The following is a 72089-nucleotide window of genomic DNA, read 5'->3' as shown; positions in this document are numbered from 1 at the left end:
ATTGTGGTAGTTTGAACCAAACCCACAATATCTCTAAGGTATGCCTGTCTGTGGTATTTTCTACCTCTGGATGGTGTTATCAAATTAATTTAGAAAATCCCTCAAAGGGGTTCTAGTCCCATAGGCTTAGAAATAAATAAATGCTAATATGAAACTCCCAGAAATATAGAAACTAGTCCAAATGCTTTTCAAGTACACATGACTTGTATAAGTCTTGGTAAATAAGGTTTGTTTGATATTATTGGTTTAATAAAAGCAGCTATGTCTTCTGAGTTATCAACATGAAATATAATATGAGCAAACATTTTTATTCTACTTGGATTTACTAGTGAAATAAGGAAATATTATTTCTATTTAATGTTTTTTTTTTTTTTTTTTTTTGAGACAGAGTCTCGCTCTGTTGCCCAGGCTAGAGTGAGTGCCGTGGCGTCAGTTTAGCTCACAGCAACCTCAAACTCCTGGGCTTAAGCGATCCTACTGCCTCAGCCTCCCGAGTAGCTGGGACTACAGGCATGCACCACCATGCCCGGCTAATTTTTTCTATATATATTTTTAGCTGTCCATATAATTTCTTTCTATTTTTAGTAGAGATGGGGTCTCGCTCTTGCTCAGGCTGGTCTCGAACTCCTGAGCTCAAACGATCCGCCCACCTCGGCCTCCCAGAGTGCTAGGATTACAGGCGTGAGCCACCGCGCCCGGCCTTCTATTTAATGTTAAAGATTAAAAAATTATTTATGTGTATCAAGCGCAGCAATAAAATTTTAAAAACCATGTATTTAAATTTCTTTAGGTTTTTTTCTTTTGTGATGCTTGTCTTAACATTCCTGTGCTGAAAAATACCTAACAGAGAATTAAGTGAGAAGATGGCTAGCTTTATTTCATGGTGTAATATGTCTGCCTAAAAACAGTTTCCAAAATCTTTGTGGTAACTTGAAATTGGAGAGTCATGCTAAGTTAAATTAAGTAGTAGACAGTTTTTATATCTAGATTATTTCTAAGATCAATTATTTAAACATTCATTGTTAAGCATATGTTTAAGTTTATGTACTTACAGCTTCTTACTTTTATGCAGTATAGAGAGACAAAATATATTTGAGTCTGTTCATAAACATGGTCTTTATGCCACATTGAAAAATTGTAGTATGAAGAAACAATATACCTATAAAATTATGAGATGATATATTCATAAAATTTGCTAGTCTGTTACAGAAGACTGTAAGGTGACAGAAAATTTGCAGTTGTGTATTTAGGTTTCTCTGTAAAAATTTTACTAATGGTTCCAAATTATAATTGACATATGTTAATGAAACTACTAAAAATACTGAGAAAACTCTTTATGAAAAGTATACAAAGATAGTAAGATGTGTTATTGATTAAAAAAAGACATCTGAAGAATGTGTTCCAATATTGTTAAGGGAAAAACGAGTAATTTTTGTCCTAAAGTAAGATACTGGTTGTTCTAGACTACGAGAGATGAAAATATAGTACAAAAACTGAATGGGGCCGGGCGTGGTGGCTCACGCCTGTAATCCTAGCACTCTGGGAGGCCGAGGTGGGCGGATCGTTTGAGCTCAGGAGTTCGAGACCAGCCTGAGCAAGAGCGAGACCCCATCTCTACTAAAAATAGAAAGAAATTATATGGACAGCTAAAAATATATATAGAAAAAAAAAAAAATTAGCCGGGCATGGTGGCACATGCCTGTAGTCCCAGCTACTCGGGAGGCTGAGACAGGAGGATCGCTTGAGCTCAGGAGTTTGAGGTTGCTGTGAGCTAGGCTGACGCCACGGCACTCACTCTAGCCTGGGCAACAGAGTGAGACTCTGTCTCAAAAAAAAAAAAAAAAAAAAAAACTGAATGGGTATAGAAATTTGTAGAAAACCTGTGAAAACAAATTTCATGTGTGATCAAAGCTGATAAGATTAAATGGATTTATTTATAAGATTTAAAAAATAAGCCCAATAATTTATTGATGGAAAACTAGAATTTGATTTTCTCTCGGTCAAAATGATAACTTTTTTTTTGGATTATATTGGTCTGTTTCTTATAAGAGTTTGTAAAGCAGTTTTGTGTACTTTTTTAATAATCTGCCTAGGAAGCTAAGATTTCATGTTTTATGAGAATAATTTCTCATGCTTTGTGTTAACCTTTATCAGGTCCTTAACTATGTAAAAGAACCAACACTTCTCACTTTTAAAAGAGCTAAGATTTTGGGGTTTTAATATATACTTTTTTTTTTCTTTTTTTACAATTTTGCCTTCCTAAAATAAAATCCTAAATGAAATCTTCGTGTTCTCGAACAGACCTTGAGATTTCTTAAAAGGCCTCTGGAAAATCTCAAAGGATTTTCTCTTTTACCTTGTAAAGAAAAGTGTTAAAATAACATGATTTATGTCATATTTGAATTACACAGGAAGCATTGCCAAACAAGAAAAGATACATAACCAACCTTTCTTCACTTGTATTTGTATTGGTAAAATGCTATTATTTCAGAAATTTTATGAAATTCCTGGAAATTTGTTCCCAGATAGTTTTTGTTTTATTCTAATTCTTCTCTGAAAAAGTTTGCAATCAGCTACAAAACAAAATGCTTCGTTATTGCCTAAATAACTTTGAGACCATACTGCTGGACTGAGTAAGCATTTCTAGAAATCTGGGGAGAAACTGACATGTTCATGAAACTTCTAACCTAAGATGAAGCAGAGCAAGAATGAATTACTTGGGACTGAAGGAAGTGGCAAATGGTGATTATAGATTTTGTCTGGACCATTGCTGGTTCTTTTATGTTCTATTTTCCAGATATAATGAAACACTTTCCTTTTTTTTCTTAAGTTATCTATACTTGTGACAATTTAGTAGATTATGCTTTTGTAAACAGAAATAAAACATTTGTCTTTCCCCCTGCCTGATTCCTCCAGAATTCAGAAATTGTTATTGATTATTCTGATTTTCATGACTATATAATTATTTGCTTCAGTTCAATAAGAATCTGTCCTCTTTGCAACAGAATACAATTGGAAACATTGGTTCTATTACCAAGGCTTTGACTAAAATGTCATATTTGACCATGATGCATAGAATCAGATATGACCAGACAGTTTTAAGGAACCAAGGTTTTCTTTATGGAGCCAATGCTTACAAAGCTTTCTTAGAAAAATTGACCTGGTTCCTGACTTACAGGGTTTCCAGGCTTACAGGTGAGTAAATAAGGTCACTTTTTTGTAAGCCCAGGACATTTAGAATATCTTGGGGACCTCAAAAAGAGAAATGTATCCAAATCTATAAATACTTGTATTAGTTAGGGTTTTTCAGAGAAACAGAACCAATTGTGTGTGTGTGTATGTATGTGTGTGTGCATGTGTGTACACATATCTATACACACACATACATAATGAGAATTGGCGCATGTGATATGGAGGCTAAAAAGTCTCAATATCTTCTGTCTGCAAGCTGGAGAACCAGGAAAGCAGGTGGTATGATTTTTCCCTGAGTCTGCCTGCCTGAAAACCAGGAGAAAGCCCAAGATTCAGGAGCTATCAAACTTACTGTGAGCCTTTGAATAAGATACTTAATCTCCATGGACATTAGCTTACTTGCATACAAAATGAATATTGTAATATATTTTCCACAAGAATGTTGGGTGCTTATATGAGAATCTATTTAAAATTACTTCAGTACATTTTTAAGTAAGACATTCAATTAGGTTTAATTAGACATTTTTGTTTAAAACATTGCTAGTTCTTTAATGTTCTATTTTCTGGGTATATTTCATTAAAAAGATGCTGTATAAGTTCTAAATTTATAAATAAAATTGAAATGAGATTCAATGAGCATAAAAGATTTTAGTTCTTTTATTTTAAAATCATGGTGGCAGATGGCTTTTTGTGACTATCAGATTCTTCTCATAACAATCTTTATTTTTGGGTCGACAGTGGCCATCCTAGTGGTAAGAGTAGGTCAGAATGCAGTTGAGAACTAAGTCCAAAGACCCAACGATAGGAAGATGGATTATAATGAGATACATTGAAATGTATTAAAAATGGAATCACAGAGCATGACCAATTATTAACATTAGAGACAGGAGTGGAAATCCCTAGGAAAAAGTTCAGATGTAAATCAGGAGAATATAATGCTGTCATGAACATTTGTCCGTATTTCTACCCAGAACAGCCCACATCTTATTCTGAAATATGCTTTGCCATTTTTTTTATTTTGATGGATGATTTTGCAGATCATAATACTCCTATAATTCTGGTGATGGGAATAGGTCATCCAAATTGGGGCAGTCTTATTTTATGTCCTTGATCACAATGATTATGCTAGAAATAAGCAAGTAACAAAAACTGGATGAAAAGTTCTTTCCTGTGGTTTTCCAGACTGGAGTTATTGAGGGAGACTTTTTAAATTTATTTTGTTCCTTTTTGATCACAGTGTCTATAGGATGTAAGTACTAAACCGCTATCAGCCATTCCTTTGCCTCCTTCCTAATCTACTTGGACTAGAATAGAGAAAATAAACTTAGTGAATGTGAGAACTAGCGAGAGCCCAATGCACTCAATTCCTTCAGGATGGTCATGATTAAGGCCAATGTCATTCATTTTCTTCCTGTGGTTTGGTTTTCTGATGCAATATATGTTTCATTTCTATCTGAGGTAATGTGAGTAGCTTGCATATGTATTGATTATCAAAGAATTATGAAAATTATAATGAAAGATAATGCCAAAGATCTTTTTAGGGAATAATAAAATTGTAGTTTAAAAATCTCAAAACTAGTAAAACATTTAAGAAATGAAAATTTGGGGATTAGCTTACAGAAGGTTCTTCTTTATTTATTACTACATCAGAGCAAAGACAAATTTTAGTGTCAGTTACTCTGTCCAGAAAATTGAAGAAAATGAACAAAGATAGTTGTGTATTCTGGTATGGACAACAGAAGAAAATTTACTCTGAGGAAATAAGAAGTTTTTTCTAAGAGTTTAGAGATTTAAACTGTGGAAAATTTAATACTTAACACAAAAAGCCATCTACCATCATGATTTTAAAAGAAAAAAAAACCCTTCAATTACGCATATATGTAAGGTTGAAAAATATCTTCTAAGTACATACAATAGATATTTTTCTCATGCTTATCATAATTCTATTCCCACTCATTTGAATGCAATTTACCATCGTTATAACGTTCTGAGGGGGAGCCTATGGAGATTGTGTTGTAATGTCAAATTGCTATATGAAAACAATTTTGATAAGCCCATGGACACAACATTATAATGATAAATTATAATGACAAAATGGTTTCATGTTTCCATGGAGACTAAATTACAATGTCAAATTGATGGCAAAATGAGGTCAATACAAATCTACACAGACCAGATTGTGATGTTAAAACAATGCAAGGCAATATCAGCACAAGTCTGGGGAGGCTATGCTATGATGTCAAGATGATGGGAAAGCAATATCCAGGATGATGTCAAAACAGTAACAGAAAAGATGTCAGTGGAAATCTCAGCAGTATTCTTCATGATGACAGTACAATAGAATACTATTATTAATGGAAATTTCACCAGTGCTAAAATAAAGCTACAGAAACTGAGCAAATGATAAGTTTGTACATTTATGTATTCTAATTTTAAATATTGCTTCATTTCAAGTTCTTAGAAACTAAGTCCTTAGTCATGGAGGTGGAAAACTAAGCTATATTACTCAGTGGTGGAAGTTATTTATTGAAGAATCTGTTTAGATGTAAATTACTTTCCTCATTTACAATAGAACTGTGAAAGGACCCACAGGGAGACAGTCTGATTAATTCAGTCCTCTCTAGAAGGCTTCACTGGCAGACTTTTCTGTTGAAATGTCTTTGGGGCATGCCCCCCCTCCCACCTTGGGGTGGTTGTCACACCTTTTAATTCTTCTTTCCTAAAGATGTTAAAATATTTACAGTTACAATTTTGTATTTTATAAATTATAAACCAAGTAGTTTAACACTTCCTTAAACCTGCCATTGTCAAGAATAGTATGAAGCACAATGTTATCTTCACTGGTACAGATTATTCCCATTTGTTCTTAAATAATAAATTATATTGATGCAATTTATCTTGAATAACTGCAATAAATATTTTAACCTAATGCTAATGCCAATCAGTTGGGATGTTAAATGCAAATGGAATAGAATACATTTATTATGGTTTCTCAAACCAAATCCATTTTTCTTTAATTCCCTCGGATGGTGACTCTGACGTGTTGCAGAAACAAAAGAGACAATATGCTACGGAGACATAAGCACATTTTGGTTACTTAAAAATAGTACTTTCTTCAAGTTAGGAAAAAAGAATGATATCTTACTATACTGTTTGATTTTGTGTTTTTCATCCAAGTGTGAGCCATTCCAAGTTTGTGGTTTTATTCTTTTATGTGGTGATTAAGGCCATGCCTCAGTAGGCAAACTCATTTAACAATATTGACTACATTAACTGGATGATTCAGTTACCTTTAACAAACTTATTTTAGTTGAATATTATGTGCTGGATAGTATGCTAGATAAATTCAATCCAATGGTTTTAGAGATTTGTTTTATAAGATTTACCAATCAGTTTTAAATGCTCAAGTCAAATCGGTTCATCTGCTTATGAAAACAAATTTTCGTTCTTTAGATTCTAGCTTTTTTTTCTTTTATTCTGTTTTCTGTTTCTTTTTAAGGGGAAGGTGGATAAAATGTTAGGAAGGAAGAGTTCCTTGAGAGTTCGTGTTCAAATAGTTAATGTGGTATAGGACCCGCTCAACACAGATCTTACTTCAAAAAATAGAACATATTTTTCATTCTTGAGGGTATGCAGAGCCAGGGGCCAAATATGCCAAGACTAGCATATTTATCCAACTGAAACCAGTTCAAATTAAACACATGAAGAGGAAAAGTGTAAGAAGAAGGAGGAGAAAGAAGAAGAGGAAGAGAAGGAGAAGAAGAAGTTGATGGCCGTCCTGATGCAGAGGCTACAGACCTTCAGTGGGATCCCAGGTCTGCCACTTGGGTGAATGTCAGCAAGTCATTTATTTGCCCGAATCTCAGTTTTCATCATTAAAAGACACTGGAGACATAAATAGGAAACCGTATTTACCAGGTTGGGTTAATAAGAACAGAAACTATCTTCCTGAAACTGTCTTTTTAGAGTCTCAGAGGAGAATACAGGAATTATTTGACTTTGTGGCACCTAAAGACATATTATTGGCCTCATAAAAACCTGACAAGATACAATGGCAGCAGACTACACTCCTTACTGGGCTCAATGCAAAACGTCAGATTTTCACAAAGATTTGTCATGTCAATATGACAATATTTTCTGCAATCCAAAGGGCAACTGGAGTCTCCCTTATGACCTTTTAGACATTTCTTTATCACCAATTCAACACAACTTATTAAAAATCATGGTCTACAACCATTTCAGACTTTCTAGGGGGATTTTTTGATAAGGTCAGTTATTGCCTAAATTTTACAAAGCAAAGAACTGTTCTGTCTGTTCTACAGATAGAAAAAAAAAATAGGTGCTAGATGAAGCAGAGATACTGGAAAACACAGTGATAGAAACAAAGTAGCACAACAATATGTTCGCAGTGCAGAGGAAATCTGTGCAGAGGAAGTTCCATCTATTCACTCTTATTTTTTCCTTTTTTCTCCTATCCCTTACCATATATTTTTTTGAGTGTAGCCACTATTACATTTTATCTTTATGCATGATTTCTTATAGTACCTTGTGCAATAGAAAGGTCTGGCCCTTGTCCCCAGTTCCTGGAAGTTAACCTTCTAGTCCATGGAATGTCTTGCTTCATGAATGTCTTTGCTTACTGGGGGGCCTTGAGCCATGTCAGTCTATGCTAACACTGTGATTTGTGTTTGGAGTCTTGGCCACGTGGTAGCAGCTTGACCTCTGGAGGAACTGTAGACTAAGGTCAGCCATGCCTGCATGACCAACCCCCGATAAAATCTCTGTATACTAAGGCCAGTGAGCTTCCCTGGTTGGCAATATTCCATGTGCACTGTTGCACATTGTTGCTTGGAGAAGAAGTCTCTCTCTTTGTTAAAAGCCTATTTGTGATTTTTCAGGCCTGACCATAGACGATTACAAAGTTTTTACCAGACAGGCCTCATGGGGAAAAGCTGCCCTCCCTACACCAGACTTGGTGCACAGCCAGTGCATGCAGTCTCTAACGGGAGTTGCAGTCAAAGACCCAGGTCCCCATGGGTAGTTATGTATACTCTTTCACATATATGCATTCCAAGCCCCAGCACCTTCATTGCTGAGTCTCTTTATCTGAGGACTTGGCGAAGTTCCTCTTCAGGTGCCTCTACCGAGGCCTCCTTATGGAGGGAGGGAGGCTTTTTATGCAATTTTCCTCACTCTGACTCAGTCCACAGCTCTTGTCTACTCCTAGCCTTCCTCTTCCCCCACCTCGGACCGCAAGGTTCTTAAAACCATTGGAGCCTTTTTTGGGGGGCTCCCTTGACAGTGAGACATCTGTGATGATCTACCTGACTCTCCACTGGGGTGCCTTCCATGGGGAAAATGGAACAGGGGGAGTCGGTGCTTTTTCAGGTTTTAGCCTTTGGCTTATACCATCACAGTAAGTAAATTAAAGGCTCAGTAATTAAAGGCTCTTTCATTTTTGACTTTTTGCTTTAGTTGGCCACGCTGATACCTAACAGGTCAGCTTGCTGCCTCTCCCAGCTCAGCGGAATTCCTGCTGGTATTGTCCACATGACTTTTCTGGGAGAGACAACTGGAAGTCTGGTCCCTCCTGAAGCATGTCTTGTGTGCCTTTTCCTGTTATATGTTTTAATATGTATCCATTCAATGTAATAAACCATCCCAGGAATAGAAGAGCTTTGCTGAATTCTGTGGGTTCTTCTAGTGAATTATTGAACTTGAGGATGAACTTCGTGACCTCCAGAACCTGCATGAGTTTAAAATTATATGATTAAGGTAACACTTTCAGAACACTGCTTTACATACATGTCTATATTTTCCCAACTCAAATTAATCAGAAAAAAACCCAGAAATTTGTTAGTTTTATCTATTCACATCATAGCATTTGCATGTATTTCTACTTCCATAAAAAGAACCAAGAACCTCTTGATAGGTGGCTTCCATTTTTACATTCAAAGGATCAAACAGGGTAGGTATATTGAACTATAGTGAAGATGAAATGTAAAAATGAAATAGTAAAATTATGCCATATTTGTTTTAAAATGGATTTTCTTTATAAAAATTGATTTCTGTAACCATCAAAGTTTCCTACAACATTAAAAAATCAAAGTTGGTATTCCAGAGCTGAAAGAGTTACAATAGTCAGCTAATTCAATGTACAAATTTTTATATGAGGCTCAGAGAATTTGTATGGCCAAGATCACATATTAAGTTAGTGGCAGAGAGAATAGTTGCACCCAGATCTTCTGATGTCTCATCAGGGATTGCAATGACATTAGTCAGTCTGCAGGTTCTGTTTTTGGACTGATCCATCCAATATAAAGGCTTCTTTCAGCTTTTTACTTAATGGTTTTAACAATCATGACCCAGATTCAATATTTTATTTGGGGTTACAAACTGATGATATTCTAATTCTATCAGTTGCTCTTTGTTTATTAGCTGGAATACTCCTGTAAAGAAAAATTTCCCCTCATCAGCTATTTGGTTACCCAAAGGTACTGGTCATACAGGAGAGGTAGCACATGTAACAGATTCTGTCCCCTCACCAGGATTCAGAATAGTTGCTAAGTTAACAGCCTCCAAAGGTGAAACAGAGTATGGTGATGTTTTTATTGTCATTTTGATACATTTTAACCCATTATAGCTACTAAGTATGAACAGTATGTCCTGAAAGTCATATCATAGCAGTATATAAAGATACTCCTCAATCCTCTTTCTGCCTACATAACACTCTCTTTCATTGTAGATATGCTATAATTTATTTGTATAACTTCCTGCTGATGGACCTGTGAGTTATTTCTAATCTTTAGCTATTATAGATTTAATAAATACTCATTAATGCTTTTTTAAAAATTAGCTTATTCACTTCTATTAGGATGATTTGTCTTTCAAGATGACATTTGATGATTATTTGAATGCACCTTTGCTTACCCTCCTATTACATTTACAGTGTTTTCATAATTTCAATTTATATAATCTTTTAAAAATATAAATTATAGGACAAGACATTTTGTAAAGAAAATGCTATGCCTAAGACCATCTGCAATATATCCAAAAGTTGATTCATTCTGACAACAAAATATTTTGGATGATTATTATGCTGAGGAATTCAACTGAAAATAAATCAGGTACCCTTAAGATATGGTTTTAAATAATATATAGCTTTGTAGCAATCAACATAGGAAAAAGTTGTTTGATAAGTTATTTGTAGTTGGAGTAATATACGATTGTAAAGTTAACAAGTCATCACCCCATGTATTTTTCCATTTTTAAAGCCATATTTTATTTATAGTTGAAATTAAAAACACATATTTAGGAATTAGAAAAAAAGCTAAAATTATGGTTAAATATTCAGCTTTATGAGATCATGGCTGTCTGAATGTTAAGGGAGTAATTTCAAATAATAAATTTAATTTTAACATAAATTTCACATTCCTGCTTGTCTATAGTTTAGTATTGCACAGAATCACTATTTTCTTTCTTTCTTTTAGTAATTTCTTACCTGTAATATGTTTTGTCTAACTCCTTGTCTTAAATTTTACTTCTCTTAAACATGAAACTAAATTACATTCATTATGAAACCCTGATGCAAAAATTTCACTTAAGTGAAAAATCTTAGGAGCCTTCTTTCATAGAACATACTAAAGAAAACATTATACAAATGAAAATACAAGAGAAAAATTCATGGGAAAAAAATCTATGTTCATTAAGTTTTTTTTAATATTTCTTTTTCCTTTTTTGTCATAAGTGACAAAAGCTAAATGTAAATTGGCTCAAGGGGAAAAGAAGATGGGATGGATGAACGAAATTAATTGACTCATAAATGGAAGGGTTGAAGGGTAGACCTAGCTTCAGGTCTGGATCAAATAACTCAGGACTGGGATTTCCTCCCATCTGTTGGGTCTGCTTCTTCCGTATAAACTTTGTTCTCAAAAATGCTCATTCACCAGTGGTCTCAGAAGGGCTGCCAGAGTCTCCTAGGGCTGTATCAGAGAGCAAGAGTTTTTGTTCAAAGGTTTCCAGAATATATCCTGAGATTCATTTCAATTAGATTTACTATGAAGCAATTGCTATGGTCAAGTGAATTCAATGAGCTGATTTTCTTTGGCCTGAGAGCTTCACTTGATAACATGGGCGAATCAAGGAGCAGAGGTTCCTAAAACAAAATTCCACTTTTTGCTTGCAAGACGGTGGATAGATGGAGGAAAACAATCAATGAATGTCTCAAGAGGTTCTGATAATTGCTAGTGTATTTTAATGAACTTTCCTAATAAGCCAAACAAAATTTTTTAAAAAACAGTTTTGTCTAAGCCTACATTGTCATTACTTAGTTTTCTTAGTCTTTAGAATGTATATAGACTACTGCGTTTTGTCTATTGATTTATTTATAAGATGAACAGGAATTAACGAAAAGAGAATGTTGAATATTGTTTTGCAAGTTTCTACTTTCCTCCCACTTTCTGTTCTCCCCTTTTCCTCCTTCTTCCTTCTCTCTTTCCCATTTGCTTTTTTTATTCTTTATTTCTCTTCATTTTCTACTCTTTTCCTCCATCTCTTCCTCTCTTCTTTAATTACTTTTTTTATCTTTCATTTTCTCTTTACTCATTTCTCCCTCTATCCTGGCCTGTTTCCTTGGCTGTGTCTTTTTCTCATTCTTTAATCCTCTTCAAGACTCTGATCTTTTGTCACCAAAATCTCTTTCTTATCTTTCTAAACCAAAGGGTATAGCCAGTATGGCTTAAGTAAGTTCTTAGTGGATAAATTTCTCTTTGTGTAAATAAAATGATTGATGGACAAAAGAGACTCCCCATGTGCAAAGGTAAGCAACCAGATCCTAATTCATCTGAAGCTTCTAATCCAAGTCTTACACCCACAGTCAAATTTTGCAAACAAATACCACAAGGCTGTGCAATGCCAAGTATTGCAAGGGCATCATTCTGGACCCTACAGGAGCTGATGAACTGTCACCATGTCTGAGGATCTCTTCTTCTCCACTCATATGAAGACAGAGCAGCAGGAAGACACTTTGCATTGAGGGGAAGAGGGGAAAATTAGGGAAACTGGGCTCCCTAGAGAACATTATTTTCAACTATTCCAGAAAGGGAATAAAGCTTTGAAAAGACTGGATATTTTAACTGAAAGGAGATTGTTTAATCCAGCAGATACTGGAATATTAATAGCTGGCCTGTCTCAAAATTTTTCTTTAAGATCCAGTTAGGTTTATAATGTAAAATAATCACATTTTACTGGACATATGAGTATGAATAATAACTTTGATGTTCTTTTGTCCAAATTTCCCCCAGAAAGTAGTTTAATTTGGGAGGAGGGGGCTTTAGAGGAAGTGATAGAAAATAAAAATAAAATCAAGAAATCATGTCAGATATTTTTAATTAAGAAAGTTACCACCCCGGGCAAGTGGAACCTTCTGGGGAAAGCACGTCTCAGGACTGACTAGCAAAGGGACAGGAGACGGAAGCATCTATTCACCCCTGACTGCCATCCCACCTTGATCAAGTGTTAGGGCCCTCAAACTTCCAGGTTTGCACAGGCATGGTTGAGCACTAGATGCCTCCAGGCATTCCACAGTACAGTGTCCGAGATGCTCCAGAACAGCAAATGAGAAACTCAACGTGCAATTGAGGCACAGTGTGACCAGGTTATACCTATATGAAGCTGGTAGCTACAAAATGGCTGAAGTGAAAAGTGGACTAAGAGGATACAGAATGAAGCACAAGAGATGTCCAGAACCCAGCAATCCAGCCTCATCGTATCCATAAATTCCCTAACAGAGTCCCTAGAGCAGAGTAAGTGCTTAATAAACAAGAGCTATATTTATTACCGTACACAGTACCTATGAATCATACACATATGTTAAATAGTGTCAAGCTCAACAGGAAATAGTATCCAAGGAGATGACTTTAGATGAATGAATAAATACAAACCAGTGAGATATAAATCACTGCCTTCAATAAGCTCATAGAAAAAGAATCATAATTGTGCCATTGGTATAATCATAACAATTTCTGTTTATTCTTTTGTACTTTGTGCTGCACCTTGTTCCAAAGACTATCTTTCATTGGATAATGAAACTATATACAGTATATAGGAGCAGTACCAAGAAGGTGGGGAGAGATATGATGAGGAAATGTTTCCTAGATGAGGAAATTTATCACTAAGATTTTGCTAGGGAGCCCACACATAAAAAAACATGTCTTATAAAAAGGCAGGATCTAAGGTGCAAATATACTTACACAATTACTAAGAAGTTTAACGTATTGGTTACACATATAGATTCTGGCTGCCTAGGTTAGATTGCATACCTGAAACTTAATAAATTTGTACCTTTTAGCAAGTTACTTAATCTCTCTATGCCTTACTCTCTTCCTTGAAAAAAGTATATTTAATATAGTAGCACTTGTTGTGGGAACTAAATAGTTCCATTCTGATAAAACACTTAAAATAATGCCTGATACACACACAGAATATACTATATAAGCATTTGCTATTTTTTTAAAAAAATCATTTTGATATTCCTTGCTAAATAAGAAAGTTCATATAAGTAAAAGAAAGTATTAATATTTACACTTCAGATGTGAGAACAAGAAAGAGAAGATGATAGAGAAAGACAGAAAGGAAGTCAGAAATGCAAACATTTAACAACCATTGAAAGAAATTTTCAAAAAATGGTCACATAGAAGAAAGTGATATGAAGGAGATCAAGAATTAAAGTTGGGTCATACCAAAGGTATGTGGTTATTCTAATAACATATGACAATAGAAAACATGAAAAATATGTTATCCTAAACCACCTCCAGGAAAGAGTAAGGATTAACAGTTCTTGTAGGAAGGAAGAAATGTGTTTAAAAACAAAACAAAATAAAACAACAAACAAACAAAAATCTTAGTTACAAAAAAAATGTAGAGCTTGATATCTTTCTACTAATAGGCATAAAATGTATTGGTTTATAATTAATTAACAACAACAGCTATAACTTATTGACCCCAATATTTCTGTGACAAAACATCAGCACAATAGAAGTTTAATTTTCTCAAATAACCGTTCAATGTAAGTGTCACTCTTTTGGGGTAGAGAGGTGGGGGTGTGCTCTGTTTCACATAGTCGTACCTGGATCAGGCTATTTGAGGCTCTACCATCTCAACATCTGAATTTCCAATTTTACGTGAATGATGCCAGCCAGCAGGTAGGGAAAGAAAGAGAATAGGAAAGATATAACTTTTATGTCAGCTGCCATGGCCCAGAAATGACATATGTTAATATCATTCCATTCATATTTTATTGACAAAATCTGGTTACACAGCCTTATCTAAATCCAAACAGAGCTGAGAATTGTAGCCCTTGGATAAGGAGTTATATTTCTGTCACAATGCTATTTTATGAAAGGAAGTGCCTGAATTTTGATGGCCAGTTAGCCATCTCTGCCACAAAAAGTATACTCTCTGTAGACTGGGTGTAGAATACAGTATCTGTGGGAGCATGTGTGAAATCATTTTATTTACTTGGCTTAAGTACAAAAGATGTTTTTATCTGTTTTTCCAGGTGAAGAATAGAACTTTGATTCATAAAACAAAACAACAAATAAACAAACAACAGCATCAGCAATGATAAAACAGGATATTGGAAGTAAATAGAAGATAAAGAAGAGCATATTTTGATTTTTGAACATTAGTTTATATTAATAATAACAGTATGGATCAAAACATGAATAGGAGTTAAATATACCAACTTCATTCTGTGAAGAAATATGTTTGGCAGCGATTTTGAGATATTTAAATTTGATCATACAATATTTTTTGAAGGTACAATTTATATACCACAAAATAGACACCTTGTAAATGTACAGTTGGATGATTTTTAGTAAATGAGTGTGTAGGTTATACAACACCTACATTATCTAGTTTTAGCCCACTTCTATCACTACAAAAAAATGTCAACCCTCACCAGCACCTCAGGCTACCACAAATCTGCTTTCTGTATCTACAGTTTTAGTTCTAAGAATTCCATAAAAATCAAATTATACAATATATAATCATTTACATCTTGCTTCTTTCCCTGAGCATAATGTTTTAAAGTGCATCCATGTTGCTGCAGATACATAGTACTTTACTTTTTATTGTTGGTGGTATTACATTTAATGGGTATAACACATTTTATTTCTCTATCCACTAATTAATGCACCTTTGAACTGTTTCATGTTTTTGGCTATTATAAAGAATGCACTTTCACACACAAGTCTTTTATGGACATATGTTTTTATTTCTTTTGGGGTAGACACATAGAAATTGAATTGCTGGCTCATAGGGAAAATATATGTTTAAGGTTTTAAGAAACTATAAAACTGTTTTCCAAAATGGCTGTTATATTTTACACTCCCACCACAAATATACAAAAAATTCATTTTCCCACATCCTTGCCAAAACTTGGTATTCTCAATATTTAAGATTAAAGCTATTCTGATGCATCTGTAGTGATACCTAATTGTGGTTTCAATTTTTATTTCCCTAATAAATAATTATATTGTATACATTTTCACGTGCTTATTAACAATTTATAAATCTTCTTTGGTGCAATCTCTATTCAAGTCATTTTTTCTTAGGGTTTTTCTTGTCTCTTGAAGTTATAAGATTGATTTATATCTGCTGGATACTTTTATCAGATACGTGTTTTGCAATTATGGTATTCCTTCTTGTGACCTACTTATTTTTTTTTTCATTTTTATCAATGGAGACTATTGATTAGCAACAGTTTTTAATTTTTATGATGTTCAATATATCAATATTTTTCCTCTGAATATTACACTTGTGGTGTAATATCTATGAAATTTTTGCCCAACCCAAAGTCACAAAAAATTTATCATAATTTTAGAAGTTTTATTTTAGCTCATATGTTTAAGTCAATAATACATTGATAAAAATATAAAATTTTTAAAAGATTCTAAACAATTCTCTAAAGGAAAGAAATATGTTTACTCATAGAAAGAGTCAATTTCATAAAGCTATTTTTCCCAGTTTCTTCCAATGATCTTAACCACCATTTTGTTAACGTGACCTTCTTGTCTTTACTTCTCTGCAATGGCATCTCTGCAATGGCATCTTTACAATGAATCAAATGTCCATATATGCTTGAGTTCACTTCTGGATTCTATGTTTCATTTATCTGTCTCCCTGACAATACTACATTGTTAGCATCCTGATTAGTGAAGTTTTATAATTAGTCTTACAGTTTGGTAGTTTAAATTTTCCATTGTTGTTTCTCTTAAAGAATGCCTTGATCATTCTTGACATTTTCCAGTTACTTTAAAATTTTTAAGTCTGTTTTTCAGTTTTCATTAAATATGTTGCATCTTTCCATAAGTTGGGGAGAAAATTGATGTCTTTGCAGTATTGAATCTTTCAATTCACGAATATTGCATATACTTCCATTTATTTAGGCTTTGTTTAATTTCTTACAGTAAATTTTTAAGGTAGAAATTGTACATGTATTTCATTAGATTTGCATGTAGAAACTGAATGCATTTTCCAGCTATTGTAAATTATTTCTGTGGTAGACAGAATTCTAAAGATGCCACCTCACCCCCAGAATCCCACTTCTTGTTATTGAAACACTAATCTTGCTACTGAAGTGAAGGAAACTTGAAGATATAATTAAGGTTATAGACTTTAAAATAGGGTAATTATCCTAGATTCTCCAGATGGGCACAATTTAATCACAAACTTCCTTTTTTAAAGGAAATTTCTCTAGCAGAAGCCAGAAAGATGTGACAGAGAAGAATGTGGAGATGAGGCAGAAGAGAATGTCAAAGAGATTTGAAATGTGGGAAGAACTTGCCTCACCATTTACTAGCTTTGAAGATGGAGGAAGGAGATCATGAACCAAGAAATATGAATGGCCTTTAGAACTCAAAAGCCAGCAAGGAAAGGGGGATTCTAGTTCTACAATTACATAAAACTGAATTTTGTCAACAGTCTGAATGATTTTAGAAGTAGATTCATCCCTAGAGACCAGAAAGTAAGACAGACCTGAAAAAACCCTTGGTTTTGACCTTGTGAAACCTAGAGAGTAGACCAGATGTCCCACTCTGTTCTGGTTTCCAATCTACAGAACTGTGATCTAATACATGAGTTTTGTTTTAAGCTGCTAAATTTGTGATAATTTGTTATGGCTGCAATAGATGACTAATATAGCTTCTTTTACAATTTTATTTTCTAATTTTTGATGGCATGGGTTTTTGTATATTGACCTTATATGCAGTGAACTTGCTAAATTTATCTATTAATTGAGTTTTTTAGGGACACAATTACTATTTGTAAAAAATGAAAATTTTATTTATCTTTCTTCTAAATTCCTTTTTTAAAATGTTTGCCTTATTGTACTGTATAAAACCTTTACTATAATGTTGAGTAGACATTATAAAAAGGGAGATTTTTATTTTTTTCCAAATTCTGATGAAAATTCTCAATATTTCATCATTAAATACATAATGCTTGATGTAAGTTTCTTTTTTTATCAGACTAGGAAAATTATAATTTTTCTATTAATTTGTGCCTATATTAGGAAATATTTTTCTGCATATTTTAGATGTCTTTAATTTTTCTTCCTGTTTTTTTCAATATGTCCAATTAAATAATTGATTTTAAAGTACTAAATGACACTTCCATGCTCAAATAATAAATTATTTATTAATCTTTATTTATATATTATTGTAGTTTTTAATTATTTCTATGACTATGAGTGATAATATCCTACAAGTTTCTTTTTGTCTTGTCTTTTTCAGATTTTGGTGTCAAGGTCATGATGGCTTCATAAGTTGGAAATTGTTCTCTTTTTCTAGTATCTTAAAGAGTTTGCATCAAATCAATATAATTTCCTTTGGTAGAATTTGGTTTGGTTGGTGATATATTCTTTGCCCAAAGTTTTCTTTGTTGATTTAAAAAAAGAAAAAATTTTAAAATGATTCAATTTAATTTAATTGTTAATATGGCCTTTTGTAAACAGAGGAGAATCTATATGTTTAAAATGTTTATTTTTTAACTTTTGATATTGACAGTTCATTTCATTTATGTGTGTACGTGGTTTAATAAATTTTCCTAGGTTTATGAATTTACTTTTCTTCGCTTTATTGTAGATTTGTTTTCTATTTCTTTAATGTAACCTGTCTTTTATTTTCATTTTCTGTATGTTTTAGCTTAATATGCTATTCTTTTACTAATTTCTTGTAGTAGATGCCCATATCATTAGTATTTAGCCTTTATTCTCTCTCAATATATGCATTTCAGATTACAAGGCCTCTCTGAACAGTTAACATGCATCCCACAAGTTTCAATATGCATTATTATTAGTTATTATTCAATTCAAAATATTTTCTATATCCAGTAGCGATTTCTTTTCTTTGACCTCTGCACAATTTAGAAGTGTATTGCTGAATTTCCAAACTTATTGGGTTTTTCCAGCTTTTAGCCACAGTTTTTATTGTTGCTTTTGGAATTGGCAATTACCATAATGAGGAAAAGTAGTCCCAAATGCTAAGCTTGTCTCTTTTGGCCTCCCTCAACTTTTAGATCTGGTTCTGCAAATTCTCATGCTAGCTGTTGTAGGTAATTCTTGTAATTTTTGATAATTCTCTGATGTTTTCAATTTGTTTAATTCATTATTATTATTACTACTACTATATTATTTTGTCCAAAACTGGTTAGTCATTACCAGAAGTGGATTTAAAAAATAAACAAAAAAAACCCTTCATTTAACTCAAGGACAGAATGTCTAGTTGAAACTGGCTCAGATTCTTGCCTTTTCTTGACTATGTACTGATAAAATTCTTCGTCCCCCTCTCTGACTTCATAGTTAGTTCAGTTGAGGGAATTTTTTTCACCCTACAGAATCATTCTCTTTTAACTCATGTAAGAGCTGGAAATAGGTCATGATTAGTTTAAAAGGAGAAACTACAGAACACTCCAGTCCCTGTCATAATTCAGCTCAACATTTCCTACCTGTACTGTACTATCATCTTGCCAAATATCATGACTTTGCTAAGCTCTGTGTTTTCAAGGAGTCACACATGACATTGTCTACTAACTTTTAAGTAACAACTATTGTAAATAGTAAAGCTGAAATAAGTCTTTGAATCAGGGAGTCTTTATAGCTTATCTTCTACTGGGAGTCACAGATTAAAACAGCAACATCATCTCTCCTTACAGGCTTTCAACTTGGTTAGTTTTTTTTTTTTTTTCCTTTTTGCTTATAGTTTCATTTTTCTAAAGTAAATACAATAATGTTTATGCATCTGAGCTAGTGTATATGGTAGTTGCACAGTGTAAATGTGTGCAGCCATACATGGCTTCAGAAGGCTTTTTTTCAGATTTATATGTGGGTGATAAAAACATATAAGCAAGGAAATGTCTAACATATGCTTCAAGATGATGGTTGCACTTAGCAGATAAGGAGAAATGTGATTGGGAAAGGCCTCACGGTGGGTTTCAAAACCCACGATATTTTTTATTGATGTGATTTTGGGGTAAATGAGTATTTAATTTGCAGCTGTTTAAGTATTGAGTATGTTTTATACACACAGACACACTTACATGATAGCAGCAACAATAGAGTTACCACCCGATGTTTAGGGACATCTACACTTACTCTTCAAGGCCAAACTCTTTTCTGCACTAGTCAAACAAATAACTTAGATGGCAATGTAATGGGAATCTTCATTTATGCATCTTTTTAGTCTTTGATGATAGTGCTGATTTGTTCTTTTCCTTCCCAGAGAGGAATGATGCCATTCCTACTGAAACTGGGTTCTGATCCCTATCTCAGTAACCACACCCACGTTTCCTCAGGAAGTTAAGTTTTACCACCTGGGCACTGCCATTCCAGGATCCTATTATCACTGTGAAATCTGGAAACCCATTTAAATAATAGCAATAGTCACTCTGACCTTCATCCACTCGCCTAAACAAGACAGAAACTATAGCAATTTTAAGGAAAATTGAAGCTCTTCCAAGCCACGTGTTTCTCAATTTCTCAGTGTCCTTTATGCTCTTAGGGACATAATTAAAGGGTAGGTGAGTGAAATGCACATCATAAATCAATTCAACATCCCCATCTCGAATGCTTTTATTTCCTTTCTCTACATTATAATAAGGAATTTCCAACAGTACAATCTCATTCCATGGAGGCCACCATTGTTTGCAGACCAATCAGCCTTCAAAGCTAAAGTTAAAACCATTTCCAGCTATTCGATTTAATAATATGTCAAGAATCTTACATAATATTATTCATATTGAAAAATCTAACCTGATCTAAAACTATGTTTCTCTCTAGCTAACCTAGCACTTTCAAAATTCATGCATGCATAGATTTTTGCCATCATAAATGATCAAATTATTGAAATTCTTTTGCTGTATAGGTCTTATTTTCCTGGGATTAACTTTACATTTGCCTACTGGGACTTATAGGAAGCTGACTTTAGTTAAAATTCATAGGAAATAACAAAGGATGGTATATGGAGTGGGCAAGAGAAACTGCATATATGTAAAGAAGAACTACTTTTAGTTACCATACTGCAGGTTAAGTCATTATAGTATTGTCAGTCAAGGCTGGAACATCCTGTCAGATAAGAGATCCTGTCAGATGAGAAATTATTTCTACAGGCAAGTGGGGTTTATGTGTTTGGAATACTCAAAACCATCTAAATTTTTTCAGATGACCTCATTCCATTTCTCAGGCTTCTACTATTCCTGAATGAAAGCCCTGACTCTGAAGTAACAAGTCCAATCCATGTGCTAATTTGGAAACTCACAGGATTAGATCCCGCCTCCTATTTTTAGCTATATTAGCCCAAAAACTGAATCAAGGAAGAGATTATTTTAGGAGAGAGAAAGAAAGCAGTTACAAGAAGTTGTATCTTGAATATAATTTAAATGTAGTAATATTTGCTACTGCTTTTAGGACCCTGATACATACCATATTATATGTGGTTTAATTAAGACAGGTTTATCTTCTTTTTATGGTTTAACAAATTTAGCAGATTTCACATAAGTTTGTTCATTTGAATGAAGATTTCAATTTGTAGAATGGACCAGTTTTCAAATCGGTACCCCCGGGTCACCAAACTTGGGCCAAAAAAAAAAAAAAGAGAGAGAGAAAATGTCCTAATTTATCCCCAAACCAGTGAAGATTGATGGCTTACACAAAATTAGATTGGTGTGTTAAATATTTATGTAAGAACAATTGTGAGAAAAGGCTATCAGTCAAAATGCTGATGACATAAACAATATTGAAATAAGTGCCTGATGAGGAATATGGCAATGAAATGAATGTTTATTTCAATACAGTGTGCCTTGTCAGCCATTTACTTCAATACTATACATGCATGTAGTATAAATGATAGGGTTTATAACAGGTTGTTATTAACTAATCTTATAAAAATGTAAATTATATATTTATACACTATAGTTTTTACAAATAAGTAAATACATGAGTGTAGTAAGGGAGTTAGGAATTTCTGATATGAAGACAATTCTGAATCAAGCAACATATTATTACCTAGAATGAAGAGAGTATTTATAATTAAATCTAATTAGTATGTTTATCGTTCATTGTGATAATCTTTGTATTTGTGGTCCCACAGAAGTATCATATTCAGTTGGTGATTGGAACATGGACAAAATAACCAGTCCAGCACTGCAAGATTCTTTGCTATATTCTCTCAACAAAAAACCACACATTTTAACCATGATTTTTTTGAAGTCTTTACATGTTGTGATCACTCAAATACATTTACTCTTTTCAGACTTTAAGACATTAGTATTATAGTGGAATAAATTCTGAACCCAGAGACATAGATTCTAGTCCTGGATCTCCAGTTTATTGACATAAAGGCAGTCATTTAACTTTTCTGGGCCCTAATACTTTCTCACATAAAAAATGAAAGGAAAAAATTAGATACTTCTCAGGATATGCTAAACCTATTGTACTACAATTCTAGGGATTGATCGTAAAAATATATTATCTCACACATTTGCCTTAAATGTCACTGTAATGTTTAATTCAAAGCCTAAGAAAGAGAAGAACTAGGCAAAATCTCTCTCTCTCTCTCTTCCTCTTTCTCTATGTGTACATACACATATACATACAGATATATACACACATATGTACATGTTCATATATATAATAAGGTTAGGCAGAGTCAAAGATAACTAACATTAGGATAAAGATTATCCTTTACTAAACAAAAAATCTGAAAATTTGAAGTATAAAAATATGTATAAAATATTAAAGATAATACTGGATTGTTGAAAGCCTCTCTAAGTAAGGCATAAATTCTGTCATATAAAATGAAAAATAGAAATAAATTTGACTCAGAACTGCAGGATTGGACAAATCCAAGGGGCGCCATTCATTATTTACATAGAACAACTTCCAGATTGTTAAAATTTTAAAAGGTTGAAAATGCATAGTATTAGTGAGTGTAGGGAACCAGGCACTCTAATGTACAGAATGTAAATCCAGGAAGGAGAGAATTTATTTAAAAATTATATTAAAATTTAAATGTTCGTATTCTTTGACTTTTAATTTTCATATCTAGGATATTACTCATTAAATATACAAGCATACATATACAAAGTTATATAAACACACTCTCTCCAGCACTGTCAAGGCAAAACAATTGAAAAGAAAAAGAGGAATACAGAGATAAAACAGAGATACAAAAGAATTATGGGAAAAAAAATCCAGCATTAGGGGTTTAACTACATAAAAGAAGCTACTTAAATGCACTATCATTTCACCATCACAGAAAGTACAGTCTAACTGTGTATGCTGAATTGACAAATCTCCAAGATGTACCATATTTTATCAGTTTTAAGATGCATTTTTTCGCATGTGTTAACGTATTGGAAACCTGGGTCCTTGTGATAATTGTGATGTAAGCTTATTGAATGCACAGAAAAACATCAGACTGAAACTTTTGGAATGATTGTCAACTTCCTGGAAGAAAGTCCCCGAGACGACTATTTGGTTTTTGGATGCTAAAAGTGCTCCCCTAGTTATTTAGGTTCAGGTGATAAATTTGGCATGTTTAGAATATTCAGGAAGTGGATTGATGGTTTTTATTTATTTTATGGCTCCTTTTAAGAATTGCTAAATCATATAAGTAGTTGATGGAACAAATAACAATACTGTGAAAGAAAATGCAGACTTTGGGGACTTCAAGTTAAAAACTAGTTATGAGGATTTGGTGTTTGAAAATGAAATTGTAGATTATCTTAATCAATTTCTTTTTGCCTGAATTTTCCTTTTATTAATAAATACATACACAAAATGTCTACTTCATAAAATATGTGTCCAATTAAAACTAAGAGAACATCTATGTTGTGTGTAACATAAATTCTAAATAAGAATATTGCATGATGGCTTAACTAATAGCATTTTTCTTTCTTGATGGAACATAAAATAGCAGTGAATCTTTCAACAGATGATGTCTTCGATTTGATGAAGTATAGTATTGTTAAATGTAACAAAACAGTGATATGAAATAAGGAAATCATATATGCTTATTTCTTTGGGAAAAACTGAATCTATGTACCTGGAAAGCATACGGAAAAATGAAAAAAAAAAAAATCAAACAAAATGGTAATAACGTGGAATAGGAGAAAAAGCCAGAATTGGAAATGGAAGTGTTTTCATTACATTTTCTTTTATACTTGTTTTTTCTGCCACACACAATTTTATAACAACAAGATCATATTTTCTTCACACCCTTACAAAAATTTTTGAATGAGACCCAATGTTAAACAACTATTGATAAGATTGCCTAAAAGATTATGATTATAAAATTTTACATAGCATTTCTTGTTGTCTCAACACCTTCATTTCACAAGTTAGAAAATGAGGTGTTAATACTTATGTAACATTACATAAATTACAGTATTCTTCTCCATTCTATATCTTTTTAATCTAAGAGTTTTCTCTTCTTATTGATGTTCCATGATCCTTGTTGCAATTTCTCACACATACATGTTAAGTAGAATGGGAGGTGTGACTCACTATTCATTCACTATTCACTCAAACCAAAAAAAAGCTGATTTTTCTCAGCTCTCTTTTGCCCAGATTCACAATAAAGAATGCTTGAATTTAAAGGATAATTTATGCCAGCCCATGTGTATACATACAAAACATTTGTTTATGGAAAATAAAGTAATTGAAATGAAGATGTTAATTTATGAAGAATTGAAAAACAATTCTGATAGACCATATTTTTGAACTACATCACTAATACCAAAAAGTGCAATGCAACTTTATCCCCTTGACTGTTACAAAAGCCATATGTGACTGGATATATTTTGTAACCTATCATATATTAATTTATTAATGTGGATTATATTTTTAATATATATAATGATTTTATAAGACTTCAATGCCTCATATTGATAGTGTTCTATTGTTATAGTTTAAGCCTATATATTCATGAGGAATCATTCCTAGCATTTCCTCTAGATCCCAGCATAACTTGTATCACATGCTCTTAATGTAAGATGTGGAGAGTGGGAAAAGGAACAAAGTAAAATTAACTCATGTGTTAATACATAAGGATATATCTTATTAGCCATTGCAAACTTGTGTACCTTGACATTTTCATCTGCTTTCATCTATCAGTATGCCATAATTTCTATTCCTATATGTTAATATGTAAACATATACACACATACACACATACCCAATAGTATGTTTCTTTGCCTTCTTTTGATCAGTTAGCAATAAAAATCATATTCCAATTTTTTTAGGTATTTAAGATCATTCTCAAAATTGTGTATTATATTATTTGATGTAGTTAAAGGTCTGATTGTTTTAAAAAATAATATTTTCCAAGAGAAATAAGATTAAGTAAATGACTACTACCATGCAATATTTTATCAACTTGCACTAACTATAACTCTATTGCTAAAGACTTTTAATAGTTATTTTTAAGCTATATTACACCGAGTTTACAGTTAAGTTGACATAATTGCTTTTAGATACTCTAAGTAGAAAATTAAAATTAAACATTTGAGTACCTAATAAATGAAAAATACTGTATGTGGCCCAGTAGGAAAAATAAAGGAAAAGTTTAAAAATTAAAAACAAATTTAGAAATATATTTTTGAGCATCATCTGTTATGTTGTTTTCATAGTTATAAAATGCAAAGTAAATCATTAAAAGTTTCTTTCTTTCCCTGTTATTAGTAATCTAGGATATTGTAATGAAAGTTTGTTAACTTTCTGTTGAAAATGGTTCAATTGTGAAAACAACTTTTTTATGCTCTGTATACCCTGGTCCATACACAGTGTCATTTTTAAACAAAGCTCAAATGTTGGCACAAACTATATTAATTATAGCTATCTAATAAAATACTTTGTAACAAATAAGTTTGTTGATTTAGAGACAATTCAAGAGAAAAACAAAATTCAACTGAATTGTGGAGAACTGAAATATTTAAATTACAAAATTGGAGCCCTAGACAATTTATTATCAAATTAAATGAAATAATTTGCAAAGATAATGCCCTTTTTTTCTATAACAAGTAGGGCAATTTCTGTGAATCTTAGCATCTGGTTATCAGTATTTTAAAGGAAATGTCCATCTGCCTGAGGTCTATAATGTAATTAGACACATTAGCACTCTCTCTTTTATTTGGGGGTATTTTTTCATGAGAAAATGTGACTTCTGAAAGCTGTATAACGTCAGTACCTTTGAATCAATTGGTTAGCATAAATACATTTTGAATTTTAATTCCTATGTGAAAGCTTTGATCAAGAATGACTTCTCTAGGGAGAATTTGTGATACACATGTTTTCATGGCTTCTTGAAAGATGTTAAACTGGCCTCTTTATTAAAGTAAGCAGCCTCCAAAAGTGTTGTAAGTCAAAGACTCCATTTGTCAAAAATGAATTTTTCAGATACTAGATTAAAAAATAGTTTTGTGATTAATGTCATTGAGAGTGTTGAATGTATTTTAGATTCTGATATATTTAGAATTAAAATACACAAATAATTTCAAAGAAAATATTTAAAATATGTCTATGATTGTTCTATAGTCAATTATCAAATCAAATAGAATTTAAAATGCCTCTGTAATATGCCAGTACGTTAATGTTAAGGTTGTCATTTCTAAGAACAATGCATCATTAAAGATTAGTGTTTAACATAATAATTTCTAATGTTTAATTAGATTTTTAAAATCTGTATACTAAATTATAAATCACTCTTAAATTATTATTCAATGACCAAATATTTTATTTCATACTCTTAAAATAGTGTTTAGACCATGGTACAAAAATCTGTGTCTGGTTAAAAATATGTATACAATAAATCTTCACAATTCTTTGATACTAGTGACAGCTTAAGACATGCCATGTGACAGATACTAGTTAACTTTAAATTTAGTTCTTATTTGAAAGAGAAACTTAAATTAATGTTGAGAAATCCTGGTCTTCCTCAAGGTGGTTGTTAATGCAGTAGCCACTAAATTTGTTTCTGGGAAAATAAGGTCATTTCAGTAAATGTTTAGTAAATTATATGCATTTGAATATTGGTGTTAATTATTTGGCACATGAAATGGTAAATATTGAGGAGAGCCCAGCCTACTCACAATAAAAGTTTACTGAATCTGGGTTGAATTCTCCTCCTATGAACTGCTCTTCATAGCACCCTAAGATAAACTTAATTGTGCAAAACAACTATGTGAGAAATTTGATATCAAACATTTTCATCAGTAGAGTTTTCTAAGGTCTTCGTATTGTCTCTAATTGAAGCACTAAACTTCCTGCAATTTTTTTCTTTTTTGCTATTTTGCCAAGGATATATAATTTCTGCTGATTTAGGTATCTTATGTCAGGGCAGTAAGTACGCAATTAGCTTTAGTTTAAGTGATAGCAGCATGCTATAAATAAGATTCTTAATTGTGTTTGTAAGATTAAAATTCAGCCTCATTGTTTGTTCCCTCTATTTCTTTGGTGGCATTGTGGTATATTCACATTGCTACCTCTAAATGAATGTCAACTTGTTTTACCTCGACTGCAGCCGATCGATACTTCATTAGGCTGAATTGTCTTGTGCCCATGCAACCTTGAAGCTGTGGCTTAATTACCACCCGTATTATGCAGTGGCTCAGGGAGCTGTGCTCAGCTGTGTCAGTTTAAAAAAAAAATTAAAAGCCATGGCATTACCTATGTCTAGGAAAAATGACCACTTGGTTTAAAAAAATAGTAATATTTAATAAATTAAGCATTAATTTTTTTAAAAAAATAATTGAAATACACAAATATGGCAAGTTCACATTTTGAAACTTTTATTATTTTATAAAACTCTCTGAATAGAAATATAATTTTCATGATCAAGCCATTGTGCAGTAAAGATAATTTAAAACTAATGGCAAAATTGCATTCATATGAAAGAGAGGAGAGGGGAAAGTGCAGTCAAATGGCAATCATGACAAATGACATCTCTTGTCCAAGAGTCATTTTTCCTCACTAGACTGATTTGTCATCCTCACTTTTGACATTTTTCATCCTGCTATGAAATCACACTGACAGAATAAGATATTTCTAGACTTAACAGCAGGCCACAGAAGATGGTTTCATGCCTCCATTTATTTTTTTGGTTGGCTGTTTCAATTTTGATTTCCAAGTTGCTAAAATCTGGATGTACAAAACTTAGTTCTAACAAAATATTATCAGCCAAACAACTCCATGGAAGAAGACTATTTTAAAATAAAATGTGAAATGATATGTGCTATTATTTAATTGATAATAAATCTCTCTACTGCCTACATTTAAAATGTACCAAAATACCAAAAGCTGTGTTTGGCATATCATTTAATGAATTGTTTAACAGTTTGAGCACTCAGTGCCAACATCTGGATGAGGAACAGTCCCATGAAAACATAATCAAAGCAATGAGATTGTTCATCACCTCACAGAGCCAAGAAATGTAGATGGGAATTCGATCTTAGAATTTGTATTAGTTTTCTAGGGCTGTTACAACAAAGTACAGTAGACCCTGAACAACACGGATTTGAACAGTGTGGGTCCACTTATATGCAGATTTTCTTCCACCTCTGCCGCTCTTGAGACAGTAAGACCAACCCCTCCACTTTTTCCTCTTCCTCAGCCTACTCAACATAAAGATGACAAGGATGAAGACCTTTATAATGATGCACTTTCACTTAATGCATGGTAAATATATTTTCTCTTCCTTATGATTTCTCAATAACATTTACTTTTCTCTAGCTCACTTTATTATAAGAATATAATATATAATACATGTACAAAATGTATGTTAACTGTTCATGTTATTAGTAAGACTTCCAGTCAACAGTAGGCTATCAATTAAACTTTGGAGGAGTCAAAAGTTATAGGCAAGTTTTTGACTATGCAGAGAGTCAGAGTCTCTAACCTCTGTGCTGTGCCAGGGCCTACTATACCACAAGCTGGGGCACTTACAGAACAGAAGTGCATTATCTCATAGTTCTAGAGGCTATAAGTCTGAAATCATGGGATAAACATGGATTATTCTCACTCTGAAATCTACCTCTTTCTAGCTCTGGTTGGCTGCCAGCAATTTTTAGTGATCTTTGGCTTGTAGCAGCATGAGTCCAATCTCTTCACAGCCTACACACAATTTTAGGCTCAAGAAGACTCCTGAGGTTAAGATGAAGTCCATTTCTTCCTCCCTTTTTTGTTGCTTGCTTGCTTCCTTCCTTCCAGAAGCATTTATTGAAATAGCATGTGCTAGGAAACAGATAATATTAAGGAACAGGTGAATCAGTAAGCACTTCCTCTCAAATACCAATAGCCAGTTAAGATTAAAGAACTCTTAGAAAACGAAAGGCAGAAATTGAAATTAACAAAAAGAGAAACATTGAGGAGTTTGTAGAAACTAAAATTTGTATGGAATAATATTTTTCAAAGTAAATAGAAAGTTTGGAAATTAAAATTTAACTATTTCCCAGAAATTGGGACAAAATGGCAAAGATAGGAAGGATAAGAAAATTAAAGAATCTTGAAGAAATGTCAGAAAGAGCAGAGAAAATGAAGAGAAGGAAAGTTATCAGATACAATTTCACGAAAATTTTCCAGAAGAAATAGACTTGAATTTATAGATTGAGGACGTCCATTAAATGTCCAGAACAGTGGGAGCAAAACAATGCCCATCAAGCCACATTTTTTAGAATTTGAAAACAATAGGGGCAGATAAAGAGCCTGAAACTTTCTAGAGAAAAAACAAACAAACAAACATGTATAAATTGAGCTAAGAATTTGCTAACATTTTTAACAACATAACAGTAAGCTAGAAAAAAAAGGAAGATGTCTCACATTCCGAGGGAAAATTACCTCTAACCTAGAATTCAGTTTTTAGGCAAACTGTCATTTAATTGTGAATAAAGACATTTTTAGAAAGACATTGTAATCAACACCTTTCCCCAACTTTGTCTTATTTCGTTGACAACTCCTAGAACACGTTCTCTAACAAAGCAAGGTGAAAACTAGAAGTTGAGGGATATATGGGGTTTAGGAACCAGGGAATCCAACATTGGAGAAGGCAAGGGTATTCCCAGGATAATGCTGAAGGAAATTTAAAAAAGCCACAACCAATGTACAGATCTACAGGCAAATAGTTCTGATGGGAGCTAGAGGAAAGTAAGTCAGAGAGCGAGGTCTCTATGAAAAAACAAAGCATCAATAACAAATGTACACTTCTGGTGAAGTTTGTGGGTGAATTGGTCATAGGTGCTTAGAATTTTAAGCAAATGGAAAGATGAAGTGGTCAACTCTAGGGCAAACAGAAAGTTGTCATAAAAAATTGAATATAACTAATGGGTACAAGATGACAGTTAAACAGGAGAAATAAATTCTAGGGTACAACTAGTCACAGTAGGGTGACTATAGTTAACAATAATATATCATATATTTTAAAACAGCTAGAAGAGAGGATTCTGAATGTTCTCATTACAAAGAAATGGTAAATGTTTGAGTTGATGGATTTGCTAGTCATCCTGATTTGATCATTACATAATGTATACATGTATCAAAACTTCACATTGTACCCCATAAATATGTACAATTATTATATGCTAATTAAAATAAACTGAAATTTAAACAAATTAAAAATTATTGTATACTACATGACTATACATGTTTGTATATGTTATACATTTAATTATAATAGTAGAAACATAATGATTTATTTCAACTAAAACTGTGAGCATAGGAGTTAGAAAGCTTCAGGAAGCATAAGAAAGCTAAGTCCTTGATTTCCATTTTAAGAAGTTAAGTAATAACCTCTGAAACAAAGAAAAAAAAGATAATAATTGTATTAGAACAATCTTTAGAAACATGAAGCTAAATACCAAAGGAAACAGATTAGAGTGAAAGTGATTGATGCTGGGGACAGCAGGTGGAGCAGGGGACTGCTGCCTTTCATCATAAGTCATTTAAAATATAAAATTATGTGCATTTACTACTTTTAAAATAATAATAGCAAAAGGTTTTTTACAATCTTACACATGTACTGTAATATAATAAACAGGGAGATGTGCTAGAATCCATCGAGCTGGGCAGGGAGAAAGACTTCACTCCCCTAGATCAGGTAGGTGGATAGCCTTCTCTAAAGCAAGTGGCATTTGAACCAATTTGAAGGATGAGAAGGACCAGATCTGTCAAAGTAAAGAACAGCCTTAAGTCTGTGGTACCAGCAAAAGCAGACCGTGATATGGAAATGAAGCTGAAGCTTAATGAGGAAGAAGGAAGAGGGGTTCTGGATGAGTTTCCAAATGTAGGTGGGAGCAAGACAAGGTGGGGCATTTTTGCTCATGTTGAGGAATTGTACCTGAAAATCAAAAGGAAGCCATCAAACAACTTAAAGCTAGGGTCATTTGAGTGATAAACCAGATTCTTATTAAAAAGGAAGATTCTAGAAAAAAGGGAGGAAGCCATTGCTGTGGTTTAGGACAGACATGATGATGTCCAGACCAGACCAGCTGTATGTTCATGGAGATGTAGAGGAATAGTCAGATTCCATCTCTATTTTGGAAGTTGGGATTTCTGATGGAACTGCTGAGGAAGCACAGTTGAAATAAAAGATAAGGGCTGAAGCTGATTGAGTGGTAGGAACAGCAAGGATGCCCTGATTCAAAAGATGGTTTGAAAAGAGAATTTACCAGATCTGATGACTAATATGATATTGAAAATGGAAGGAAAAGTGGTAGATGACTCAGGTTTCTAGCTTGTGACCATGGCAGGGGTAAGGCTATTGCCTCTTCTTGAAATATCAGAAACTTGAAAGGTATTTTCTTCATAAAAAGTCAGTTACTTCAACAGGCATATTTTGATTACTAGTAAGTGCTAAAGCCACCCAGTAATTTTTGGAGTCATTCAATGGCTTTCAAATGAGATCTCTCAGAAACTATTTTCCTTAAATTTTGTATCCTTAAATTAGATTAGGGTGCCCAGGTTGTTAAAATAGTCTTTAGCAGTAGGCCTGTTATTCTCTTAGTCCCTCAGGCTCATGAAATTGAAGTAAGCCTTGTCAAACTTTTATTCTTAGTTCACATAATCCAGTTGTGTAGACTTTCCTAGTAGTTTTTCTCCAAGTCCCTAACTTTTTTACGTAGTTCATCTCTGTTTCAGCCTCTCACCCCACTTGTCCCAAAATATTGCAAGATCTTGCTCTCTGGTACTTATTTTTTTGCCCTTCTTTTTCCTCTCCAGTTGTACTATCTATAGTAGACAGCTTACTTTGCTATTCAATCAACCATTGCTGTGCTCATACAGAACACAACAGTTGTTGAAATTCTTTTTTTTTTTTTTTTTTCTTGAGACAGAGTCTTGCTCTGTTGCCCAGGCTAGAGGGCCGTGGTGTCAGCCCAGCTCACAGAAACCTCAGACTCCTGGGCTCAAGCAATCTTTCTGCCTCAGCCTCCCCTGTAGCTGGGACTATAGGCGTGCGCCACCATGCCTGGCTGAAATTCTTGAAAGTGAATTTTAAGTAAAGGGTTTTTCTCCATAACCATGAAAAATGGTCTTGGAAAATTGCCTCTGTGTGTAGGTATGTGTGTTTTAATTTATTTATTTTTGTTGTCTATTATATTTCTTAGAAATTATTCATAGGGTAAGCAATGTCCTATGTTTGTAGGCATCATTGTTCTTATGCAGTATGTCATAAAATGAAAGGCTAGAGACTTCAGCTCTAAAAGTCTGTTTCTCTCATATGAATAATTTCCTTTTCAGAAACACTTTCACAAAATTTTAACACTTTCAGCGATAAGTGGACATTAAAAGTAAAATTTAGTTCTTCTGAATATCAAACACTTAACTGAACCACCTTGATGCTTCATTCAATTGTTTATTTATTGCAACATTTCTTTTTATGCGGATTTATTGTGTACTTACCCAGCCAGATGCTGAGTTATCATCTGAAAACATGACAGTATGTTACATGGTTTCTTCCTTGGGACACTATCCCTCTTTTATGTTTAATTTGCCTTTGAGCACTTAGAATTTAGGGTATAAAATGACTTAATTTGTCTTTTAAATTATGTTTTCAAGTTTCTCTTTTTATTTCTGTGATGTTGTGGCATCTGGTACTTATATAGCTATCATTATTACAGCTGGTTTTATTAATATAAGCACTGATTACATTTATTCTATAACTCTGTTAGACTATAAATTCTCAAGGAAAAGTCCATTTCATTTAATCCTCTATTATCTCAAGAATGGTCCGAGATTGTGAATTTATTATGTACATACTTATTTTGATTTTCTTTTTCTTCATTCTCCACAATTTCTTTTCTTAACATTCAACTGTGGCATAAATATACCATATATAACATATAAATATACAATATATTAAAATAGTACTTTTAAAATTATTTATTTTAGAACATTATAAGGGTACAAAAATTTGGTTACATAAATTGCTTTTGTACAATTTGAGCCAAAGTGTGCCCATCCCCCAGATAGTGTGCATTTTACCCATTAGGTGTGAATTTACTTGTCCTCTCCTCTCCACCCGGTTGATTTCCAATGAATGTTATTTCCATATGTGCAATGTGAATGTAAATGTTATTTCCATAAGTGCTGATTGATTCATTCCAATTTAATGGTAAGTACATATGGTGTTTGTTTTTCCATTCTTGTGATACTTCACTTAGAAGAATGGTCTCCAGTTCCATCCAGGTTAACACAGAGGTATTAGTTCACCATTTTTTATGTCTGAGTAGTACTCCATGGGATACATATGCCACATTTTATTAATCCACTCATGTATTGATGGGCACTTGGGTTGTTTCCACATCTTTGCAATTGTGAATTGTGCTGCTGTAAACATTCTAGTACAGATATCTTTATTATAGAATGTCTTTTTTTCCTTTGGGTAAATGCCCAGTAGTGGGATTGCTGGATCAAATGGTAGCTCTACTTTTAGCTCTTTGAAGTATCTCCATACTACTCTCCATAGAGGTTGTACTAGTTTGCAGTCCCACAAGCAGTGTATGAGTGTTCTTATCTCTCCACATCCATGCCAACTTTTATTGTTTTGGGACTTTTTGATAAAAGCCATTATCACTGGAGTTAAGTGATATCTCATTGTGGTTTTGATTTTCATTTCCCAGATGATTAGAGATATTGAGCATTTTTTCATGTTTGTTGGCCATTAGTCTATTGTCTTTTGAAAAGTTTCTGTTTGTGTCTTTTGCCCACTTTTTAATGGGGTTGTTTGATGTTTTCTTGCTGATTTGCTTGAGTTCTTTGTAGATTCTTGTTGTTAGCCCTTTATTGGATGTGCAGCATGCAAACATTTTCTCCAATTCTGTAGGTCTTCTATTTGCCCTAATAATTGTTTCCTTCGTTGTGCAGAAGCTTTTTAATTTGATCAGGTCCCATTTATTTATTTTTGTTGTTTCTGTGATTGCCTTTGGGGTCTTCATCATAAATTCTTTGACTAGGTCAATGTCTGTAAGAGTTTTTTCATCATTTTCCAATGTTGATCAAGATGGAACTTGCTCTACGATTTTTTTTTTTGATGTGATGTTAAATTTTTTTTTACTATCATTTCTATTGAAAGAAAATATTACTATTTCTTAAATTTGATATTGACACAAAAGAATAATTACAATCTACTTGCTGACAACAATCATTTTAAAAAATTGCTTATTTGGTCATAAAAACAAAAGCCACTTCTATTCCTAGCATGAGGGACATGAAAGCTTCTACAACTGTTGGAAAGGCTGATGAAGGAAAGTCTGAGAGGCTCCACTGAAGATCTCAGAGTCCAGTCACCAAGCCAGTGGGTTCTCAGGAGTTCTCCTGAAGCTGCTGGAGTCACAAGATCTCTGGGAAGCGCTCAACCTTTCAGGGCTAGATATAGGTTTTGTGACATTTAAAGCTTACAATTTAGAGAGCACCTTTCCAAAAAAAAAAAAAAACATTAAAAATACAAAATTGCTAGGGCCACTTCCAGAGTCTTAGAAAGAGTCCAGGAGCCCTGCAATTTAAACTGCATTAGCTTCATAGAGAGTCCACCCTTGTACCAGCTATATCAGTCTATAACACAGATGCAGGAACTCCTCAAGAAGTTCATCAGGAAGCAGCTTTTATGCCTACCCATCTTTCTGCAGCTGACTGTGGAAAATAATGGCCTCTTCTTCTGCCTTCTAAATCTTGAGTGTCTTTTACTCACATATTCTAACCTGGAACTCTACAGGGAAGGGGATTCTGGGAAATGAAGTTTCTGCCTTTGAAGAGGCTGAGGATGATGCTCAATTGACAGGAGACTATCCAGCATATCAAGGTTATTTTTCCCATTTGTAGTTAAAACTAAAGAAACTATTTTTAAATTACTTTTGGAATAAAATAATAAAAATTTTCCTTTTTCAAATATTCTTACCCAGGCAAGAGCATATAGTGATTTAGAGACCTGTTGAAACATCTCATAGTGAGTGGGAAAAGAGTGATTATTGAATCTATATGATTAAGTGTTGAGGGTTTTTAATTTCAAAGTATTACAGGAGCACAATTGTTTTTGGTTATACTGCTCACTTTTGTAATGTTTGAGTAAGAATTAAAAGTGTGCCCATTACCCAGATAATGCTCATTGTACCCATTAGGTAGGTTTTCACTCATCCCCTCCTCCCCCTTCCCCTCTGCTTGATTTCCATTGAATTTTACTTTCCTCTGTGCACATGTGTTCTTATCAGTTAGTTCCAATTTAATAGTGAGTACATGGTGGTGTTTGTTTTTCTAGTCTTTAAATATTTCACTTAGGATTATGGTCTCCAGTTCCATCCAAATTGTTGCAAAAAGCATTAAGTCATCCTTTTTTATGGCTGGGTCATACTCCATGCATACATATACCATATTTTCTTAATCCACTCATGAATTGATGTATATTTGGATTATTTCCGCATTTTTGCAATTGTGAATTGTGCTGCAATAAACATTCGAGTGAAGGTGTCTTTTTGATAAAATGACTTCTTCCTTTGGGTAAATACCCAGTAGTAAGAATGACTTTTATTAAAGAGTTGAGTTTTTGTGTTTAGTGTTGAGTCCACAGATTACAACAACAATCTTGTCAGGAATATTTTGAGTTATGTAGGAATTCTGCTAGGCCATGCAGTTCCACTCTTAATTGCCTCATAAAGCAAGTATGCTTGGGAAATTCAAGTTTCATTGGAGCTGGGCAAAGATATAATAACAATGACAGGAGTTCCAGGTTCTTGAAACTTATGTTCTTGTAAAAATTTTCTAGAAAGACAGCTGCTTTATTCACTGCTATGTCACTAGGATCTTACACATAGTAGGTACTCAATGAATACTATTTTGAAGGAACTTTCAGAAGGCTCATTTACTATCAGCCCCTCCTCCTACCCTCCAGTGCTAAATTAAGACTTTTAGAGGATGCATAAATACTATTATACACCACCCTAAGCATAAATTCTAAACTAATACCAACATTAAAATATAAAATGTAAAACTTACATTTATACTGAAATTTTTTTAAAAAACCTTCTTTTCATCTTTTCACTGCAAAATTCTTTATATAATAATGCAAGCTTGTATTTTTAAGGAAGTTGTGGTTATGATTCAGTGCTTGAAAAGACACTGAAACATGTCAGCATTGAAATTTTATCAGAGCAAAGCAGTCTTGCTGTCTGTGAGTAATTTTGAGATTTTAGGTATAAGAAGAATATAATATGGCATAGGCCATATGAGCCCAGACTATCTTGATTCACCCCCACCAAAAGAAAAATAGTCAGTAAAAGATAGAAGTGGCTTTTATTGTCTTTCTTTTTGATTATGATTTACTTTCTGCTAAGCTCATCTTTTTAAATAATAGTTTCTATATCTTTTGTTCTTAAAGCATTTAAGCATTCTGTAATGCATAGTTTTGTCTTTACTTTTGATAAAAAAAATTTTGTTTGAGAGGAATCATTATTGGATTTACTCATACACAAATAGCACTAATGATTTGTACTTGAGAAATACTTTGAATTACCACCAAGCCTGAATGTCATTATCTTTTAAAAAATAATGAAGACAAAATGCAAGAAATATTCTAATCCACAATTAAAATTAAATTAAACTCTGCTTATGGACAGGAGTAGGAAATAATATAACCTAAAAGCAGATGCGAGTTAGGTAGGAAATAGGGTAAAGTTTGCACTTCATTTGAATTAGACAACGATATTTAAATAATAAAACATCTTACCAACATTAAAACAAACAAAACTTCAGTTTTATTATTGTTCAAACATATTAAAATCTAATAAACAAATATTATGGCTTGTCTTTTAAATTTTTCTTTACAACTTCATTAAGGTACATACCACACACCATAAAAATTCATCTATTTTAAGTGTACAGTTCAGTGGCTTTTAGTATATTCACAGAGTTGTGCAGCCATCCCCACAATCTCATTTTAGAAGATTTTCATCACCTTAAAAGGAAACTCCATATGCAGAAGGAGTCATTCTCCATTTCCACTCTTCTCTACCTTCCTCTGTGCCTTCATCATCTCTCAGGTCCTTGGAAACAACTGATCTACTTTCTTTCCTTGGATATTTTTTTAATTTTAGATATTTCACATAAAGGGAAGCATATAATGTGTAGTTTTTTGTGATTTTCTTCTGTCACTTAGCATAGTGCTTTCAAGTTTCATCTATATTGTAACATGTATCAGTACTTCTTTCTTTTTATTACTGAATAATATTCCATTGTATTAATATACCACATAGACTTTATTCACCAGTTGAAGAACATGTGGGTTATCTCCTCTTTCTGGCTAATATGAACAATGCTGCTATGAACATTTATGCAAAAGTTTTGCACAGACATATGTTTTCATGTGTCTTGGGCATATATCTAAGAGTAGAATTGCTGGGTATGGAAAGTTTGTGTTTAACATTTTGATGGGCTGCAAAACTATTTTGCAAAACAGCAGCACCATTTTGAATTCCTACCAACAATTGTATGAGGGTTTCAATTTTGCCCCATCCTTTTAAACACTTGTTATTTTCTGTCTTTTTTATTTTATCCATTTTAAAATGTGTGAAATGGTATCTCATGGTTCTGATTTGTATTTCACAATCACTGATGATGTTAAGTATCCTTTCATGTATTTATTGATCATTTGCATACCTTTGTTATAAAAAATGTGAATTCAAATTCTTTGCCCATTTTTAATTGGGTTACTTGTCTTCTTTTGTTGAGTTGAAAGTATGTTTTACATATTCCGGGTACTAGTCCCTTGTCAGATAAAGGATTGGAAAATATTTTCTCTCATTCTATAGCTTTGTTTCACTTTCTTGATTGTTTTATTTGCCAGACAAATGTTTTTAATATTTAAAAAGTCTAATTAATTTAAAGTTCAGAAATTAAGGTTCTCTCACTTAACATTAGAATAATATTTACTAATAAGTAAGCCAAGATTTTGTAATAATTTTCTCTAAGTACTCCTTTGCAAGAAGTTAATTGTAAGTGTTAAGTCTTTGCAGACACTTCTCTAATTTTACATCATAAATAACATTTTCTTCAGGTCTGAAAACCTTTATTCAGAATCTAATAAAAGCCACAAAAATGAATTCTTAAAAAATACACATGTAATCATGCATATAGAATTGTGGATACAATGGGAGAAGCCCTGATAAGATTTCTTAAAATGGAAGATGGAAGTATGGCCCCATGGAAGCTATCCTGCCAGATTCCATTTTTTTCCTCTCCATAGACAATGGAAGAATTCAATTTTGAAAAGCTTCAGGATAACTCAATAGATGTATTTCTGGTGAATTGTAAAGAAAGTACTTTATATAGAAATAATTTAGCTACATTTGCTATAGGCCTCTGGGCTTCTTATTGTAGAGTTTGTTTTCATTTCTATTTTGGTTCTCTGGAGCTTCTGTATCATTACATTGATGTCCTTGCTTCATATAGAACTAAAAGTCTTGCCATATCAATGCCAAAAACTTGAGATTTTTTATCTACAGAATGTTTGGCAAAATGAGTTTGAACTCAGGTAGTACTTTTATACCAGTGCATTGTGCTATGCCTCTTAAATTAAAAAAAGGTGTATATTTTCTTGGGAAGAACAACATACAAATGTCAAGTAAATGAAAATTCACATCATTGGGGAACGTCAAGATCAATAAAGACGGAGAGTGACAAAAGCAAAGGCCTTGGGAATCACAGGTTACCTTGGCAATAATTGCAAAGTGTTGATAGAATGATCATGATGAATCGAAACAATCATTGACATCAAAGTGAAAACTATCAGTCAAATGTTAGTGAGTTAGCAAGTTATTTGTCCAGTTCCTACTATGTTGTCAATGTTCTCATAGGTAATTTTCCTTGATGAGAGTCACATGTAATCTATGGCTCTCTGAAATGTACAGGCAGATCAAAATTCCCAAACAGAAGAATAAAATAAATTTGCTTGTCTATCATTAGAGCTGCTTATTCCAAATATAAATGTTTGTCAGTTTGAATATTTTACTTTTAATTTATTTGATATTATTCTGGGGCCATACTTGAATGCTTGAATGGTTAATTTAGCAATATGCAGGCAGAAGATTATAGAATTAATGAGAACAGGAATCTCAAAAAACATATATATATGTTTTTTATATATATATATATATAAAGTCCTTTAAGAAGTTTTTATTTATAATCTTTATAAACTTTTGCTTTTGAAGTAAAATAATTTAAGTGACAATAATCAACTTCATAGCCAAACATGCTTTTAATAGACTAACAGACTTTTTAATAGACTGAGTCCAAATAAAACTGAGAAGAAAAAAGTTAAGCAATCTGCTCCTCTTTCCCAGAGTAGTCTTTAATGTTTAAGAAAAAATAATGTCATGCTTAGCTACCTCCTTTAAATTACACATTTAAGAACTGCATTAAAATTATTATTCAGCTCTTCTGTTTACAAATGGGTGTTGTTGACACAAAATGATATATAAGTAAGAATGTGGTTTTCAAAATTCATACAGAAGCCAAGAGATAAAGTGTCCTATATTTTGGTCACTATATAGTTCTGATGATGCACTTTAGAGATTATTTTAAGTAACATTATTCCAATGCTTTGGATGTGATAAAGAATGAGAATCAAGGTAAATAAGTGGATATATGTGCATGTAAATGCCTAGAGGCTATAATATTAATGTCACTTTATAGTCAATATACATTTATATTTCTATATATGCAATACATATGTTTATATATCAAAGAGTTTAACTATAAAAATGATAATTGTAATTATTTTAGTGTCTATTTTATATTACCAATGCTCATTCATGTTAATCTTATGTAATATAAGGTAGGCATTATCCCTGTTTCTATAGATAAACTACTTGAAACTCAAGCAACTTAAAAATATTTAGTGTTATGGAGCTCATAAAGGTAAATCTGTGACAAAAATTTAGATCAATCTGATTCTAAGGGTCATATACATTTTATTATGCCATATGTTCCATCTTTAAGCACATACTATATTAACTTCTTAGAAATTAAATACCGAAAAAAATAGCAAATGAGTTATTATAGCTGGAAATAATTTTCCTACACATGGGCAATTCAATCCTACATAAATATATGGCATTTATTTAAAGTATTTTTTCTCATATATCTCTGATATAGCAAACATATTCCTCAAAAAATAATAGAAAAGTCCATTAATATTCTAAACCAAAGTACCATGAACATTAACACTAAAAAAAAATCCAGGATTTTAGTTTCTCCAGACTTGTCATTCCAAAATAAGAAGTAGTTCTAGCAACAAACATTTGTGACATCTTACTGATAATTTTTTTAGGGAAGAATATATTTTATAAAGGAATTGTACATTTTGCTTCAAGTAATGACACAGTAGCATTGATTGGACTAATTCTCCTGCCAACAAGAATTATTAACTATACAAAATTTAACCAGTGAATGTTTGAACCCAGGCAGAAACTGGAGATGAACAACTATTGAAAGGAAAGAACACTAGGGGAGACTCATATTTAATTGGCTTCCCCTAAAGGTACTCCCACCCCAAGGTGGGAGTGAATAGAGCTCAAGTAGAAAGTAGCAGTCTTACTGTGCAGAAGAATTAGAATTTGAAGTTTGGAATGGCTCGAAACTGAGAAGTGAAAGCCCAGAAAAGTAAGTCACAGAGAAGAAATCTTCAAAATTTACATAGAGATTACTATTTGATAATGGTAATCTCCTAAACTGTACAAGCACAACAATTAAAGCAATAGCTAGAAGAGGAAAGGAGCAGGGCAGAAATTTTAGCAAATTCCCTCTGCTGTAGAGATCATCTGAAGTACAAGTCCTGACAAGTTAGTGACTTGGCCAAAACCTTAGGATCTCAATTAAACCCCCAGAAGCACCGTGTCAGGGGATTAAGGATCATGTCCATGACTAAGGGCTAATCTATTAGACTAAGGACAAAACCAAAATAGAACTACCCTAAGAAAGTATCAAGAAGATGCCCAGTGATTTAATTGATTACTGGGAAAATACCTCAACACTCTTCACAGGAAGAAAATAAAAGAGAGAGTCTTACAATGCATCATCCATGATATAAGGTATATAATTAAAATTTGCTGGTTATGAGAATGATCAATAACACATGACCCATGTATTTATTTTATTGTTTAAGAAATAATAAAGATTATTCAAGATTAAATAACCAAGATTATTCAATAAATAATCAGAAAATAAAAACAGTTAGTAGAAGTAAACTCCCAGAAGATCAGATATTGGAATTCATAAGGATTTTAAAATAAGTCTTATATTAAGAATTTGCAGATAAATATGTATATACAGTTGGTAAAAAAATAGGAAATTTTAGGAAAGATATGAAAGCTCTAAAAAAAGAATCAAATGAAAATCCTAAAAGTAAAAATAATAAAATATCTAAAATTTAAAAATTTATTGGATAGCCTTAGTGTAAGTTTTTTTAACTTAAGAAGAAGACTTGGCTGGGTGTGGTGGCTCACACCTTTAATCCTAGCACTCTGGGAGGCAGAGGCAGGAGGATTGCTTGAGTTCAGGAGTTTGAGACCAGCCTGAGCAAGTGTGAGACCCCGTCTCTACTAAAAATGGAAAAATTAGCCAGGTGTGGTGGTGTGTGCTTGTAGTCCCAGCTCCTAGCTACCTGGGAGGCTGAGGCAGGAGGATCACTTGAGCACAGGAGTTTGACGTTGCCGTGAGTTATGATGACGTCACTGCACTCTACCCAGGGCGGCAGAGTGAAACTCTGTCACCAAAAAAAAAAAAAAAAAAAACAAGAAAAAAGACTCAGTGAACTTGAAAACAGGTCATAAAACATACAATATGAAGAACATAGAGCAATAATTGAACAAATTCAACAGAATCTGAATGACCTATGGAACAGTATCGAGTGTGTTAGTATGATTGGAGCTCCAGAAGGAAAGGAGAGTAGGAATGAGGAAGGAATATTGGGTCTTTTATTTTTTCAAATTTAATAATACCGTCCCCTATTTCCAAGAGGCTCAGAGAATACTAACAGGATAAACACGAATAAAAGTATACCAAAGCACATCACACTCAAAGTATTGACAACCAAAAATAGAGAGACTATATTAAAGACAGCCAGAAAGAAAATATACATTATATACTGAGGAAAAATGGTTAAAATGAAGGCTGACTTCTCCTCTGAAAAAAGAGAGACCAGAGACAACCAAATAACATGGTTTAAAATATTGAAAGAAGAAAACAATCAACCCTTAAATTTTTAGTCTACAAAAATATTGAGTGAATTTATTGCAAGTAGACATGTAATATAAGAAATACCATAGTAGGAAAAGTTCTTCAGGCTGAAGGGGAGTGGTACCACATGGAAATTGAGGACCACATGAAGGAAACAGTAGCATCAAAAATTAAAAATATGTGGGTAAATATAAAAGAATCTATTAAATATAAAATGTGGGCAAATATAAAAGAATCTAAAAGTCAAGAAAGGAAGAATAAGAGAAGAAATATTAATAACACATAGGACAAATGGAAAACAAATATCAGGACAGTGGACTTATATCCAATTGCATTAACAGTTATATTAAATGTGAATTAATGAAACAATCCAACTAAAAACAGATTGTGTCAAACTAGATAAAAAAAAAGCAGGTCCAATATTTCTAAAGAGGGACTCATATTAAATATAAAAACTAATCTAGAATAAATTTAAAAGGTGGAAAACAATGTACAATACGAAAATCTTGTTAAAGTCAGACAAACTACAAGTCTCTATGATTTCATTTACATAGATTTAAAGAATAAGCAAAACAAATGATGTTGACAGAAATCAGAACAATTATTGACTCTGGTGGGAGCTGAGGACTTCTGGAAAACAACACAGGAAACTTTCTCAGGCCACTCACATGTTCTATACTTTAGCAGGAGTTGTGACTACATAGTTATACACATTTGTCAAAACCCATGGAACTGCACATTTAGGATCTGTGCATGTTATTGCAGGTAAATGTACTTGAATTAATAAAAGTATGAGAGTATAAATAAGAAATTGTATAAAACAAATGCAATAAAAAAGCGGTAATATTCAAAAAACAATCCACAATAAATTTAAACGTTTCTGAAAGCTAAAATAGAAATATGTGAGGTGGTCATTAAAGAACATAAATTGAAGAAAACTAGGCATGATTCAAGAATCAGAGAAGTGTCTGTCACAACCTAATTCTCTAAAGTAAATACAATTAGATAAAACTACAAGAAATTCATAATAGAAGAAATCTGTTAAAACAAAAATCTGAAAAAACAAAAGTGAGAAAAAATATAAATAAATTTTAATTTCAAGTTATCTGAAAAGATGTTTCAATTGAATTCACATAAAGTACCTAAATATTAACTATATTTAGCTGTCCAAAGATGTGAAAAGCAAAGCCTGTAATAGAATATTAAAAATTGATATGAGATATTTCTCACCTCAAGATTACTTTAAAATAGTGTCTGAGTAAATAGTTATTGTAATTGGATGTGGTCATTAATTATATATATCTACAATAGCTATAAAATAAAAGGTAATATTTTACTAATTATTAATTACTAGTAAGTAGTATTAATATTTCTGATAAGTAATTATTAGCAAGTTACTATTCCTTTTTATATTATTGTTTTAATAATTTCTTCAAGATATAAACCTTATATACATTCTTGAAAGACAATTTAAAAATATCAGAAATGAAAATATAATAAAACAAAATCACCCTTTATCACAACTTTTCAAAATAATTACAATTAAGTTTTTGATTTTCAAGTCTAAAAAATATACATTCAAAATATGCATGTCTTACAGAATGAGATCCATACTTTTTTACTCTGATTCTTCTGCAAATAGAAACAGCCCCTATATTTTTTTGTCTTATTCTTTTTTTATGCGAATGAGTTTTGTTATTTTTAGCAATTCAGTCTCAATTTGCCATAGTTTCTGCTTTAAGAAGCGGTCACTTATTTAATGTAGTTATTTAAAAGATTGTTATTGTGATATTTGGGCAGCTTCAACACATTTCATATATTGATTCCTCTAAAAGTTTGCTTTGTCTTAAGGATCATTTTACTTTAGTATACAATTTCCATTGATGTTTTTTAAAAAAGAGGATGGTTATATCTCTTTAGAGACCATATCATAATTGTTGAGTGGTATGTGTCTATTTTAAAACTTCTGATTATAATTTTTTATTTGAATAATGAATATGGTTGTAATATAAATAATAACATAAACATTAAAAAAAACTTATTTTAAGTGAAAACAATATAGATGGCATATATCTCTTGCCACAAGAGGGTATGTATTTTGGGTGGAGTATCAGTCTCCCTAGAAGTATGACCTAAGATTTTTGTTTTTCAAAAGAGAACATGGCAAACAGAGATTGAGAAACATGAGTTTAGAACGTCAGAGATACAGATAAAAGCTTTGCTGTTTAGTTTCAGGAAAACCAAAACCCATTTCTAAGTGCCCTCACATCTTGATTAATTGTCTCAGAGCAATTATTTATGTTTTTCTAAAAGGTAAAAAGTAGATTTTGTCCCTGTAGCAATGATTTCTATAAACAGGAGGTTATTTTTATCTAATGGATGATATTTACTGAAATGAAATAAAGAATATAAATTGGATGGAAAAAGTGAAACAAAAATATTTAGTGTGAAAATAAAAATTATACTTGGAAAAATGGGCTTGTAAATTTATTGGCTGAAAGCCTTTTTTTTTTTTTAATTTTATTTTTATTTTTTGTTTGTTTTTCAGCTCATTATGGGGGTACAAAAGATCAGGCTATATACATTGCCCATGCCTCCCCATCCCCCCGAGTCTGAGCTTCAAGTGTGTCCATTCCCTAGACAGTGCACATCACACTCATCATGTAGGTGTGCACCCCGCCCCTCCCCCCACCCCATCCCCTCCAGTCAGAACTTCAAGCATGTCTATTCCCCAGGCAGTGCGCATCGCACTCATCAAGTAGGTATACACCCATCCCTTCCACCCAGCCCCGGCCTCTGTCCAATACCCAATTGGTGTTATTCCCAAATGTGCACTCAGGGAAACCAGTTTTCTGGTGAGTACATGTGGTGCTTATTTTTCCATTCTTGGGATACTTCACTTAATAGAATGGGTTCCAGCTCTCTCCAGGAGAACCAAAGAGATGCCATATCGCCATTATTTCTAATAGCTGAGTAATATTCCATGGTATACATACACCGCATTTTGCTAATCCATTCATGAATCGATAGGCATTTGGGTTGTTTCCACATCTTTGCGATTGTAAAAATATGGAACGTTTCACGAATTTGCGTGTCATCCTTGCACAGGGGCCATGCTAATCTTCTCTGTATCATTCCAATTTTAGTATATGTGCTGCGGAAGCCAGCACTGAAAGCCTTTTTTAAGTAACCGTATAGAATGGGTTGCAAACTGGCTAGCACTTTTAAAATTTGTTGAGTTTAAATGCATTCACACAATGTAGACAATTTGTAAATCTCCAAAGGCCTTTTGTGGGTGTGTGTGTGTTATCTCACAGTGGCTAGTTCATATACGTTATCTATAAAGCATTTTGTGTCCTATGCAGCTAGAATATTTAAAAGGGAAAAGATCATTTTTTAATCTTTGGGAGGTCTTATGATAATGAAAATCTCAAACATTTTTAATATTAAATGGAGGTAAATGTGCTGTTTGATATTTTTAATAGAAAATTAAGAGTAAATGCCAGTATCAAGTAGCAGAAACAGAATCTTCTGTGTTTTTAGAGGCTACTAATACCTGTTTCTCATTCTACATGACTCTGGTGGGTACAGTCTCATCCTTTTGGCCTCAAGAGTTGACATATGATTAAACCAACAAACTGAAAATCCCCCTATGATATTCCCTGGGGAATATTTTAAAACTTACCTAGAATATGACTCCAGGGAAAAAAAAATCTTGCTTTGAAGTTTGGTAAGTCAGCTGATACAAACTTGGACTTTCTGTGGGCATCCTTGGCTGTGTGCAAAAAACGCAGTCTGCCAAGTGAGAGTGAAACAGCTGAGAAAGGGCAAAGGGAAAAAAGCATGTTGATGATGTTTAGTGAGTTCTGAATCCACCCCTATCTTTTCTAGTTCTATAATTCCTTAAATCTCATTTTTGTTGTTTAATTAGGCATGTTTGAATTAGGTTCCTCTCCTTTGCGTTTGGAAGAGGCCAGACTCCCACAATGTCATTGCTAAGAATCAGGCAACCTGGGTTCAATGTCAGTCTATCCCTCCCTCCTAGTGGTGCAACCACGGGCAATTCAGTTAATCTTGCTAGTTTTCTTTTCCTTTCTACTACAGAGGAATAATGTGAGGATTAATTTATTGTTCAGCGCGGTGCTGGGAAAATAGCAAATATCCAGTAAATGTTCATTTATCTTACTAACCTTATCATACTAGTATCTTATTATTATTTCAGGTCCTTACGTAGTGTTTTAAAAGGTAATTAGGCCATAATTTGAACAAGCGTTGTGCTTCACGATATTAAGTACAAATGATTTTAGGTGATGGAAGTTGCTAGATCTTATTTTAAATTTTCCTTTCTACTCACAATATGAACATCCTAGGAATCTTGAAATCTGTCATTTCAGATATGAAGAGATACCCTATAAAAATCTGGGTCTGTGGTTTAAACCATTAGATTGCATCATTCCTTTTAGCCTCATATTTTCAAGTATACGTAATTTTCAGTTTGCATAGTCTTAATACATTTTAAAAATTCGTAATAATAATGAGTCATTTACTATTTAAAAACAGTTATGTACTGATATTATGTACTGATACCTTGTTTGATTACCAAATTTCTTAATCTAAAAGTTTAATTCTGGTTATTATGGGAGCAGTTTCATAATTCTAATGAAGCATATGAACTAGGCTACTAATTAATACCACTTTGAAAATGATATCTGATACAATCAGTTTGCATTGTGGAACTTATCCTAGGCCTAGTACAAATAATATGTATAATGTAGTGGTAAATAGTATGAATTTTGGAAACAGGCAGACTATTAATATAACATAGAAGAAGAGCACATTTAGGAATAACATTAATCATGTGTCGGGCAGATGTGGGGGGAGGGGATGCATGTATACATACATAATGAGTGTGATGTGCACCGTCTAGGGAATGGACGCTCCTGAAGCTCTGACTCAGGGGCGGGGGGAAAGGGCAATATACGTAACCTAAACTTTTGTACCGCCATAATATGCTGAAACAAAAAAAAAAGTAGAGTGACCTTCTGTAAATGACTTATCTCTGACTTTCAGCTCTTCCATCTATGAATGTCACAATTCCTTTTGTGAGGACTAATCAGATAGCATAGGATTGGCAGAACCTTCTTGTTTTTCAACAAATGTCATATCGTCCTAACTAAGTAATAAAATGTCCAGACTTAACTAGCCACGTGGGCACCTAGTCAAAGCCCCCCTTGCAGTTACACGTGGCCATGCTACTGTGCTCTTTTCAGTGGAATAGCTATAGTTGCAATGTATAAAGCTTAGGTCTGGCATAACAAAAAGTAGAGTGCCCCCGCCCTTCTCTTGTCCTCTTTTTGGCTTATAGGGAATGTAGATATTGGATCAAAAAGCAGAAACTCTGGATTGGGAACAGAAGCAACAAGATAGGAACTTGCACCCCTGTCTTGATGGAGATACCACATCCATCCAGAGTATTAGGTTAAGTTGAGTCTTCTTAACCTCTAATATGCATATAAATTACCTGAATATCTTGTGGAAATTCAGATTTTTGATTCAAAAGATCGTGGTGAGAACTGAGATACTGCATTTCCAACAAGTTCCAAGAAAATGCTTACATTGCTGATCCAGGGATCACACTTTGAATATTAAGAATGTAAGACACTTACTCATGAGCTATATGGGAGACAGGGAAACACCTATCTTGCCTAAATCACTGTTATTTAGGTCTCTGTCGTACTGGAGAAGTTGAATACTAGCTAATATAATATATGCATTTCTTAGTGTAGTGCTTTCCAGAGAGGAAGCTTCCAAAATATGATTAACATTGCCTGTATTATAATAGCATTGTCGAAGTACTGCTAATTATTGAAAAAAAAAAGCTTCAATTTCAAAAACTTGTAAGATTCTTGATCAAACAACTGAGAAACTCTTTTCCAATTAGACAATGCTCTCTCTCTACAGGTGCACACATGCACACATTCACACACATGCATAAACATATTAAAATATTGTGTGTGTATGTGCGTATGTTACGTATTGGTACATTAAATAGTATTCTCAAAAGCGAGTACCACGTAATATTTAAAAGACAATCTGTAATCACATTTATTTCTGTCATAAGTGATGTGTGAACCACAGTCAGGAATTGAGAAATTCCTCAGAGATCAGATCTGAAGCGTAGCCATTATGAATTGCCCATGCATTGAAATCTAACCTCTCATCCCCATGGAAAACTCAAGGAATTAGTATTCAGTATTATTGGATCAGAATTTAAATACATGATTTAACCATGGCTATAATGCAATTTAGATTGTAAATGATCAGATATCATGTACCCCAATTATACTGCATAAATAATGGATAGGAAGAATAAAGGTGGAGAAAATCATTGTGCTAGTAATTTTAAAAGATCTAATTTGATATTATATAATCAGAAAAAAAAGGTCTTTAAGGCAACCTTGTCTACACTGCTAAATAGATTGAGATTAAAAAATTTTAAGTAAAATTACTGGCTATAGGTCCAGAAATGTTCCATAATTACTCAGAGAAATTTATATTTTCTAAATGGATAATTAAGATAAAATTATATTTCAGTGACTATTCCTAAGCTGTTTAGAGATAAAGAAATAGTTTAGACACTATTGATAACATAAACATGTATTGAAGGATCTATTTCCAGTGATTAAAAATGGTCATTTGAATTATTAAAATTAACTCATACTGTCAGTAGACACAGGGCTACAAAGCTGAGAAACATAGCTATAAAATTGTTTAGTGAGACATAATAAGTACATCCTTATCTTTGGCAACACTAAATGAAAGAAGAATGAGCTCAAAAATAATTAAATATAATTATTTGCATAAGAGTAAATGACCTTTAAAAAAAGAGTAAATGGCCTTTTAAGTATTACTTTGCCAAAATAAAATAACTAATCAAAATTTATGTTAAACAACATGGTTGGCAATATTATAGTTTTAGCCTAAATCACTTTATAATTCTGGTCTTCATTTTCTCTCTTTCTCTCTTTTCTGCCTCTCCTTTTCACATGCCAAGCCACTTTAATCTGACTTTTGCCATACCATTGTAGAAGACTGTTTTTTCAGAGAATATTTTAAAAATGTCTTAGTTAGCAAATTGAATGAAAAACTTCTAGTTCCATTTACTTCTCTGTAGCATATTCATCTCAAAATCCCCTCCTCCCTGAGCTTCTACTATTTTATTTATCTAATTTCCTACCTGCTCCAGCAATTCTCCTCCCTACACTCATCTTTCTCTGCCTACCCCTTAAATACCACTGGTTGCCTTTCCTGTCCTCCTCTCATCTTACCTGACTTCTGTGGTTCTCAAACTTGTCTGGTTCACTGATGGCTTTGAGTATCCAGTGAGTTATGACTCTTTTCCTGGTGAGGTTGGGGGGAGGAGTGGAACACATCAAATTTTAAGTACAATTGCAGGAAATTCATGGATCCCCCCAAGAGCTAAATGTAAGATGTCCCTGATTAAGACACTCTGCTCTATTAGCTTTTTCATAAATTTGTATGGCTTTTGTGACTATGCATTTGCTGAAAAATTCCATAGCTCCTTTCTAGCTCAATCCTATCTCTCCCACAATAGTACAGACTTTCAGTTAGACAATTCCTTTGGAAGGCCAGTCTAATATCTCAAACTCAACACATGCCCATAAGTTAATTTGCCATAGTACCTCATTAAAACATCTGTTGTCTCTCTTGATCAATGGCCTCAGATCCATTAAGAAATACCCTTATCCTTGACATGTCCCTCTTCTTAACTCCATATGATAGAGTAAGTCACTCAGTGTATTTTGTTGATTTTTGCTTCTCTGAAATATTGCTTACTTTTATTTCTGACTGTTATTACTCTGACAGTCTCCACCAGGAATTTTCTTAATCTCCTAAATTATTACAATGGCATCTGGTCTCCTCTCATGGTAACCTTTCTCCTTGGAGCCACTGGACTTAATCATTTCAACTTGCTTAATGAGCTCCATTGGCTCACCCTTGTCTACAGAATAAAAAAAGAAGAAAAAGAAAAAAAAGAAAGAGAGAGAGAGGAAAGAAAGAAAGAGAGAGAAAGAAAGAAAGAAAGAAAGAAAGAAAGGAAGGAAAGAAAAGAAAGAAAAAGAAAGAAGACAGGAACAAACAGACAGACACCTCTAACTCCTTTATCTCTTGCCCTCTTACCCTTGTGGAAGAGGCAGATATATCCTTCTTCTGTTGCAGAGAAAGGTGATCATGTGACTCAGTTTTAGACAAGAAAACCACCAAATAAATGTCTTCTAGACAGGAATTTCCTTCCTGATAAAAAGAGAGAGGTATGTAAAGAGATCCACTATTGCTCCCTTACTGACCTTTCTGCTTTGGTCATTGTAAGGACACAATGTCTTAAACTGCAGGAGCCACCATTTGCCCACAAGATGGGTGCCCAAAGATGAAATTCAACACTTTCTTGTTGTAGTGGAAGAATGAGAAGCTATTGAATTCTTGATGACATCGATAAATCTCTGAATTACTTATGGACTGCTAGTGGTTTTCTTGACTTGTAGCATAAACCATAATAAATGATATGCTACTATTTCATTCTCATCTGTTTTAGTTCTCACCAGTGTACCATATCTGCAAATAGAGATAAATACTATTTCCCAAACATGAAAAGCATTTTCATACCTACATTTTTGGTAGCACAGTTCTCTGCATATTTATTTTTCTGAATGACTGACTTTCATCTCCTTCTTTGATATCCTGTAAAATCTCACCTCTTTCAGAACTGTCTTCTGTGTTATTAGATCCTTTTATGTTACCACAGTCCACTGGACAAAAAAAAAAAAAAATTAGGAAGGGGGTTCTTATAAAATTGTATCTGTTTGTCTATCAACACTCTTCGGTTCTGTTTCCTTAAGGTCCAGGATTTATTTCTATTTCTCCAGCTTTAATAAGTGCCCACATCTAAAACACTAGAAGAGCTGGAGGAATAGCTAAATTCAAAAGATTGAGTTGTTTGTTGGGTTTCATTTTAGCTTTTCTTGGATGGTGTTTTGTTGCTATTTTGTTCTCAAACAGTGAAACCGGTTTCATAGAAAAAATTTTAGGACATTTTCTAAAACAATCCATTTTAAATGTAATTGAATATGAACCTGTCCTATCAAAAATGGGCATAGTTAAGAGAAAGTTTATTTTCTCCGAAATAAGGGAGGATTTCTGGGCTTTGGCTTTACGTTTAAAATATCAGCTGCTGCATCCTTAGATTTGCTTCCCCTGAAGCTTCAAGTCAGGACTAGGTAGGTAAGCTTCCTGTCTACTCTAGTAGCATACTATGTTTCTCCTCTCACAAGACAAATAATCTATCACTACACTATACCAGCCATTTAGTTTGTCCGCCTCATTGGATTTCAAACTCTTTGAGGGCAAGGACTTGGTTTTATTTACTCTTATTTCATCTACACTTAGCATAAAGCCTGGCTCATATTTGCTAAAATAAGAATAGCTTTATTTTAAATTTACTCTGAAGTTATAATAGAAAAATATTTTATCTCTACAAGTTTGAAGTTCTTTCTAAATTTAAGATCAAATGTCCCCATATAATATTTCATAGTTTCATGCATTGAACAGCTTTTGAAAAAAAAGTCTATTTATATTAATATCCCAGAGTTTTATAACTAATTCAGTACTAATGCCTTTTAAAGTGGTTAGAGAGGCATAGGACTGAGTTGGCAGTGTTGTTATTCACCCAGGGAAGGGTAACTTAGACAAGACAGGACTTAACCTACCCCTGGAGAGTATACCCTACCTCTGCAAGACATTAAGCCCCTGCCAATTTCTATTTTCTCTTTTCAAAGATTGCAAACCTCATCTCCCCGGGGTTTACAATCCCTGACAGTCTGTAAACCAGCAGGTATAAATTCTGCTTCTAATTTGTAATTACTGGGTCCTCATCCCAGATAGATCAGGTATTATTGAAATTGCCTTTATTTAATTAGTGGACACGTTTCTCACTAAATGTAAAATAGTACAGTTTGAAATATAATGTCATGAAGCCTTCAAGTTGCTTTCTAAGTTATTTTTCTTTTTATCTGTTTGACCACTATTCTATGGTGTTCTATATTCTACTCAAGCTTATTATCACTAAAATTAATAATAGTCAATTTTATGCATAGTTTCAAGAAAAATTTCTTTTTGCTACAAAAAAAAAGGGGGGATAGCAGGTTGTAGAATGGAGACTGTTGGATCTTGAATTCTTATCCCTTTTCTGAGAACAGTCCCTATTATTAATGTATATTATTACTTCAAGTATGTCAGAAAAGGAGACAAACAGTCAGAGGCAGGAATTTCTCCCTAATTCACTCTGCCTAGCCAGCAAAATGTAACACAAAATTATTCAGGGGAAAAATACAATTTTCTGTCATCTCTGTCATACACTGATAACAAAGCTACAGGCTAATATGTTTTGATATTTTTGTCACTCGTTTATCATGTGACCTTTCATGCTATCATTAATACAGCTGAGGGACAGAGCAGATACGCTGAAATAAGGGTGTGGAGAAGTCAGATTGCTTCTCTAACAACCAACGGTCAGTCACAGCAATTTATGCTTTTCTCCAGTATAGCCCTGACTGAAGAAGAGGAATTGTTATTAAAATTTGGTATTACTGTCTAGGTTCTGCCACCTAGAATTTGCAACTTTTAGCAATGATGGGAATACTGGAGGGTTAATAAATTTTCCTTTGAATTATGATATTAATACAACACAACGTGCCTGTTCAGATATTCAGAGCATATATATATGAAAAAATGTATCTTAGACATTTGAACATTGACTATTAGTTATACTCTGATTTGGTAAATCCAGGGAGCACATTAAAATATTATTGTTGAAATTGCTCTGCATGTGTTCAGAAAAAACTGTTGATATTTTTAAAGTGGAGATAAACCAAAATAATTTGTGGTGGTGAGGATTGTGCAATGGACACCTGAAAGTTTAATACATCTTGTGTTTTCTTTGATGATAGATGGTACCTAGTTTAAATTTGCATGCAGACTAACACCATTTCTGACAATGGCCTGGTTTTTATGTTGCCCGTAGCGACTGGACTGTTAAAATTCCAATATAAAACTAATTTATACTTGACATTAATGAGTTAAGAAATGTTTTATATAGTACATCAGGGCAGGGAAAGAACTTTACAGGGTTATACTAAAATGAAATTATGTCTGAATACTACCATTATGTACAAAAATGAAAAATCCTTTTCTAATCTTAGCTAAGTGCTAGTACAAAACTCTATGGTTTTAATGTTTATATTAAAGAGATCATTTTGCTTTTTTCTATACTATATAGAAATATGGTAATATGAAGGCAAAATATTACATTTTAAAGTATGCACATCTATTAAAGATTATGAAAAAATTATAGGGTTTTGTTATAAAATTACTAGCATTAACCTGAACTCTTATTAAACAACAACAAAAAATAATGATTCTGTCTCTTTGAAGAATATTTTTTAAATACAAATAAATCAGAAAATGACCTTTCCATAAGAAAAAAAAAAACAAGTAAGGGTGACAGTTTTATATAGAAGAATTGTTAAGTAGGTCCCAGGGAGACTATGAACATGTATAGTGAATTCTTAAATCTTATTATGATATGCATTATGTAACTTACAGAGCATTTCTTAGAATCAAAATCAGTACTTATTTGCTAATTGGATAAAACTGCTAGCATTATGGTTTTTAAAAATTCATTTTATTTTGCAATTTTGCTTATTTTATGTTTATCTTAATATTACAGCAAAATAATACAAACTTAATACTTCAAACAAACTTTGTAAATAAAAAGAATTTGGATGTGTGTTTTATTGAAAAAGATATTCTACTTGTATTTTGAACTCACTTTATCAGAAATATTTTATTGCATGTTTATTTTATTTTATTGCATAACATTATTTAAACATGTATGCAACTGTGAAGATATGTTCATGTCATAAACAAATGTAGAAAATTTAGTAAAATAATACATCAGTGTGTCAATATTAATTAATGGAGAATTTCAGGAAAAATTAATTTTATAGCTCATGAAATTTATTTCATCTTATGACTTCTAACAATCCTCATTAACAAATACAAATTCTATAATTATATAAAAATTAGATCATTTGAGTTTTAGAAGATGGCACATAAATATCTTTTAATATAACGTTCAAGCCTCACTTTGTATCCTTTCATTATACTGTACTCAAGTAAGGATTTGCTAAGACGAACTTTCATATAACTTCTCTATCATGAAAAATAACTTTGGCATGGGAGAGGAACTCCAATTGGAGAGTCAGAGTGGATTTAGTATATGCCTGGTTCATCCTCTGAATCCCATGAACAGATTATTCACCAAAGTGAATTTTACAAAATTCCATTTTTCATTTATATCACAGGAGGGCGAAGAGCTGGTTATAAGAAGAAAGTGGAATAGGTTGGGGAAAAGAAAATGAATAGGAAGGTCTCTGCTCTCAGAAGGCAAATATACTGCATATGAAGCAAAGACATCCAAAGAAATTTGTACTGGGTCATTCCGGAAGGGAATTCTAAATGGCTTAGCCTCTCAGAGATGCAAACTTAATACATAAATGCTTGCCTAATTACTATTTAAGGCAGTTTATGGAAATAGTCATTAGCATAATTTAAAAGAGTTTATTATTTTTTCCTTGTATACAAATCTTATCAAATAAAGTATACCGATTTTGTGGAGACTTTAAAAGTTACATATTGCTATATATATTTCTTTTTTTCTGTTTTGGGGGGTTGTAGATTAATGGCGGGGTGCAAAGCTAAATAGAACAGGATCCTAAGTTAAGCTTCTACACACAGCTTCAGTGGAAAATGTGTTTTGCTTTCATTTTGATTGTAACATTATTATAAAGCTGCGAAATTAAGATGGGTTTTATTTTTTTTCAATTCTATGATAGTGTGCTTATCAGAAACCAGTGATTTCGGGTCTGGTATTCCTGTTTGCATGTAAATAAAGCCCGAGTCACAAACAAAGCCCACAACCTCACATACTTGCCTTCAGTGGTAAAGGATGGAAAGCCTGCCTGCTACCAATCAGCAAGTGGTTGCTATGGTTACAAGGTCAGGAAATATGCCTTTTCCCCAGTTGTCCAAGGCTTGCACATGTCACTTTTGAAACTATGAATTTTATATACAGGTCAGGAGATGCATACCAAAGAAATAAACAGTGAACTGGACTATAATGACAGCTACGTTCAAATGTCCTTGGATTTTTTAAATATGTAGGCAAACACATTCTGTTATTTTGACTGGATTGGGGTTTGTTTGTTTGTTTGTTCCAGTTATTTTTTGAAAATATTTCGTCTAATGAAATTTTATGTGGTAGCTTCAAATTGTGTCTCTGTGTTGTAAATATGCATCAATACTTGTTTCAGAAAAGTGTAATCTTTTTCTTCTTCCTAAAACTATTTTAAACAACAGCATTGGAATATTATAAAAATATAATGCCATGGGACATAGTATAAAAATTGCTCTATGGAAAAGCTAAAATTGTTATTTTTATCTCTAAACAATGTGATGCTCAAGCTATTAATGAAGTGGAGTATTCTTTTTTAAAAGATAAATGTTTTGGTGATCACAGTGTCAAATTTGTGAGCTTTTAAAAATATTTAAAGACAAATTGTAAATTAGCAAATTATGAAAAAACAATCTTGTTTATGAATCAATAAAAAATTTATTGAGTAAATTAGTTACAAACCTCGCAGGGGAATTAGTGCTTTGCGGTATATAAAGCAGGTCAAGGAAATTTGACAATACTTATTTAAACATTGGTATTATTTTAACAAATTTTTCTTCTATGATAATTTGTTTCTAGTCTTCTGTTAGTATTAAATATTTATATTAAATAAATATTAAATGTAGGTTTTGAGTTTAATTTATAGAATTGATCATTATTTCCTTACTTTGAAATATGTCTCATTTCATACATGCTAGGCAAAAAAATAATGAAGAAAATGTATATTAAATGAAATGATGCAATATTATTTACAAAGTACTAGATAGTTGCTTAAATGCAAATGTGCTTTGCAGAAATGCTTTACCTATGTTAATGCATATCTTTATATACAAAATCCTTATTTCTGTGGGACTTGAGGGGATGCCTGTCCATTTGAAATATGACTAATGTGTGTCATTAAAATAATAAGGTATAGTATGGCATATATCTTACATATTATAAATGATTATCAGACATATGTGATTAAATAGGATTATAAGAATCACATCAACTTTACAACAGATACTTTTATTTTCATAATAGTAATCAGTTATTTTGCACATCTTTTCAATTATAAGGGAATTTTACATTATATTAATTGACAATAAAAGCTTATAAAAAGGCCTAAAATATAATGAAAAATAATATTGGCCTATTTTTTTCCCAGGATTGATGCTTTTGTTCAAATGAATATATTTTTTTCTTTCTCTTTCCCTCTCTCTTTCTCTTTCTTTCTCTCTCTCTCTGTCTCTCTTTCTTTTGGGTCAGGAAAAATTAGTCCTTACCTTGATAACAATCCTTCCCATTTTTTAACTGAAAGCAGCATTCAAATGAGAAACTAAGTACATTTCTTTTCAACAGGCAATTTACCCCATGATGAGATATGCTTTCACTTATTTTTCTTTGACATTCTAGCATCTAGCAGCTCAGCAGGTATCTCGAGGTTAGGCTTCAAATAAAGGATAACTACATTCTTACATTAATAGATGCCATTGTATGACTATGTCATATTATTGTAGCATTTAGTTCCTTTAATTGTGCTTTTAAAATTATACATGATAAGCTGATACAGACAAAGCAAGAAAAATATCAAAATCAATTCTGTTATCATTATTGTTCTATTTTTGCACATCTGCTTACATATACATCTAACTCTTCTCCAGACATATGATTCTTTGAAATTAAGAAAATGTTTAGAACCATTTTATTTATATGTAGTAAGGCTCAAAGTATTTAAATTTCACTGAATTGATACTTTATACATTGTATTCATCTATGGAGATAGAAAATACTCCAGCAGATAGAAAGCATCATATTGTATTTCTCAATGTTAGGGTTTGCTATTTGAAATAAAAAATATAAATAGATTTGTTCACCAGAAATGCCATTTGAAGTGGGTGCAGTTTACACAGCAATGTTAATGCTTTTTTTCCCCTTCCTTTTCTTTACACAGTTTCTCCAGAAGACTGCTTTATGCTATCTTATGAGCCTTTTCCCCTCTTTTTGGTGACCTTTCTGTATGGACAAATGAGTCCAGGGTATATGTCTTGTGGCCTGTGTGCAACCTTGCCCATTAGCCAGTCCCCAAACCTTTGATGTGAACCATCAGCCCTACAATTTCTGTGGTTCATTCATTTTTGTGTTTCTCTAACGATCTCTGCCCTGGCTCTGAATCCTGCCTTTATGGTAGACAGAACTGACAACAGGCAGCCTTGTCTTTCATTTCCTTGATGTACTTTGTACTGTGGTATGGCTTTTGTTAGTATTGATGCAAACATTACCATAAACCACCACCTAGGGACTAGAAACAATTGACTAACTGTTTTCAAATCCAATACACTTAAGTTGATCAGACACAAAGTTTAAGTACAGTTAGCTATAACAGCACCAATTCTGTGTGGTCTCAGTCTCTCTAGACTACAAAATAAAGGTCAGTGGAATGCGGATGCTTATGTCAAGACAGCCTGCAATGAAATTTATTCAAGAGATGAATATTGGACCAAGAACTCATTCCTTCACTTCTTCAACATAAGAAATGCCAATTCTATTTCCTGGTCTGTTTTAAATGATTTTTCTCTTTATCTACTTAAAAGCTCATTCTTAATAAGAAAAATGGTCAGGCATGTAGAAGAAGCAACTCTTTTATGAAAGAGTTCAGATTTTGATGAGATATGCATTTCAAATTGACAAATGTTAAAATTTTTCACTTAGATTCTAAATTGCAAGCTCACCATCACTGAACTTATTATAATAACTAAATGTGCCATACCATGCAGAAGAATTACAAAGTTAACTATATTGTAAATGCAAAACTGTGCCTGACTCTTATTGTGCAAGGAGCAGAGGCAGGGTCATTTTCTTTTTGAGCCTTGTGAGATCCTAGATTCAAGGCTTTGTAAAAAGGGCTATTCAGAATCAGTTTCCCATATGATGCTTCAAAGATGTCAGCTCAATCTTTGAAGTTTCTTCCTAAAATAATCAACTGAGAAATTGGGAAATTTAAAACAAAAAGATTTTTAAAAGGAAGTAGACTTGAGGCACCCACTATTTCTCAACCTTTCCAATTACATATACAATAATATGTTAATTAAATTCTTAATTGCCTTGTTAAATTTTCCAATGCTTTTAAAATGCCATGTATAAAATATGAACAGGTCTTTTTAAGGATATATCTTAAAATCTTAATATTTCTTTGAAACAAGGTTTTTGGTGAAGTGTAACATTATATCACAAAAAGTTTTTATAAGGACATAGATTAAATAAATTTCTATCTTGAATAAAATTCTCTTATCATTCACACAGCTGTGTGATATATGATCTCTGTGTTTTTTATTCTGTAGGTACGTATAATTTTACATTTTCTATCTCGTTAGTTTTTTTAACAAAACAACAGTGGTTTTCAGGCATTTGAAGGTAGTTATCATGCAACTGTTAAGATTAAATTTCAAAGTGTACAATGGATAATTAAAGTAAATTAAATCATGATACTATGCCTGCTATTATTTCTATCTATGTGAAAAGATTTTTGTATGCTACATATGCATCTGTAATTTATAGTATTCTACATATTTAAATAACATTTTAATAGCTCTGTGTGTTTAATTTTAGCAAAATCTAGTGTTTAGGGCATTTTTTTCCAGTATAAACTTTTCTTTTTTACATTAGCAAATAAGTGATCTGGAATTACTGTTTTATGGAATTGTATTTATTGCATTTATATCATAACTAAATGTGTTGAGGGTTACTCAGCCTTTCCTCAGTAGACAGCTTCAGTAAGTTCAATTCACATAGATATGAGAGAGCCAAAATCATTTAAGTCATGAGTTCACTATGTCATACCCTTCTTGACATCATTTTATTTTTCACCATCTTCCAATGGACCGTGTAAGATGTATAGGGTTTGATGGTTTAGGTGACTAAATTTATGTACAGAATTTCTTGCTGAATTGCCAAATAATTGTATTCTGAAATAGAGTTGATAGGTTAAGTGCAATCTTTAACCAACTGAAAATGTTTACTTAGAAGTGTCTTTATATACAAAAATACTTTAAATGATTATTACCTGTAATTAACAATCTGATGTGGCTAACCTATAATTAAAGGCCTTAAGAATAAATAGCCATATTAATGCTTTACAGTTAAATACTGCAGCATCAGTCATGATAAAATGTATTGTTTCTCCTGGTGATTAGAGTGGCAGTGGTAAAAATTTTAACTAATTTCACAAATGGATCAAAGTAGAAATATTTTAGTTCAAATATGTACTCAGCCTGTCTGTTTAATATATAATTTACAAGTTATTACTTGATTAGGATGATTCACTTACTAAATACTTATAAAATTAGGAGTGCTGCACTCAGGGAGATAATGGGCTTTAGAATTTTCTTTTTTATAAGAATAAGTATTTGGAGTACTTGAAACAAGCACAAGTCTTACCTCTTTTTTCAGAAAGGCTTTTATCAAGGATTATTTTTTTCTTCCATAAAAGTGTTACACAATTTTATACCACAAAAAATATAGTAAAAAGATATGTTTTAGTTTTGTTAAGTCATGTGAGCCTTTACAATAATAATAGTATAACTACTGCTGCAAATATTTCCTGAGAAAATAAATGGCAGTCTATTTTAAGCCATTTTTCTTAAAGGACAATATTTCGTCACCACACGTTAGCCATATGTTCAATATTTGGCATCATATTTTTAGCTTATTTTTAAAGTGCTAACAATTAAACTGGAGGAAGAATGAAAGTACTGTTTTTTCTATGATTCATGTGGGTTCCATTTGCATGTGATTCTTGCTCATTTTTAAAATTATATTTTTTTCAAAAGTGTGATGAAGTTGGTGTCTGGTATTCTAAGAATTTTGGTGAGTTATGCTGATTTTTTTTCAGTAAGTGCACTGTAGATTACCTCATCAGAATTCTGAGCCACAACCACTGGAGAAAACCTTGGAGAAGAGTTAAAAGAAGATAAATGGAAGGCAGAAGATGCACTTAGGTGTGAAGTGGACATATACAGTTTCATTCAACCCCCTCTGCATCAGGTAATGACCATGGGTCAAGTTCATAACTCAATAGAGAACTGGATGAGCTGGGAGACAATAGGAACAAGGATGTAATTCATGCATATGAACAAGCCGGAAGTCAGTAAGACATTTTTTGTATAGCGATGAAGTGTCTGCTTACTCCAAAACTAAAACATGAAGTCTTTTTTCAGAAATATGAAACATTATTGATGTTTCTTTTCTTTTTTTTTTCTTTTCTTTTTTTTTTTTTTTTTTTGTAGAGATGGGGGTCTCACTATGTTGCCCAGGATGGTCTCTAACTCCTGGCCTCAAGTGATCCTCCCTCCTTGACTTCCCAGGTGCTGAAATTATAGCTATGAGCTACCATGTCCAGCCCAGTATCACGATTTTAATTTGCATTTTCCCAATGGCTAATGACGTTGGACATTTTTTATGTGCTTATTTGTCATCAGTATTATCTGTTCACGTATTTTGACCATTTTTAAAATTTATTTATTATTAATTTTTTTTTTTTTTTACTTTTTGTAGAGAGATGGGGTCTTGCTATGTTATTTGGGGTGGTCTCCAACTGCTAGCCCCAAGTGATCCTCCTGCCTTGGACCTTCATAGTACTGGGATTACATGCATGAGACACCACGCTTGGCCTTGATGTTTCAAAGAAATTAAAACTTGACTATGATTTTTTTCTTCAGAACTTTGAGATTTTCAACAACTATTTTTCCTACTTAGAAACCAAACTCTAGCTGTTCTAAGAGCATATCAACAATAATAATTTTGTCCTTTATAACAGTGAATAATTTTAAAACAAAAAATGACTAGCAAACTAGTCAAGCCCAGAGTCAGAATGTGTCACCATAAGTTTCAAGTTACAAAAGCATGGTAGAGTATTTCCTTCTATCATTGACCCTCTAATTGTCCTGTCCATCATGTACTCAGGATGAAATTGAATTTTTTCTACTCTTTTTTCTCAGATATACAGCAACATTTCTTATACCAATTGATAATATTGACAAAATTTTGCAGATTTTCAATTGTAATTCATGAAGAAAACATCAATCAAAAAAATCCAAAAAACTCCTTTCGGTAAAATTGTGGCTCAAACTGGGATAGGAAAATGAATCTACAGATAATTATATTTTGCCAGTATAAGAAAAAATAAAGATAATTTTTGTCTTTTCCAATTCAATATATTAATCAAATGTGATTTTCACTTTATAAAAGAGAAAACTCAGAGTGATGCTGAGTTGTCAAAGCCACACAGAGGGACCAGGTACTCAACCTAGGACTCTAGTTCAGGGCACATATTTTTATACTTAATCATACAAAATAAAGAGAATAGAGCAATAAGGTTTTAAGTAAGATATGCATGGTAACTCGTTTTTAAATGTTTAGACTGTAATCTCATGGAGGATTAAACACAACAATTAGTACAAAGTTGGTGGTCAGTAATTTTAAAGCAATCAGTAAATAATCATAGTTATTGTAAATGATTAGTGATTTTTCACACCATAATCAGGACAGAATTCTAATCACATTTTAGATAAAAATTGATTTTAATCTTATTTCCTTGGTCAAATGCTATATCCTTTCACTTGTAATATTTATAGAGAAGAAGTTTTAAAATGCTTTAGAGTAGACTCAGTGATAACATTTCTCCGGGTAGCCTTGGAGAGACATCTGCATTAGAGTATTCCAGAAAATATTTATATTGAATATATGACAGTATTAAAGTTCATCACAGCACTTTGGCAGCTGCTCCAGATGCTACCCAATCTAGGGTTTTAAGATTTCAAATAAGAGCTTATGGGCAGTTGTCAAGGTAATTTCTCTTCCAAGAATTTATTTGGGCAATTTCATTACTCCAGTCACTACAGCTAAGGTCTCTTTCTTAGACTGAGTATAATTTCTTTCAAATTTAGTCACAGTGTGTGACACAGACCAAGTAGTGCTTTCACTGACATCTGAAAATCTATGTGATATCAAAGATGTGGCTTTAGGAGACTTGCACAAGCCAGGATTAAAAGTAAAAAATAACCAAATATACTGGCAATTTTACCCACACACTGATTTTTTGTTGTTGTGTTGTTGGGTCATATTCTTCTTTTTTTTTTACTTTTTCTTATTACTTAGAAATGCACTACATCTTATTAAATTTTTCCTGGTGCATTTTGTTCTACTAATCTGTTTAATGGCCATGATAAAGTCTTTGTAGAAAAAACTTAAAGGATAATATATATTTGCATGTATAATTATACTTGTACATATATGGCTGGATATTTCAGTGCTTTTACAAATTGTGCAGTATTTTATGTTTTGATTGGGCATTCTGTATACAGAGGTCTTACCAGATCTTGATATTTTTCTAGTAGACTGCTCTATTGTAATAAAGTATTTTAAATTTTTGTTTTATTAAAAAATTATGTCTCCTCTTGTATTTATGGATAAGAAAAAGCTATTGTGTGTTCGTTGGTGTTTAAAACCACGCTTAAAGCCATACTGATCATAACCCTTATCAACGTTATCATCTTAGAAAATGAAGAACGGCAATAGTGGGCTTCGATTTAAAGGAAGTAACAGTTAAACTGAGAAAACACAATTTGACAAAACCACCTCGATTACTTGGTCGCTGTGTCTAAGGAGCCGAACTGAAGTGGAGAGTTGTGCAATTGCTCCAGTAATTAAGTCCCCAAGAGCTCAAAACACATTTTGCCTAGATAATCCAAGTAATTCCAACTCAAGTGCCCAAGTGCCTCACTTTACGATTACCCAGTGTACTAGAAATCCAAACTCACGGAAAGGCTAAATCAGAGAACAGTTCTCATGTCACAAAAGGATTTATCCAAGTGACTCTTTCATTGTCAGGGAGGCCAGAGCTCCCCAAGAATGAAGAAAATTATTTGCTTATTAACTACCTCAATTACTCATACAAGTTGACCAATCTCCTAGAAACAAACATAGAGTTAATGAAACAGCAGATCTATTTTCTGATACCGTTGCTGTCCAGCGCAGTGCTTGGGGAGTCGAGCAAACTTTGTTCAGTACCCAGGATCCTCACTTAATAGATAGTGTTTAAAACACGCTTCATCGCTCTCAACCTCTGTTTATTCATCTATTAAGTAAGTGTCATAATATTATGCATTTTATATTATTACTAAGAGAATAATGTGAGACAATGAAAGTAAAGCAGTTAGTCTAGAGCAGAAAAATGGTAAGATCTCAATTAATGTTAACTGCTGATTGCTGAACTTTAATTGCTCAACATTCTCCACTTGAGGGCAGCCTAATTCGAAGGCACTCCTAGATAAGATCAATTGTCCATGAAGACACTGTACAATTAACAGTTTTTCAAATCTTGGTTTATCCATGGTCACTCATTTCTGAAAGCATAATGAATAAATAGAAAACATGTTTTCATCTATTGATTTGAAAATTATTTAATGAATGTGTCTGTGCTAGTGCCTGTACCAGGGACTGGGCAGGTAACAATGAGAAAGATGATTCCAATTCTCAAGAACATACAGTCTTTCGGGGGAGACAGATATTTTATGTTTTAAAAATTAAAAATAAACACAAATTTTTGAAATGTATTTACAGTATAATTACTTTCTGAAACTTTCTTAATAATTATGAATGTGTTTCCATATATAAAATTCCCAATTCTTTATTGTGATAGTCTTACCTGAATTTTTTCATTGAAAACAAAGATATATAGAAAAGCCACAATCTAAATTATGTAAATCAACCTTGATTTCGTAGCCTTAAAGAGCAATCATTGTTGTGTAGGACAGAAAGCGTCTAATCCAATGTGAGGCTTTGCTGACAAATGATTGAGATGCCACAATTGGTCACATTATTGTGGAGAATGACTCTTCTTTCCCTTACTTCACTCCTGGTGTGATTACCCACTTCTGTTCATAAAAATGGGAAAGGAGCTGAGATTAAATCATAGGAAAACAAACCATGTATCTCATCAGAGACACCACGGACAAAAAAAATAAACATTGTGAAAGAAAAATGGTCTGGCTTTTTCCTTTTGCTGCTGTGAAAAAACCAATAATTCTGGCCTAGATTGTTCATGTTTCACACTAGGAGGCAAGGAATCAGTCTGCAACTGACTGGATTTCAGAAAAATCTAGAAGAAAGACAGATATTTGTTTTACTCCAGACTTTCAGATTTTAAGTCTTGTAACTAATGACCCTACAGATTAGGAAATATCTATATCTATATTTAGATAGTTACATAAATAGTTTTATAGATATAGATGTACATATATACAGACATACATACACCTATAAACATATATATCTTAGTATACTAGAGTTTTATTTGCGAAAATTTTTACCCTTGATCCTAATACACATTAATTCCATTATTAATTCATTTTGTTTGCTTTAAAATCAGAGGTGAGGGGGCATAACTAATTCAATATTTAGTTCTATATCCAGTTCAATAACTAGTCCAGGAAAATGGATTCCCTTTAAATAATCAATTTATATATTAATAATATGTAAGTAATTCATTTCTTAATCTGTATTTTTAAAGAAAGACAAATCTCCCTAGAGTTTTGCCTCTCCCAAAATCTTACAATATGGTAGATTTAGCTAGTGCAGACAACCATCCCATCGAAACATATATAAATGTTGAACAGTGTATTAGAAGAATATCTGACATTTATGAAGTACTTACTATGTGCCAGGCATGCTTCCAAATACTTCACATGTGTTAACTCATTTAATCTTGTCAATAGCCCATTGAGGTAGTGTGATAGTGAGGGCAAAATAAGCTATAACCCCCAAATCACAGTGGCTTAACATAATATTTTTTTCTCACTCATGTCATGATCTATTGCAGTCCAGATGGTTCTTCTCCATACAGCAACAGAGGGACTCAGAGGTTTCTCCCATCTTGGGATGTTGCCATCATCCATATACGGTCTCAAGACACTGGGGAGTGGGAAGAGAATTCAGAAGGTTGTAAATGGGAAATTCTCCATGGGCTAAGGATGGAAATGACATCCATCACTTCCACCCACACTTGGTTGGCTAGAGCTCAGTCTTAGTTCAACTTCAAAGTGGCTGAGAAAAGAATGCACCCAGTAAAAACAACAAATTGTAAATATGATGAGTATAGATTTAGTTTTCACTAATATCTTCCCCACTGATTATCACATATCAATTTCCTCTGTTTTTCCTCGAAAAAGACAAGGTCCCAGCCAGTCTCTGCATCCAGATCAAAGTCTGCTGTCTTTAAGTGATGTTCATTCTGTGTCTGGACGTGGCTCCCTGTCCAGCTACTCTAACCAAATAAGCCAAATATCTTCTCCATCACCTCTGCAACCCCTCAACACATATATATCCCATATACAATCATGTAGCAGGGGTGAGAAAACCACCGTATTAAATGCCATTGAGGAAAGAGAGAATGGAATAAACATAGCAGACACTTGTCTAAAGCAATTTTGAAATCTTGTTGGGCAGACATTGTGAAGGCTTTTAACTCTGGCGGTCAGTAAAGTTCCTTGATTAGGTTCTGATTCTGCTCTCTTGGAAGATTCCCTTGTTATTTTGCTGCATAGCTTCAAGGATTCCCCTCTAAGAGGCTATTCAAGGATATCACACTTGAGGGAAAAGATCGTACTTAATCTGGTCTTTGCTGCAAACTTGACTCTTAATGGAACTTCATTACTCAAAGCTTTTCCCAGTTTTGTCCCCCACTGGCTGGGATCTAGAAGCAGTCCTCTTTTCAAATTCTATATTTCAAGACTCTCTTTTATTACCTTTCATTTTTGCTTTCAAACGTAAGAATTTTCCCCTGAGATCATTTTAGTTATGGAATATCTTGTCAAAAATAGCCAAATGTATATAATACCTACTGAAATTTGGATTCTTTCTAATCACTGTACCTACATCTGTCTTTTAGATTATCACAGATAGCATTTTCCTAAATTTTTCATCATTGTGTTTCATATATTACTATATTTCTGGACCCCAGTATCAGTTTCCATTCTGTTATGCCACAGCCTCCTATTTTGAGGATTTGTAATGGAAGCTCCTATAACAAAATATTCAGCACCAATTACAAGGTACCAATTTCTGTTTTAGGCAGGATGAACAAAACTAGCAATTGAAATCAACAGTACCCAAATCCCTGATTTAACTTCATGAACTACATTTCTTGTTCCTACCACAATTTAACAATGATCATACAGTTCTCCAAGTAGAGATTCATGAACTAAGGCTTCTTCCTTCTTATGGTGGCTAAATCTTAACATGTGTGCTTTAAAAAAACTGTTGAATAGGATGAGACAATGCAGATTTGTGTCTGTGAAATGTCTATGGGCTAGATGTGGAAATGGCCCGTTTTCTATCTTCCCCTATTCCACTTGCTAGAAATCAACCACAAGGCCATTAGCAAGTCTATTTTCAGAACTCAGATCACTAGCATCTTATCTCCAATACATTTTCAAGTGAAGAAACTGAATCATAGGTGAATTAAATAATTTATCTAATTTCCTCCTGTTTCAAAGCAGAACTAACTCTAAATCCAGGAAATCTAACTTGGGACCCAGATACTAATCATTTAGAAATATATTTTAAAAGGATGATTCAGAAAAAGAATTATCGGGTGTCAAAAGAAAATAGGCATCTCAAACACGGAACATTAAGAGGATGAAACAATCACAGTAGCCTTGCAAACCCAGATTGATACTTTGGAGATCAGGGACTGGGGCTTTGATGTTCATATGATAAAAAGATGACATTGGGGCTACATAAAGTATTAGTAAAAGAAACTGAAATTATAATATTTGAAAAATGCTAGAAATCTCTTAAAGTGACCCCTTCTGTCACAAAGAGACTAGAAAATGAAGTTTGGGATGCTGACCTAATAAAAAATAAGGACAAGTATGTGCCACACATGAGTGTTGGAACAAAATTAAACCTATTTGCATGGTACAGGAAGCCTAAAATAAGAAATTAATGTAAGACCTTGTCCCAAGGTGGTAAAACCATAGGTATCCCACCACATTACCACAAATCAAAACCACAGAATAAAAATATTTCCACAGCCCATGATACAAAAGTCTTTCTTAGGAAAAAGCAAAATAATAATAAAATGAAAATTATATACCATATGAAATGGATTAATATGAGATAGCAAACACAACAGTGTTATTAATACCCCCAGGAACCTAATAATACAAAAAGAAAGAAATTATGAAATTATAATGAATAAAATGATTAAAGCAAAAGAAAAAAGAAATAGAAATTTAAATTCTCACATTATACTACAAAAAAGCAAACAGAACCAAAATTATAACTTTCCTGACAATGAAAAATAATGTTCAAAACTTGAGTGGATTAAATGGCAAAGTAAACTTAACTGAAAAGAAAATTAGTGAACTAGAAGATAAGTACATACAAATAATCTAGAATATAAAACAGAAATGAAAGATATAAAACAGAAACTAAATGAAACTAATCATTAACTGATAAAATTCTATATTTCAAGGAGAAAACAAATATAATAGGGAAAGCAAAAGGTCAATAATTGAAGAGAAAATAGCTGTAGATTCTCTAAAATTAAAGAAAAATGTATGTTCTCATATAGAAAAACTTGAACAGGTTCTGAAAAAATATCTATTAATGTTTAGAGATAAAATGGTGAAGCTGAGGACTCTAAGAAAAAAAAATCTTAAAAGCACCAACTTGAAAGTACAAATTATCTACAAAGGGATAAAAATTACTTGGATAGGGATTCCTATCATTCTCTCAGCAATCCATAAAGTACTTAGATATAAATTTAGCCCACCCCTCAAAAAAGCAAGGCATATACACTGAAAACTACAAAACATTGCTGAGACAAAGAAAACATAAAGAGATATACCACTCCCAGATCAAACAACTCAGTAATGTTATAGAGTAATGTTCCCCAAATTGACCTAAGAGTCAATGCAAATACAATCAAAATCCTTGCTAGCTTTCTCTTTTTCCAATAAATAAATAAATAAATAAATAACATAAAGCCAGATTGATTCTGAGATTCATATAAAAATGTAAAGGAACTATTTTTTTGTGTGTGAGAACCTGTTTTTCCTTAAATTAAAGCCAACTTTCTGAGTCAATTCCTAGATTTCAAAGGCTTTTTAAGGGTAGTTTGTTAGACTATGCGTTTATCATTTTGTTTTTGAAGGCAGAACTCTGGACTCATCTAAAACTCCAGAGAACTCAACAACTGCCAGAAGAGGCTGCTTATTTTATGTCAAAATTTGCCTGGGCTCCCTGTGTTATAGATCCGTAGGAATGTAGTTCTTAGAGTTTATAAACGTGTGTGTGCTCACACATACACACACACACACACGTACATAGAGTAATCATCTCCATAGCATGCGAAATGGTCAAGTTTGCAAAGACAAAAAGAATGCTGTAAAACGAGGCCTGACAAAGTATCACAGCAAGCACAATCCCATCTGCCACATGTTTTTGGATAGTCCATGAGCTAAGAATGGTTTTCATATTTTTAAATGATTGAAAAAAATCAAAAGAACAATATGTTGTGGCATGAAAATTATATGAAATTCAAATCTCAGTGTCTGTGAATAAAGTTTTATTGACACACAGCTACACTTATTCATTTACATATTATCTAGGATTGCTTTCACGCTACAGTGGCAAGGTTGACTAGTTTCCACAGAGACTGCATGGCCTGAAAAACCTAAAATATGTACTAGCTGGCCCTTTCCAAAAATAGACCCTAACCCCTGCTTTAAGACAACATACACTCTGAAAGTGAGGCTGAATCACCAGTTTCAGAGACAACTCATTTTTGGCAGTGTAATGAGTTTCACCAGTGACAATACCAGAGGCCACCACAGTTCTTTAGAGAGGTTTTAAGAACATTAAGCAAAAAAGATTAGTGTCTGTATTCCTTTTTCCAGAATATTCTAAGACCCCAGTGTAAGTTTTTTCACTCCTGCAATTTTTTTACATGCACATATACCAAATCCAGTTATTACTAAACTTTATTAGGCTAAAAAAAATGTTGCATGACTAGTTGACTTTTATAATAATGGTTAACATTTAATGAATGATTGTTATGTTCATCTTTTCCTCACAAAGGCTCTGTGAAGTGATACTACTGTTTTCTTCAGTTTACAGATGAAAGCACAGAGAAGTTATGAATTTGGCCAAAGTAATTTGTAAATGGCCGAGCCAGAAATTGAACCCAAGCTGTCTAAATCTAAGGCCATCAATATTAATTCTATACTTCTTCTGTAGTGATATCACTAAACAGGATATACAGATGGCTCTTCCTTAAAGAATATATCTAGGGCTTGTTCCTTTTCCTTAAGGGCCTGAACACAAGACTGGCCTCTAGGAACAGATACTTGCTTCAACTTCCTACCCGGGTTTCTTACAATCCCAATTTGGTCATGTACAAGGAGCTGTGGCTGTTCTGGACTGGTTTCATTTGGGCACACACCAACTTTACTCATAATTATAAAAATAAATACTTACAGATTTTCCATAGTGCTCTTGTATTCAGAAGCAAAGATCCCATTATCCAAAAGGATTATATTTAAGGCAAACTTATTAATACTTTAGGAAACTTTGTAAAGGGAACCATTAAATATAGAGGGGGCTGATGTCTTTTAAAAGTCTACCTGCCTATGTTCTGTCCTTTCCCCTCTCCTTACCACAAGGTTAGAAAGATAGGTAGATATATAGAGATGAAAGATAGGCCATCTGCCTCTCCAGCCACATCATCTCCCTCTCTTCATATGATGATGGAACTAGTGATTTTTGATTTTCTTCCTTTTGATTTTGTTTCTTTAATTTTCTCTGACAAATGCATAAAATGTATTTAATTTTCAAATCAGAAGAAAGTTAAGTGATTTTTTTTTCTTTTAAGTTCTATGTTTCCTTTATATAGCAAAGTCTGCTGTCAGATCATTGCTTTCCAAAACAACGTAAACACTTTCTGCACAGGCCTCCTATGACAATTCCTCTACCAAGTAAAATTTTGTCTTCATTGTCTAGCATTTGTACTCTTCTTACTCATGCCCTATTTAATCTCTGTAGTAATAGTTTTCTACTTTTTATGGTTGTATTCATACCGTGGCCTCTTTCAACCTGACTTCTCCCTACCTCCATCCCAAGGACATCATTGCACGTGATCCAGTTTCGCTCACCCAATGCCTTCCTGTTGGACACATCACATGGATACATGCGCATATATTTTTTCTCTAATTTTACGTTCTGTGCAATTTGGCAACGTGGAACACCACCCCTTCAGGAGATTCCTTTTTTGATTTCCACAGTGGGATGTTACAGCTTCCTAGTATAACTCCTGGCAGCCATTTGCTTATAAAATTAATGACTCTTTTATTTATTCCTTTCTGTTTTTTTAATATATGTAAACTGCTTCCTCTGAAATGTAAGTTTCTTAAGCATAGGGATTTTAGTTAAATGCCTCTGTAACCCACCTAGAACTAGGACTAGTGCAAATCAGATACTTAAGTCAGTATATTTGCTGCATAGTAATTCTACTTCAAATAAGATTTTAGTTTACTCTATAAAGCTAAAACATCACCCATTAGGCCCATTTACCTAATGATAAATAAGATAAGAAATAAGCTGCCCAAAAATTTAAAGAAAAGAATATCCTTGTATTAATTATAATTGTTTTAAAATATCTTATACACCTTTCCTTAAAGAGCAAATATATTTTTATTAAAAAAAGAAAAAGAAAATGTACTGAGTATATGCAAAAAGTCTAAGAAGTGGGATCTAGATAACTGAAATATAATATTTAAAACCATCTATGGGCCGGGCGCGGTGGCTCACGCCTGTAATCCTAGCACTCTGGGAGGCCGAGGTGGGCGGATCGTTTGAGCTCAGGAGTTCGAGACCAGCCTGAGCAAGAGCGAGACCCCACCTCTACTAAAAATAGAAAGAAATTATATGGACAGCTAAAAATATATATAGAAAAAATTAGCTGGGCATGGTGGCGCATGCCTGTAGTCCCAGCTACTTGGGAGGCTGAGACAGGAGGATCGCTTGAGCTCAGGAGTTTGAGGTTGCTGTGAGCTAGGCTGACGCCACGGCACTCACTCTAGCCTGGGCAACAGAGTGAGACTCTGTCTCAAAAAAAAAAAAAAAAAAAAAAAAACCAGCTATGTTTCAAAACAAAGAAACTGACCCTCCTAAGATTATCTACCTAATGAATTTTGTGAGTTAGAATTGAGTTAGATTTTTGGAATCATTTCTTATTCTTTATTCTTTTTTAATAATAATCTTTTCTGTCTAGTGTTTCTTTTT

General features: G+C 33.0%; 1 non-coding gene across 1 annotated transcript; it reads right to left on the bottom strand.

Annotated features, from left to right (window-relative positions):
• Positions 1 to 45520: 45520 nt before the first annotated feature.
• LOC138382040 (U6 spliceosomal RNA) lies at positions 45521 to 45627 on the bottom strand. The gene has a single exon (XR_011233217.1). It is a non-coding gene; the product is annotated as a U6 spliceosomal RNA (small nuclear RNA).
• Positions 45628 to 72089: the final 26462 nt, after the last annotated feature.

Source organism: Eulemur rufifrons, chromosome 3, assembly GCF_041146395.1.
Source record: "Eulemur rufifrons isolate Redbay chromosome 3, OSU_ERuf_1, whole genome shotgun sequence".
NCBI classification, from domain to species: domain Eukaryota; kingdom Metazoa; phylum Chordata; class Mammalia; order Primates; family Lemuridae; genus Eulemur; species Eulemur rufifrons.
The sequence above is the reverse complement of the archived record's forward strand: the minus strand, read 5'-3'. Positions and strand labels throughout refer to the sequence as shown.